The following is a 72,089-nucleotide window of genomic DNA, read 5'->3' as shown; positions in this document are numbered from 1 at the left end:
CGATCTCGGCTCACTGCAAGCTCTGCCTCCCAGGTTCACGCCATTCTCCTGCCTCAGCCTCCCGAGTAGCTGGGACTACAGGTGCCTGCCACCATGCCCAGCTAATTGTTTTGTATTTTCAGTGGAGACGGGGTTTCACCGTGTTAGCCAGGATGGTCTTGATCTCCTGACCTCGTGATCTGCCTGCCTCGGCCTCCCAAAGTGCTGGGATTACAGGCATGATTATATAACTTTTAAAAAGTCAGGACATTTTAAGAGAAACTATTCAAGGACCCAAGATTGTACCAATTGCCCCATATTTCAGAGCTGAGAATCAACAGAAAATGCCTAAAAATGCTTAAAATGGTTAGAAATACAAGCATAAACAATCCTTTTTAAATTTGAGAAGAATCTTACAGAAATGAATACCTCTGATGAAGAAACATTTATCCGAATTTCAACAATTATTTCATTTTTCTTGTATTTTATTAAATTCAATGGCGATTGTTATAACTTTATTTTTAATTAGTAAATAGAATCCTATATAATAATGTGTTTATCTATTGATCCTTTCAGCAGTATCCACACAGAAAGGAGACTGGAGTGACAGTCACAAAGGTAATGTTTATTTCTGAATAATAAAATTTGAATGAATTTTTTTTCCTTTGCACTTTTTGGGTTGCTTGACGTTCTTTTCAAATAAGCAAAAATTATAGAATTTCCACAAAACAACAACTAAAAATAAATATTTACTAAACCAGTTATTTTGTGTGAGACATTATGTGTGGTTAAGAACTGTGGAACTCTGCATGGACTTCTAGTTGGAAAGGCAACATTGATGGGGATGGGAATTATGATGATGGAATTACAGAGAGATAAATAGGTGATACACAGTAAAGATACGTGATGGACAAAAAGCTAAGCAGCCAATTAGATAAGGAAATACAGAATGTCACAGGGATACTTGGCCAGAACACCTTGCATCTATATCTGTATTATTCATTGATTTGTTCAGTAAGGAAAATAAAAGCAGAAAGATTTCTTGGCAGTAACCGTATCCTCTAACTCACCAACTGAGCAGTAAAATATCCCTCCTCAGTGCTATTATTAAAATGTTTCTCCAATTTCTTCATCTATAATACCATGAACCTAATTTTATGCTAATTTTCAGATTATTGTTTTGATAAAGAGGATTTTATTTTCAGATTGTAATATCTCCACATTGAAGGGGAGACAGCTGTTGTTCTTTTAGCTTAGGTACACAGGCATAAAAGGAAGGCTGGTTTCTCAGGTCAAGAGGCCATCACCACCATTCACCTGGTGAAAGGAAGCTGAGCCAGGGAGGAGGGCCACAGTGTGGGTGATGAGGGGCACCTCACTTTCAAGGGGCCCCGCGACACTCCCGGCTGCTGTAGTGTTCATTCTGGTGTGCACGTGCTCAGGAAGTCAAAGAAATAAAATCAGTATTTTTTTTTAATGCTTCATCTCGTATGTGTTCAACTCTACCCCTTAAATTTTGAGTTGTTCGAAATAAAGAGCTTTCCCTCATACACGCATGGGAAGAAAATATCCTCTCCCAGGCCCCATGCACAGTCCTGCTCACTCTTTTGTGAGCAGTGAGAGCTGTGGGCAATAAAGCACTGAAAATTGTCCTTAGTCTCTATGTATTTGTTTCTCTGATCCGAATAAGCAAGCAAAAGGCCACAGGCCATGCGAAAAGTCCCTCCCAGGGAATGCACAGCGATGGCTGCCTCCTCCCAAGCCCTGCCTTCTTCCTCTGTGAACACAGAAACCATACAGATGTGGACACACAACCGGAAATGCCACCCTGTCAAAATGGAAAACTAAGTGGATAAATTGTTGAAAAGCCAACTTACAGACTCTGAGGAATGCTAGATGGAAAGCACATTTGTCTTCTATTTCTTTTCTTTCTTTTCCTTTTTTTCTTTTTTCTTTTTTTTTTTTTTTTGAGATGGAGTCTCACTCTTGTTGTGCAATGGTGTGATCTCTGCTCACTGCAACCTCTGCCTCCCAGGGTCAAGTGGTTCTCCTGCCTCAGCCTCCCAAGTATCTGGGATTACAGGCACACACCACCACGCCCAGCTAATTTTTGTATTTTTAGTAGAGACAGGGTTTCACCATGTTGGCCAGGCTGGTCTCGAACTCCTGATCTCCAGTGATCTGCCTGCCTTGCACTCCCAAAGTGCTGGGATTACAGGCGTGAGCCACCATGCTTGGCCTCATCTTCTATTTCTTCAGCATTTTTCTGTGGAATTTTGGAAAAGACAAAGTCCATTCCCAGGAAGGGGCACGACCACAGAATCTATCCAGTGAGCTCTCACCAGCCCTAAAGACTTAGGTCGGATTTCTCCTCCCCTATAAGAGCCTCCCTAAGGCCCCAGAAAGAAGTCCTTCTTGTCTCATCACAGTCCCATAGCACTTTCCATATTGTATTACAGATATTTATGCAGCAGGACAGCCCACGTGAGCCAAGACTAGTATTCAAAGTGAAGGGCACTAAGTTAGGAACATGAGTTGTGGACTACAGGAGAGCAGAATTACCAGAAAGACAAAGCAATACAAGTTGCATAAACAAATGGACTTATTTGTTTTTTTCCCTATAACAGGAAGTTTGGGTGTAGTTAGAAATGAACTGATGCAGTGGCTTAAAAAATCACGAACTTCTGCTGTAAAATTTTTTTTTTTTTTGAGATGGAGTTTCACTCTTGTCGCCAGGCTGGAGTGCAATGGTGCAATCTTGGTTCACTGCAACCTCCGCCTCCTGGACTCAAGTGATTCTCCTGCCTCAGCCTCCCAAGTAGCTGGGATTACAGGTGTGTGCCACCACACCCAGCTAATTTTGTATTTTTTTTTAGTAGAGACTGGGTTTCACCATGTTGGTCAGGCCGGTCTCAAACTCCTGACCTCAAGTGATCCATCCGCCTCAGCCTCCCAAAGTGCTGGAATTATAGGCATGAGCCAACCTGCCTGGCTGCTGTAACATTCTTAAAAGTGTTGATGTGTTGCCCTATGAATGTAAGACACAGTATAGGCCTTCAGACACTTCCAGGGCCAAGACTGGGAGACAGTTGAAAGGGAGGGAAGCAAAGAGATTTCTCCAAGGGAGATTACACTTTAGTATGGGGGAAGGGAGGGGATCCCCGGTGCACATTTATTCCACAGCATTGCCCATCACAAGGCAGCAATCCTGTCTTAGATGAAAAAAAATTAGGTGACCATGTCTTGGTTAGACCAACCACAACTCATCCTCTTAAGTGGAAGAAGGGCTTCCCTTTCTTGCAATCAAGTCAGATCCACTACCAACTAGATAAAGTGGGGTTTGATTCACAGGGAGGAAAGGAAATGCCCATAGTCTAGGCAGCAGACAGGATGATGGCGCAGCTTCTGATGCCTTGGGTTTGTGCCTTTATGTAGACAGCAATTAGAACAAGGAGCAGAAGAAATTGTTTTTATTGGGTACTTTGTAGGAGGCCGAGTCTCCAGTGGTACTGATTTGGGGCCCAAATGAGACACAAGTGCCAGAGGGTTTACTCCACAGAATGTGTGTTAGTCATAGAATACTACATAGCAAATCCCTCCAAAACCTCGTGCCTTAAAACAAAACATGATTTCTCACAGTTTCTGTGGATTAGGCATTTGGGAAAAGCTTGGCTGTGTGGTTCTGCCTGCGTTTCTGATGAGGCGGCAGTGAAAATATCAGCTGCACTTGCAGATCTGAAGGCCTGGGTGGGGCTGAAGGACCCACTTCCGAGTGGCTCCCTCCCACAGTGGTCTGCCCCAGGATGAGTGATCCCACAGGCAAAGTGGGAGCTGCATGCCTCCATGACCTTGCCTCAAAAGGCAGACACCGTTTCTTCCACCAGCCTCTGTTGGTCTCATGGGTCAGCCCAGATTCGCCGTGGGAGAGAGCTGTGTGAGGGCATGAACACCTAAAGGCCATTTAGAGGCATCTTGTCTAAGAGTTAAAGAAAGAGGAAAGAAATACGTGAAGTGGCTCAACAGTCAAAGACAGGTTTATTTTTGAGAGGGGCTTCTGGCCACTTTCCGTCAGGAGCATTCTCTCAGGAGAAGTTGATGGTGGGGTTGGAATGCCTGTGGCTGGAGGGGAGATTCTCTTGAGGCTGACATCTCTCGGGTAGGGGAGGGGTTTATCTTATGGTTGGAATGTTTCTGGTCGGAAATGTCATTTGTGGTTTATGGCCATGCTGACCTTAGCCATTAGGCTGATGCCCTTTGGATTTAGGCGGTTTTTGATCAAGGTGAACTTTAAAATGATGGTGCTTGTCCAAGTTGGCAATGCTCCTGCTGTCATGCTGGAGGCTGGCTAACCCCGTCCTCCTGTATAGAAACTGGAACTGCTCTGACAGCTGTGAGACGAGCAGGATGCTGCCCCCTGGGGACTTGTGGAAATAATGTTGGGAGTGGAAGGGGCTGGTGGAGAACAGCCTAAGATTTTGGAGTTCTGCAGGAACCATCCAAGAAGTCATGGTGGCTTGGACATTAGTGTTAATGTGATGTCATTTGTGCCCCAAAGCTGGAGAGGCCTGGGACAGTCTATTTCCTTGATTTACAAGTCAGCCTCCTCTGAAGACCATGAGGTCCTCAGACAAATAACTCATGTTGTTTATCTTCAAATTCCTACTACAGAGCACGTTGTCTGGAACGTGGAATGTGATTCCCAAATGTTTGTTAAGTGAATAAAATGAGTGAGTTAATGGATTCCTCTGTAGGCAAATTTTACAATAACTCTTATTAGAGACCTCTTAGAAAGATGGAGGTGGAACTGGGGCGGGAGATGAAGGAACACAACCCCAGATCACACAGACTCAGGAGTGGTGCTGCCTGGAGCAAGGATGGGAACCCCCCGGGCCTGCCTGCGGAGGCTGTCCCCCACCAGCCATCCGGGGAAGCAAGTGATCCCTCATGGCCACCTCTGGAGGCCTTCACATTTGCTCAGGACTTTGCCATCCTGGAACGTGAAGAGACAGGTAAGAGACGGCACCTGGGTAACCTCTGGGGGCCATCACGCCTAAGCCTTGACAGCTGAGGTGTGCCTCGCCCTGCTCCTGTGGCTGCCGTCCTTATCCAGCCACCTGCAAGGGAACTGCAGCCATGTGGAAATCACCTACAGCTGGAGAGGAGCCTGTCCGGGGGGGCTTCTGGGATAAGCAGCAGCAGGAAGGGAGATAAGCCATCAAAACAGAACTGTGTACCTCCAACTGAGGATGAAAAAGCTTAACTTTAAAAAAAAATTACCTAATAGCAGAATAAAGCATGAAGAAGCCTGTGCGCAATGAGTACAGGAGGGTTAGAAGAGCAAAGTCATCCAGCTTTAGTGCTTGGCAAGCTGTCCATTTTCCAGCCCCCTGAATGACTTGAGCAGCTCTGTGGGCCCCACATGTGCAGCCAGTAACAGGATCTCACTCACCCCAACCCAAGGACCCTGAGCACCTGTCTGCAATCCCCACATCCCTGCTGTAGAGAGGCAGACAGAACACATATGCTGTCCATTTGTGGAGCCTATTGATTTATAGGAGGGACTAGTTCTGAGGCAGGCACTGGCTGTGCTACAAATTAATTCACTAACCAATTCCTCTCACATCCTCGGTCTGCGGGATATTTCTGTGGGATGGATTCCTCCAGCCCCACTGAGCAGCGGCTTTGGTTTTTATAAGATGGTGGCGCCCTAGCGCAATAAAGAACAGTGCTGGCCAAGAGTGTCTTGAGTGTCTGGAAACAAATCCAGGTGTGCTGGGACCTTACTGCCCCTGCTGTGGCTGGGGAGTCTATGAGAGGAAATCTCAGTGAGTCACCTGGCTTGGGTGAGGACAGGGCAAGCAGGGACAGAGAGCAAAGTGCAATGCCATCCTGACCCTGAGATGTTCCCCTCCATCCTCAGGCCTAGCTTCCCAGGGAACTGGCACAGAGTGCTGTGCACCCCCAGACTGGGCACGGGAGGCTCCCCTGTGCACCCCCAGGCTGGGCACGGGAGGCTCCCCCAGTGGGACTCTCATTCTCTGGGATGCAGAGAATTCTACCAGCCCCGTGTGTGTCCCATGGTCAGTTTCAACAAAGAGCTCAGATCCAGTTCTCCAAAACAATTAGTCTTGACCTGATGAAACTGAATTCCTAAGCTCAGGGGTGAGATTGGCTGTGGTCCTGCCTGTGCTGGGAGCACTGGTACCAACCCAGCAGGGTCACTGTGGCCCTTGTCCACTTTTGCAGCCACATGCTGGCTTTTCTTTACCTAGTGAATGGACAGGAACAGAATGGTCCCCAAGGGGCCAGAGATCCATTCTCGTCCTGGGAGTTGTGGGTGTGCACAGGATGCAGTTGCCTTCTGGAGCTGCCTGTGGGGTCTCCACCCTGGCAGAGGTGGCCGCATTGTGCTCCCAGAAGCAGCTTCCTGGCCCCATGTCTTTGGCCTGATTCCCCATTTGTGGTTATTTAAAGCTTACTACAGACAGACGACAGATACACCCAAATTTCTTGAAAGTATGTCCCTTTAGGAAGGCTATCCCCTCCCCCTGCTTCTGAGCCTCACCCCCAGCCACCAAAACGGCCAGCCAAGTCCATACTTGCCTCCACTCCCAGAGGGGGCTGCAGAGTGTCTGGAGAAGAGAGCCTTTGGGTGGTTGTGAGCAAGTCCATGCACAGATCTGCCCTGGTCCACGCTTCCAGGACCTGGGCTCAAGCCTCCTCATCAAGGCACTGGACTGCCTGCTCAGGGCCTCCATGGCCTGAGATTCTAGGAACTCTGAATTCCTATGTTTATATCCATTGATCTTCCTGGCCCTCTCTTTAGGCTGGACAGCTGCCTAGTCCTGAGGGTTAGGGGAGATCCAAATTCTGTAGGACCTGAAGCTTATACAATTTGAAAGAGTCTTTAAGAAAAATATAAAAATAAGAATACAAAATTAACGGCCGGGCACGGTGGCTCACACCTGTAATCCCAGCACTTTGGGAGGCTGAGGTGGGTGGATCACGAGGTCAAGAGATCGGAGACCATCCTGGCCAACATGGTGAAACCCCATCTCTACTAAAAATAAAAAAACTAGCTGGGCATGGTGGCATGTGCCTGTAGTCTCAGCTACTCGGGAGGCTGAGGCAGGAGAATCACTTGAACCTGGGAGGCAGAGATTGCGCCACTGTACTCCAGCCTGGCGACAGAGCGAGACTCTGTCTCAAAAAAAAAAAAAAAAAAAAAATTAGGTATAAAGTGCATCTTTATGTGGCAGGAGAAAAAAAATCACAGCACTCAAAAATTTTAAAAAGTTAACAAGTACCATAAATTTCACAACATCTAGAAAAAAATTTAATTTACTCCCTGTTATAATTTTATTTTTATATTTCTTGAGACAGTCTCTGTCACTCAGGCCAGAGTGCAGTAGTGCAATTATGGCTCACTGCAGCCTTGAACCCCTGTGCTCAAGCAGTCCTCCTGCCCCACATTCCTGCATGGCAGTGACAACAGGCACATGCTACCATGCCCAGCTAACTTTTTAATTTCTTTGTAGAGATGGGGTCTTGTTATGTTGCCCAGGCTGGTCTTGAATTGCTTGCTGGGCTCAAGCAATCTGCCTGCCTCAGCCTCCCAAAGTGCTGGGGTTACAGGTGTGAGCCACTGTGCCCAGCCTGTAACTTTGTAACAATTTCCCTTATATTCTAGGGTTTCATACTCTTTGATCTTCTTTTTATATGACAATGATTCTATACTATTTTTCTATAAAGAGAATAGATAGTCAAGTCTTCTGTAGCATGATTGGTCAAAATTTATTTTCTATTATTGAGAATTTAGAAAAGCTCCTTTTGACCTGATAGCTTATTATGGGTAATGCTATGTCAAATTTTGTCAAATTTGGGGAAACTTCTATCATGTTTATTTTGTACATAAAATGTAAGATTTCAGGACATTTCAAGTTTTCTTACATAGTGGCTAACAACAAACATATTTTAAATTATCAATGTTTATTAACCAGTTTGTCACTGATGTTCTCATTGTAATGGCATATTACAAATTTTGTTATTATCAATGATAATCAGTGTTTTAATAAATCAGCCAGAAATCTAAATCAATCTCTTCTGGCTTGCAGGGCTTCAGTTGAGAGGTCTGCTGTTAGTCTGAGACAATGAATCAACCTGAATGCCCATCAATGATAGACTGGATAAATAAAATGTGGTACATACACCATGGAATACTATGCAGCCATAAAAAATGAGATCATGTCCTTTGCAGGGACATGGATGGAGCTGGAAGCCATTAACCTTGGCAAACTAACGCAAGAACAGAAAACCAAATACCACATGTTCTCACTTATAAGCGGGAGCTAAATAATGAGAACACATGGACATAGAAAGGGGAACAACACACAGTGGGGCATACTGGAGGGTGAAGGGTGGGAGGAGGGAGAGGATCAGGAAAAATAATGAATAATAGGCTTAATACCTGGTGATGAAATAATCTGTACAACAAACTCCCAGGACACCAGTTTCCCTGTGTAACAAACCTGCACATGTACCCCTAAATTTAAAATAAAAATTAAAAAAAGAACGTCAATCATCATCTATCATGTTGGTGTGCTTCACCCCCCTTAATTCACAGCTGCCTCTCAGTTAGCTCCTGTCCTGCTTCCAGCGCACCCTCCCCTAAGCCTCCTATGCACAGATCTCCATCTCCAAGTCAGTTTCCAGACAACTGACCTGTCCTGGGTTGAACAGTGTCCCTCCCAACTTCATGTACATCTGGAACCTCAGAATGTGGCCTCATTTGGAAATAGTATCCTTGTGGCTATGACTGGTTAAAGTGAAGTCATACTGAATTAGGGTGGGGCCTAAACCTAATGACCTGGAATCCTTATAAGAAGAGGAGAGAGAGCACAGAGACAAGAGGGAAGGAGCCAAGTGAAGAGAGAGGTGGAGATTGGAGCCATGAAGCTGCAAGCCCAGGAGCTCCAAGGACTGCCAGCCACCACCAGAAGCCAGAAGAGGCTGGCCCGAGAGGGTCCTCCCTGAGAGGTCTCCCCCGAAAGGCTTCCTAAGGAGCGTAGCCCTTCTCACGCTTGGTCACCAGCTTCCTATGGCATTGTCACAGCTGCCCTAATACATGACTCCAGACACTCCCCTCAGCTGGACACCAACATTTCTCAGGCCATATACTTCACACAAGGGGATCTGAGATGGGAAGAGAGGTTGGCTTACAGTAGAACATTTTACACAACCATATATGAACACGCTGTTGGGGCTTCTTCTCAGTCCTAGAAGTTGCCAACGCACGGCTGCTTGAGGGGACAGGCTGGGGTCCGCCTCCACAGAACCAAGCGTCCGTCGCTGAAGACATCCGGGTGAGCTGCAGAGCACAGCCCAGGCATTTGTGTTGCCAGAACTCACAGGACCATTTTTGAAATGTGATCCTCCACAAACAGATGCTCAGAATGAATGAATGGATGGATGGATGGACGGATGGATGGATGAAAAGCAAGCTTGATGTAAAATGTAGTCCTTATCCCTACATCTTAATAACTGACAGTGCAGAAGAGATGCTGGCTGTATCGTACAGCACAGCAGAATGAGACAGATGCCATCGAGTGCCCATTAGCGCAGGCTCTGGGAGCTGAGAGGAGAGGGGAGCCTGGGCAGCAGCTGCTGGAGCCTCCCAAGACTGGGCGGCAGAAGACCAAAATCCTAAAGGATAGGAATGTTCTTCTTCTTCTTTTTTAAATTAATTTTTTTTAAGACAGTCTTACTCTGTCACCCAAGCTGGAGTGCAGTGGTACAATCTCGGCTCACTGCAACCTCTGCCTCCCAGGTTCAAGCGATTCTCCTGCCTCAGCCTCCTGAGTAGCTGGGACTACAGGCACCTGCCACCACACCCAGCTAATTTTTGTATGTTTTTGTAGAGACGGGGTTTTGCCATGCTGCCCAGGCTGGCCTTGAACTTCTGGTCTCAGGAAATCTACCCGCCTCAGCCTCCTAAAGTGCTGGGATTACAGGCATAGCCACCACACCCAGCCAAGGAAAGGAAAGTTCTAACAAGCAAGAGGCACTGTCCCTCCCGCGAGGCTGAGAGTAGAGTGTGCTCTGATGCCGGAGGGGAGCTGAGTCCTCACTCAGATGACTTGTCTCTACAGGAGAAGGCTGTGTTCCCTTTTTGCACAATGGATTTTATTATTTATTTATTTAATCTATTTATTTATTTATTTATTTTTGAGATGGAGTCTTGCTCTGTCGCCCAGGCTGGAGTGCAATGGCATTATCTTGGCTCATTGCAACCTCTGCCTCCCGGGTTCATGCAATTATCCTGCCTCAGCCTCCCAAGCAGCTGGGACTACAGGCACCTGCCACCACACCTGGCTATTTTTTGTATTTTTAAGAGAGACTGGGTTTCGCCATGTTGGCAGGGCTGGTCTCGAACTTCTGACCCCAGGTGATCTGCCCCACCTTGGCCTCCCAAAGTGCTGGGATTACAGGTGTAAGCCACCGCATCTGGCCTAGTGCAATGGATTTTAGAGCAGACTTGATGTAGCCATCAACATTGTGAAGCCTCGCTTCAGGCCTAATGCCAATTTCCATTTTCCCATAGCAAGGTTTATAGGTACAGGAAATGTGTATGAGTCCTAAGATAATGAATTTTTATACCTGTGAAAGTGGAGAAAATACAAGTTTAAAACAACCTGCAGGCAAAGAGGTAATTAAGTAATTTTTCATAAATACTGAGTCTTCCATTCTTTAGAGACCTTGAAGTGCACCTGGTCCCAGCCCCCTCATCACAGAAAAGTGAAATGCAGAGGGGTTGAAAACCCTGCTCATGTCATAGCAGGGCCCAGTGGGTCCTCATGCCTGACCCCCAGGCCATCACTTTCCTGTCATGCCAGGAGAAGTCCCTGCATGCCAAGTAATTGCTTTCAGAGATTAACCAGAGGAGAAGGTGTAAACCTAGGATCTACCTTACCCTTATATGAAACAGCTTTAGGGATGACATGTAAGCCAGAGCTCCACAGTTAAGCAGCATGGCAGCTGAATCCTCACAAGGACCTTTTTGGGAAAAAAAAAAAAAAAAAAAAAGGGTAGAGGCCAGGCACAGTGGTTTATGCTTTTAATCCCAGCACTTTGGGAGGCCGAGGCAGGAAGACTGGTTGAGGCCAGTTCACGACCAGCCTAGGTAACATAGTGACACTTCATCTCTACAAACATTTTTTTTTTTAAATTAGCCACACATGGGGGTGCTCACCTGTAGTCCCAGTTACTCAGGAGGCTGAGGCAGGAGGATTGTTTTGAGCTCAGGAGGTGGAGGCTGCAGTGAGCCATGATCAGTGATCAGGCCACTGCGTTCCAGTCTGTGGAACAGAGCAAGACGCTGTCTCAAAAAAAAAAGAAAGAAAAAAAAAGAAAAGAAACCCCTCAGCCCAGGCAAACAAACCACGATGCAAGATGGCTGGTCACTCTAACTCTTCAGAGAATTTCCACAGTATTTGTGGTTTTTCCCTCACTTTCTTTTCCTATGTCTGGTGGATTGGTAAACTCTTTCTCAATGATATATTAAATATGTAAATCCAATGAAACCTATGAGAACAGTTGTAAATTACCCAATCTCCTGGATCAAAGTACAATTGGCTAAGTAATGGAAATTGTAATGGTAATGAGCCTTAAATCTTTACCCAGGAAAGTCAATGAAGTTGTGTTTATGCCCTGTCTGAAGGCAGTCCTGCTCTTCCATGACTTACACATGAAAAGTGTTCCTTATGTTTTGGGAGTCAGAATATGGATCGAGGTGAGTCAAAGGTAACCAATGAATGAGTAATGAACTGCTTAACAGAAAGGTTATTGTGCCTTAGTTTCCTCATTTACCAATCAAATGTAGTAATAGTATGTACTTCGTAAGATCCTTACAAAGGTTAAATGAGTTAATACCTGCAAAAGCACTTTGGGGAGTGCCTAGCACACAGGAAGGACTCTAGACATGTTCATAAAAGAAAGAAATAAAAACTGCGTGGGACAACTTTTGTTTTTGTTGTCTTTCTGATGCAGCTAGGAGCCATGTATACCTGTGCTTATACAGTCACACACAAACTCATGTGAAGAACATTCTCACAGCAGTGAATATGAGAAGATTTGAAAATATATTTGAATCTCACTTTAATGTAAGGCCAAGATTTAAACCAAAGACAAATGAAGTTGACTCTTCTCTTCTTGAATAATTTCTTTAAAGAGTGAAACTCCCTCATTTACAGAACTTTTGGCTCACACATAGCTGTGTTCACACCACTTTCAGCCAGCTGTCCAGACCATGGGAAGTGGGATGCGTGGGCAGCCTTGCTTCTGAGCTTCCACCTCCACTGCTTGCCTAAGAACATCAGGGAATCTGCCTACTTCCCTTTGTTCAGCCAATAGCAAATGTCTGAGCTCACTTTATTAGAAGGGGTTTGCTGGGTCAAAAGGGGTTAGAACTTAGGAGGGGAGTTAATACAAGCACCTGAAACAAGCACAGTCCAGACAAAAGTGACAGGCAGATGGGTCCCTGTTTCTGGGGGTCACGGTGGTTAAAATGACAGAGATGGGTCTCTGTTTCCAGGGGTCATGGTGGTTAAAGTGACAGACAGATGGGTCCCTGTTTCCAGGGGTCGCAGTGGGCTTGGCACCCAGTGAGCAGGGTGGAATGAACTGGAGATGACATGGCAGGAGGGGCTGGAGGGGGCACTCAAACCTGACCTTCCAGTGGGAGGGCTGGGGTGTGTGGACATGAGGGGCGGGGCAGACAGAGCCAGGCAGATGCACAGCTAGGGTGCTGTGGGGCCAAGGGGAGGGAGTGGTTTGAGAAAAGCACACGGAGTAATGTAAAGAGATGCAAGACAGCAGGCACCGGCATGAGAGCCCAGACTCAGGGCCTCCTCACTGACAGCCACATCCTTCTGGCCATGAGGCTGGATTTCAGCAGGGTGTCTTGTTCCAAAAAAAAAAAGTGTTTTGATGTGCTCAATTCATATCAGTCAAGCCTATGGTAACCATGATAAAAATGATATTTTCACAATGACAGAGATGGTAAGAATAATCAAGATTTGATCATTGGGACAAGCAAGGATTGGAAGAACCAGACATAACGTGAAGGGAATTAAGTAGGAGGTAGAGGAATGGGAGGAGGGAGTTGGGTTCATGGAGCTTCACATCAATGAGATAATAGACAACTGGGTGGGGCTGAAATTTTAGAAGAGTCATGGCTGAAGATAGGGATTGAAAAAGCACTGACCCAGAGTTGAAAAATTAAAGCCATGAAAAACTGGGGCTAAAAGCAGGTGTAGGGAGAACCAGAGCCTGGGAGCTAGGGTCCCTTGAAAGACAGGTGGGTCAGGGCCCCTGGAATTGAGGTCCAGGTCTCTGATGACCATCAAGTCAATGCCAGTCCCTCCAGCCCCCAGACTGTAGCCCCTGATGGTGAACTATGAACATCTCGTATCCCACTTCCCATCCATGCCCTGGGGTGCACCCTGGGGGCCGATGACAGTGTCAGGCAGCCCTGTGCTTGCCATGGGCCAGCACCCCTGGGTGGGTGGAGATGGGCTGAGAGCCAGGCTGCTGTGGAGAAAACACCTGAAAGAAGGTGTCTCCCCATCCCCCGTCAGTGCTGCCCCCAAGACCTAAGCCGTCTGTGTTGTGGTCACCCCCAAAGTGGGTGAAGGGAGGATAGAGTTTCCCAGGCAAGATGGAGCCTGCGAGAGCCCAGGGACCCTGTACCCTGGCCTGGCGTGACTTGGGAGGTGGATCTGATGCAGAGGCTGAAATTCAAGAATCATCAGAAAAATTACCCACAGGAAGCACTGTGTCCACAAAGAGAGAAAAGAAAGAGAAAGGGGGAGCCCCAACCCAGATTTAAAAAGTCTGGAAGAGGACAAGGGGCCCCCAAAAAAGGGATGAGGTGAGCCAGGCTGGGACCGATACCTTTGGGAGGGTGAGCAGACACCCCCTGCTCTGCTCTGCTCTGCTCTGTGAGCCCTGCCCTGATAGATCCTGTGTCTACGCTAAGCACAGGCCAGTCGGGCCTCACAGGAGAGCACAGGTCTTCCTTCCTGGTGGTGGAAATGCAATCACAGCCTGAGGCCCAGAGCCAAGGCCCAGGGCAGGGCACATCACACATAGAGGCTTGGACCAAGCATAGAAAAGGGGTGGATTTCACCTTCAGGGATGCTGAGCTGAGCCCAGCAAGGACATGGCAGTTTCTGGGCTGAGGACAGGTCTGCTGAGTCAGAGGCAGTGCAGTCGGACTTCAGATTTGCATTCTTGTCACTGTCACCTGGGATAAATGCCAGCCATTTCACTTTCATTGGTTCCTTTGAGAGACCAGATGTTTTCCTTTGGAAATTCGGAATTTGAAACATAAAACTGAAAGAGCAGTGCCAGCCTGTCCATAAACCGGGTCCCTGCTGTCCAGAAGCTGCCAAGCCACCACCCAGCCTCAGCCTGGCGAATGGACTTGACCACGTCAGGGTTGTTGGGTTCACCTTCTACATCCTTCCCAGAAAGGCCCTTCTAAAGTGCCTCCCCAAACGTGTGCCAGGCATCATTCTAAGTGGCTTGCATATGTTTCCTCATTCAATTCTCCAACGACTCAGCTGTGAGGACTCCAAAGAACCCCATGTACAGGTGGAGAAACAGAGGCCCAGAGACGGAAAGTCACTTGCCCAAGGTCACGTGGCCCGGGACGCTGGCACTGACCCCCGCAGGGTGGCTCCAGAGTCCTCTCCGGTAACCACTGGACTATGCTGCCTGTCAAGGGTGGATCAGCTCATTTGGAGTCCTTAAGCTAAGCTCCTTGAAGCATAAATCGTGTTCTATTCTCTTCCATCTTGGCACATCCTGACAACCATGCTAAGCAGGAATGATCACCGAAGAGGAAGCTAAGTGTAGAGGGGTTTACAAGTTTTCCGATATCACACCTAGAATTGGAATCCTTGTCTATTAATTCCAAGTCCTGGGCCTTAACAACAGCAACAGAAGTAGACTTTTACCCTAGGTCTAGGGAGAACTACAGCATGTGGCTGGAAGAAGCCCCTGGCAGCAAACGCCACCCTGGATCACAGCTTGGTAGAGAAAAGCACCAGGGACTTAGAAGCAAAAGATTTCATTGTGCATTTCTACTCCACCAACTCAATGATTTAGGGTAAATTACTTAAATTTGTGGAAACGATCCTACCCTGATAATGGTCTTCCTATTGCCCAGGGTTGTTAGGCATTGAAAACTAATGATGCCCTCTGTTCAGTGCTGTGTGGCTGCCAGTGAGGTTGTGGTTGCCAATGATAATAAGATACCTTTTCTCACTAGGGCTGTGAGGGTTATGAAATGGCTATTTCTCAGCATGGTAAAAATTCCTTCTCTCAGGCAGGCAAGAGCTCAGTGCTGCTGTGCAGCAGAAGTTTGAGCTCAGAAATCCTTCATGTCACTGCCTTTGAGGTGTGGGGTGGACAACCTGCAGGTAGGACATCATGGTTGTGTATTCCTGGGATTTCGTCCACAGAGTGTGAGTGGATGTTTTCTGAGAGGTCACTATAGTCCAGTGTTACAGACGTGCTGAGTCACACAATATTCAAGGGCTTTCTTGTCTATAGCACTTCTCAAAACCTTTAATAGGCTGTGGCATGTAGTTCCAGAAAATATTACATAGAGTTTCTTAAACATTTTCAGCTGGGTTTTTTTTTTTTTTTTGGAATTTTTTTCAAGGAGCATCTCTTTAGAATAACGATCTGTGACTCACTCTGAGAAATGCCGCATGCTGGAAAGTTAAGAAACAAACAGTTGAAATGAAAAAAGTACTGGGTGGGCCCTCGATTCTTCAGGAGGCTCATATCTTCACCTGTGGAGCTTCTAGTGCAAATCCATCTCCCCCTCTCACTCTTTCTCTGCCCACTAATCGCTTACATATCATTGTTACTGGGAGCAGCAAAGCCTGTCTGGGCAGGGTGGTGGATATCCTGAAGCCAACTGCCAGGGTGTTTTACTGATGAACGTTCATGCCTCCCTGCTTCCAAGCACTTACTGCCTAATGATCTCTATGTAACTCAGCCTGTCTTCTTTGGCAGGGTAGGGGGTATTTCTTTTTCTTTTTGAGACGGAGTCTGGCTCTGTCATCCAGGCTAGAGTGCAGTGGCGTGATCTCAGCTCACTGCAAGTTCCGCCTCCCAGGTTCACGCCATTCTCCTGCCTCAGCCTCCTGAGTAGCTGGGACTACAGGCGCCCGCCACCATGCCTGGCTAATTTTTTTGTATTTTTAGTAGAGACAGGGTTTCACTGTGTTAGCCAGGATGGTCTCGATCCGCTGACCTCGTGATCTGCCCGCTTCAGCCTTCCAAAGTGCTGGGATTACAGGTGTGAGCCACCGCGCCCGGCCAGTAGCGGGTATTTCTATCAGAAACTTTTGAATGTCTCTGGGATGCTAAACTAGGAAAACCTTCCTCTACTCCAATAATCTAGTTGGAAAGGGAAGAAAGAGCCAAGGACTTTGTCTTTCGGTGACATTGTGAACTTTCAAGGAGAGAATAAATCCAGTGAGTCAGACAAAAAAGATGACAGGTTGCTTGGGGGCCCAGACAATATGCACCCTGATGTAGGCCTGTGCAGGATTCCAGGACTCAGATAGAGGCAGGCAAATGAGGGGTGACCGGCAAGAGCTGCTTCCAGAGCTTCAGAGCAGACCTCCATCCTGCATGACCTGTGGGGGGAAGGGGGGGTCCTCTGGCTGCCGCGGCTGCTAAATTGCCAGGGTTGGTTTGTCAGACACTCCTGCACTGGATCCTCTAATGCAGGGTTCTGTGGCTTGTGGCTAAAACAGTGCTTAGATGTGCCTCAAAAGAATATTCCAGACCAGGACTATCCAATAGAACTTTCTGCAGTGATAGAGATGCCTTCTGTGTGTGCACTGTCCAAAATGGTAGCCAGTAGCCACACAGGGCTATTGAGCATTTGAAATGTGGCTAGTGTGACCAAAGAAGGGAACTGTATTTTATTTTTCATTTTAATTAATTGAAATCCTAACAGCTGGCTATCCCATAGGACAGCACAGATCCATGATGGTGTTTGCAGAAATTTCCTAAGTGTTTAGGGCAGACAGGTGAAAAAGAGGGAACTTGTATTTTCAAATCTGTCTGTGCTTCCCAGGAGGGGACAATACCCCAACCCAGGGTGCAGCCCCTGCACACGTGTGAGGACATTTTTGGCTTATCATGGTTCTTGGGGGATGCCATGAGTATTTCCTGGGCAGGGCCAGGGATGCTCAATGACGGCAGTGAAAGAACAGACCACACAGAGAACCACCCTAGAGAAGCACTGCCCAGGACAGAGCCTCAGCCACACTCAGAACAGCTGTTATCCACCATGTCATTTTGTCATGGCTCAGGGCCAGGAAAGGGACAAGGAGTGAATAGAATAAGCATTTGCACGCCAAGTGTCTGTGTGTATGCAAGTGTACTTCAGAGAAGAACACACCCTGGCTGCAAGTTTTCATCTGATCGGTAAGCGCAAATCCTACGCACCAATTCGATAATTTATCCTCACTCTGTCGGTAGGGTAGTAAGCTTGGGATTGGTCCGTGTAAAGTCTTGGTCGCAGTGGGCCCTGGTGCTTTAGTCAGGATCAGCTTTCTCCCTGCTCTGGAATCTGTAAGCTTGCTCTGCAGCGCCACCTGGTGGTTAGAAAAATTCTGACCCTAGACTCTCCTTGATAAACCTGAATTTTCTTACGCCAAAAACAGAGGGAAAGCAGGGAATAAACTGCAAATAAACATGCTCGTTCCATTCCAAAAACGTTTGCTAGTGGAAGTCAGCAGGAGGTGGTTATGAGCTCCGACGCTAGGGAAGCGCTCTGGAGAAGACCCTGACAACCTGAGAGCTCACCAGGCACAAGCACCTCCCAGGGGACGCCCTGGCTCAGCTCCCTCCCAGGAAAGCCCCCTCAGGGCTTCGAGACAGACCTAACTTCGTTCCACCATCTTCCCTCCCTCCCTGCCTGTTTCCCACGTGGGCTGCTCGCTTCCCTCCATCTCACCTTCCCTCACTCTCTGCTTCCCTTCTGTTCTCTGATCTACTCATGTCGCACCCCTTGTGGCTCCTCCAGACTTGCAATGTGCCCTCTCTGCCCTGTTTCCTTCATTCCGTCTGTAAGAGGGGGGCTCATGGCTGCTGCTGGGCACACAGCCTAGGCTGGGGCGAGGCAGGGTTAGGGGGCATTTCAAGAGGGCAACCTGGACAGCCTGTGGCATCGTCACCAAGCCAAACATGCCCTGTACTTTAGAGAGCAAGGGCTGAACAACAAAGCCTGTGGACACAGGCATGCCAGATCACAGCTGCTCAGAGGTGAGTCAGGGATGTCTGGATGAACTCGGGCTCTAACTTCAGCAGTCTTTCCTGTGCACTCTTATGGGGTCTCAGGGTTTGCTACTGCAGCCTGAGAACATCCTGGGCTTCCTTAAGCCTCCCCCTGCTCCCCAGGATGGTGTCCTCCCCTCACTCCCAGGGGGTATCTCTGAGCTTAATAATTCAAGCACGCTCGACTGTGACAAGGGACCCGTGTCAGCATGGGAAATGTTATCTGCCTCTGTTGACTCCTCAGTAAAGAACCTCAAAGGCCTCAGCAAATGACTGCATGGCCTGTGAGAACCCTTGCCACCCTCCCAGGGTGGACCTTGGATCTAAGATCCTCACAGCCCATGGCAAACTCCTAAGGGATGGAATAAAAGCTAGGGTCAGGGGTGAAAGGGGCTCCCAGGTGCACATCCAGACATGGAAGCTGCACGCCAGAGGGGGCCATTCATGCCTCACCTGAAGCCCCTGCCACCCGGCTTCCACATGCTGAAGTTTGGCTCAGACACCTTGTGCTGGAGTCCCAGCAGCTCCACAGGCAGGTGGCCAGTGCAAATGTACAAGGCCCACACTCTGAAGGCCCTGCACGTGGGAATGTCTTGAAGTTCTCAACAACTATCTTAGAATTTACGTTTTGTAAGCTAAGTTTGATGGGACAGTGGAGGCTGCATCCTCCTGCAGGGTCCACCCAATAACGGGCCATCGGCAGCCCATTCCCCGACCCTGACCAGAAAGTGCAGCTGCCCTCCCCATCAGAGATGGGCACAGGGAGGGTTGGGCTGGATGCACACCTTGTGCCACGTCACAAGGCACGGGTCCACGCACCTATGCGGGTCTGTTGCTGAAGCAAGACATGGAATAGCAAACGAAAAACACCATGGCAGGTCAACAGTGACTGCAGAGGGAGGTCTCTGCATTTCCTGCATTTTCATTTTGCACTGGACCCTGCAAATCATGTAGCCAGCCTGGCTGGAGAGCACCCCTTAACTCCAGGGTCACTGTTGGCTGGTGTCACCCGGACCAGGATGGATTACCAGCAGCTTCTGGAAACTTTTGGTACCCCTACCATTCCAGCTCATTTGGGGAACATGTACATGCATTTCCTGGACCAGGTGGCTGTGCAGCTCAGAGATGCCAGGGAACTCCCTCCAGATGCCTGGGCCACTCTGACTTCCACTTGTCAAGTAACTTTTGTCATCCTGTCCCTATTCTCACTAGAATTTCTGGTGACCATCAGAGCAATCTGTGCCTGTGAATTTTTTGTCTCTCCTGTAGCTGTCTACAAGGCACATGGAGGAGGTAAGGAGCTGAGAGGATGGGGACAGAGCCAGGGTCTGGTGGACAGTGAGTCCCTGTGGGCCAGAGGTCACAGCTCGCCACTCTGTCCATATGGTGACTCTCAGCCCATGCTCGCCGCAAGAACAAGGACTGAGGTGTGAGGAGCCTCATGTGTCTCGGTGGGACTATGCTAACACCTTTGCCCCACTCACTTCCTCTTCTTGTACTGTCCACTCTCTTCTCTGATAACAGGGATACATTAACTCACTCTTTTTGTCAAGAGAATCAATCAGTTAGGATCACAGCATTACATTATTTAAGATGATGCTCAGCTCTGAAAATAGGGATCGTGGTGTGGGCGCACTCAGTCCTTCAGTACTAACAAGTGCTCTTCCATCATAAACCAAAACTTTGTTGGTGTCACTTCTAATTTCATCCTCTCATTTAGGTCAATGATAGAAACATACAAGCACTCAGAAAAAAAGGCCAGATGCTTGGAGAATTCTGGTCTTTCTCCTGTACAGATCCTGGAGGAGAGGCATTTGGGATGGCTGGGGGATTTGCTTCCCATTCTGGAGAATGAAGCCTCCAGAGACATGAACAAGAGAATGAGATGTTCCAAATAGGTTTGTTTTCAATTAATCTATGACCAAAAGCATCCCAAAGACTGACAGGGTCACGATGCTAGGGCACAAGACCGTCCTTCACTTATGGGCCTGAATCATAGGCACAATGGTGGTTTTGTGCTTCTTCAGCTAAGGACACTTGGCTTTGTTATTGCAGAACTAAGCATATATCATTGTTTTATTTAGGACTGAACCTAAATCACACTTAAAAAATGAAACACGAGTTCAATTTTTAACACAACCCTTTCAAAGATAGGATTCAACAAGTGTTCTATGCGATAAGCCATTGAAGTGTTGACTGTCCCCGTCAAGGTCTTCAGTGCAAATCATGTAAGCTGTAGATTGTTCCACTTCTTGAATTGTGAAGCCCAACCTCTAGAAAGGGCTATAGAAGTACTTTCAGTAAAGAGGAGAAGCAAGATTTCTGTGTACAGGCTCAAATATTTGAACAGGGCAGTTCAGACCAATTTTGTTTCTAATTTCTTCTTTCCCAATCACTGCCCACCTCACGTATCATTCCTGTGAAATCACTGCCAAATCTCATCTTAGCTTCAGGCAATAAAAGCTTTTGGTTTGGCTCTGAGATTTGGAAAAGTTGGCACCCAAGAATCATGGAAGAGATCCATGCTGGGCCCTGAGAGGCAGGTAGCTGAAAGCATTTCCATGTGCTTACGTATTTCTCAAAGCACATGTTGAAATCTTGAATGTGCCTTGGCCTACTATCTAGTATGGTGCGTTCAGTCTCTAAATTAGGCATGGAGGGCTGGGGAAAACAAAGAATCCCGTAAGTTAAATAAAATTCTTCATGAACTGAGTAGCATGGAATCTATTTGTTTTTAAAAGTGTTGGGTAAGTATTGGTGAGTAGAAATGAGTGGGAACCACATTACTAAAGGCCTGCCAATTTCAATCAAAACAGAATAGCATTTGCTGAGTGCTTTTGTTCATGTAGTTATTAACAGTTATTGAGAGTCCAATATGTGCCAAGCACTGTTCTAGGAAGAGCGAGGAAAGGTACCATGGCTCTCGTGGAGCACATTTTAATGGGGGAGACACACAATGAACACATCAACACATAGCACAACTTCCAGAGCTGGGGAGTGCTATAAAGTCAAATCAAACAAGAGCAAGAGCAATCTGGGGTGGAGGGAGGCGATTACAGGTAGAGTAGCTGAGGACAGTGTTAATGTTTATTGTCTCCTTTTTTTTTTTTTTTTTTTTTTTGGTGAGACATAGTCTTGCACTGTTGCCCGGGCTGGAGTGCAATGGCACGGCCTTGGTTCACTGCAAACTCCACCTCCCGGTTCAAGCGATTCTCCTGTCTCAGCCTCCCGAGTAGCTGGGATTACAGGCACCCGCCACCACGCCCGGCTAATTTTTTGTATTTTTAGTAGAGATGGGGTTTCACTATGTTGGCCAGGCTGGTCTTGAACTCCTGACCTTGTGATCCGCCCACCTCAGCCTCCGAAAGTGTTGGGATTACAGGCGTGAGCCACCACACCTGGCCATTGTCTACTGTTTTTCAATCGCTCTTTACAAGAGCTTTGCACCTGTGAACTCTAACCCCACAACTGCCCTGTCAGCAGGTACCGTTGTCCCCAGGTTATCCGGTGAGGAAGCCAGCCTGCCTGGATCCCACAGCCCACTGCGCAGTCGCAGTCAGGAATCCAAGGCAGGCAGACTTGTTCAGAGCCACACTCACCAGCACCACACAACACCACTGCCACTGGCTTCAAAGAATCCCAACAGGAAAGCCAAACGTGCTTTTTAAGAGTTATTAGAATACTTTATAACAAAAGGTGCCTTAACCCAGGTTCATATTCTTAAACATGGGGAAAAGGAAGAATTTTCTTTAGTAAGAGTCAAGTGATGTCCAAATCCTGGGCTGTTCTTTACATGCTCAGGCCCTGAACCTTCACTTACCGATGCTGCTTCTGCAAGGATGCTCCCCAGCCAGCCAGGCACTGCATCTGATGTTCTCCACAATATGGTCTACTACTTGGATCAGGATTAAGAGAAATGTTGAGATCTGATGGAAAAATTTTAAGTATGAGACATGAAAAAGCAAAGAGAGAAAGAAATCTCTATGACAGAGACCCTGATTTCAATCTTCCTGGATGTTCCAACTCCTTACTGCAGGAAAATCTGAGACCTGAGATTACCACAGGATGAAAGCCATAGCATCGGAGCTAGGAAACCGGCCAGTCTGAACCACACTGCTTAGTTTTTAACAACCAACTGCTCACATTCCTATTTAAAAATCAAATTAAAAGCTCAAACTCCAAGTTGGCCTACTGTTGTTTTTCATTTCACATAATTGACAGAAAACCAAGAAGCCAGTTCAAACAGTATCTCCTACTGGGAATATTAACATCAGAAACATTCAGAGTAAATTAATTCCTCTGAGTTTGTTTACTCATCTGAAAAATGGGGATAAGAGAATGACTGTCAGGGCTACATGTAATAATGTGGTAAAGCCACCCTGAATGTGTGTAATGGCGTAACAGCAACTGCTGTAGGATTGACTATATTGTTTTCTACTAAAATCCTATAATGAGAATTAGGAAAAGTTAATCAAAAATAACTTCTGATTGACCTCAAATGCTTTAAGACATAAGTAGATTGTATCATCCCTAGCATAGCTGGTTCTCCTCTCCCTCTGCCCCACAGGCGCCCAAAGGCTCTGGCCCCTCTATGATTTGGTGAATGAATGTAGGTCAGGTGTCTCACTTCTGGGATGAGCAGCACATTGCTGGTATAAGACCATCTTGAGTTCCTTTCTCCTATCACTGGGATCTGTGGTCCCTTGTTCTGCCCTGAGAGCAGCAGACATGGGGCAGAGCTGACCTGTGGTGGACATGTGGCACAAATGGAAATGAGCCTTTGTCATGTTAAACCAGAGATCTGAGGGTTATTACTGCAGCATAACACAGTCCTTCCTGATCAATCAACTTTTTATGAAGTCATACCTTCCCTGTAATGAGACCATCTTATCTATAGTGGTGGTTGTTCCATTACATTTATCAATATAAAGCCTACTGAATTATGAATTTATCAATATGACTACTAAATCGTGGCCTAAAATCCATGAAACATGAAAAGACATGGGAACCAACTGAACAGTAATAAAGATACTGCAATCCAAATCAAGTAGGGGAAGATAGTACCGTCAACCTGATTGTAGGTGCAGAATTCCTTCTACCCAAATCCCACCACAGAATGTTAAAATAGGTTACAAAAATCCATAATAATAAACCCAAGGATTAAGACTTTAAAATGCCATGGTCCACTGCTTTGTGAAACTGCACTCCAAGCTGAAAGGCACAGTCCTGGTGTCCCCCACTGACATGGTACAAAAACTAAAGTAAAAAAGAAGGCCGACCATGCTCACCTGAGTATGCACAGAATCTCCTGCAAGAATTTAGACTCACGGCATACATCTCAGTCTTCGCGCTCCAACTGTGCCGTGGTCTCAGCAGCATTTTGGCCCTCCCAAGAAGGTAAATTTGTTCTTCTTATTTGGCTAAATTAAGTGACTTACCCCTGGGTTAAGTAGAGAAATAAGTATTTCATATTGATAAAGTCAACTTTAGTGATAATACTTTCTAGTTGTGTTTAGGAATAAATTTTATGATCATTATGATAATCTGTGCAATTTTATATTTAAGGTTCTTAAAACATTTAACAAAATCTTACACATTAATCTTTTGATTTTCAATGTTTAATTGTGATTGAGAATTTTTCACAAACAGTATTTGAAAATCTGAAAGCCCAAATTACCATATGTGTATGTTGGATTTACTAGCTTTACAAGAGTTACTTAAGTAGTTAGAAAAATTTTTTAAAGTTTTAAGGCTGTTTAAATTAGGTCCCTTGAAAATTTTAAGAGAGTCAGATATTAAAAAGCTATAAAGGTAATGTAACTCCATGGGAGCTAATTAGCCAAGTTTGTGAAGTGGAGATAATTATCTAACGGCATTTTATTCAGTGTCCTTGAGTATTAATTAAAAGCCACGTAAGTTGTTTCTATGCACAAAACCTTGTTGGAATAAAAACAATTCAGTGGAAAGTTTGCTTTCCTTTTTCAAAATTGGTGTTTGCCTCAGTCCTTTTTACCTTCAAGACGTTTTTAATGTCCTTAAATTTAACTCATCACATTAAAGTCATTATTGAGGCTTTCTTGATGAGTCGAATGAAAGCAATGCGGGGGGGTGACAGCAGCAGGTGGACTTTGCTTATCCTTCCTGGCTATCTCCTCTTGCTGCTACAAACACAATAGTGACCACAAACCACATTCAAGACACTCCAAGGTGTCCTGAAAGAAATACAAAATCACACGACGTCCAACAGCCACTCCTTCCGCATTCTTTCTTACTTCAACTTCTCCTGAATCCAGGTATCAAATTATATTATTAATTTCCATTCCATGAAAGACAGGGATAATATTACATAGTTAGCATCCAATAAATGTCTGATTGTAAGTAAATCTGCTAATATTTAAGGTGCTAATTATGTAAACAATTTCACATCAGTTCTCTTAGCCTCCTAATCATATATGGTTTTATCTCACTTAACCCAATCAAAGAATTACTCTCTTGGAAGATGTATTAGTCTTCCATCTCACCAAACAGCAGTATATTGTAGTATTACAATAACTGAATGACTGGTATTTTAAGAAGCTCAAACAGTTTAAATTCCCAAAGGTACCTTGCTCCCAAAGAGCAGAAAAGACAACTGCAGATAACAAAATACTGTCCTTGTAAAATAATGCTGAAGTCATATAATTAAGAGAATGTGTCCCTGGAAAAAAGAAAATTAACAAGCTAAACAAAATAAATAATACAAAGAATAATCATATTTATATAGCTTCAGGTTTTATTTTCATAATTATCTTCCTATAGAAGCAATAATCTATATTTCCATAACAACACATTTAATATTCTACTCATCAGAGTTGGAAAAAATAGGAATAAAGCAGATTCCATACAGAAATACCATACTCTGCATATGTACAAATAAATTCAATATATTAAATCTATTTTGTAGCTGGACTTCACTTACAATGTAACAGAACATTGAATATTAGATTCTGAGCATATTCATGCAGACTTCCACTTTGGTGAAAGTGATGACAGTGGAGTTCTGGAAGACAATTTTTCTTGTAAACACCAAGTTTTACACTTTGGACTATGCTCTCAAGATAGAAACTTATGAGTGGAAAAAGAAAATGTATAAATGTGAAACAAATATTCTTTACCACACAGAATAACCCTGACAACAAAGAATATCCCCGCGTCCTGGTTATTCAGTCCTCACCGTGGGCAGGAAGGGTGAAGGAGGCTGCACTTGGACACAGCCTTTTGTGTGGTTTAAAGCCCAGCTGTGCTGCTACTACAGCACGCACTTCATCATCACCTTTTTAAAAAAAAGTTTTCAGTACATAAGAAGAGTAAAACTAAAAAATGTTTTCCCCAAGACTTTAATGGGTAATATGATCTATAAATAGTCTACAATATCTTTTAAGTATTGCCAAATCGGTTTAAACAGATTACTAATTAGCTCAAATGAGCATTAATGTAGACTCCAGAAGTTTCCGATTGGATCTAAAGGATACAAGCTGCAATAATGGGATCTTTGAAACACTGCAATGTCCTTAAATGCAAATGTCTACATATAGCTTGTTCATAGTTAATCCCAATATCATTAATAAAAATGAGATGCTACCTGAAGAACTATGCCAATAAATTAAGGAAGAAAAACATTAAATTTATTAGCATTTTGTATCCGACTTACAATAAAGACTGTATACCAACATCCACGCACCCAAGACCACCTCCCAAAGGAGGATGCTATTCTGTCTAAGCTCTCCCACAGAACTGTGACTAAAATCACTTCTGATACTCCAACTTAGTGTTTTCAGAAAGTCTAGCAAAATTAAGCAACCTATACTCAAATAAGGTATGACTCTAAAAGAGACAGAGACCGGGCATGAAGAAGCAGGAAATTACTTTGGCAGCGTGTACCTGCAGAACACACACTGCTGGTGTTTGTAGCCTCTTTCCAATTAACAGATTATGAGATGGGTCTAAGCCACACAGGGTGAAAAAGGAATGTTTCGAAAACAGCATTTTAGGAAATAACGATAAAGGATCAATATATTGGCAGTGCGGTGTTTTAAATATTGTCTTTCTAAAACAATTCTTCCCTTTCAGCTAAGTTTTCATAGTATATAGCATTTTCCATGTCAAGTTACGACGGAGTTACAATCACAATAAACCAAATTATTTTGGAGGGAAGAAATATATCTGTATTAGATTGATGGAAACGTTACCTCATTCTTACAATGTTAGAAAGATATTCGTAGGCTGGGTGAGGTGGCTTATGTCTACAATCCCAGCACTTTGGGAGGCCAAGGCAGGCAGATGGCTTGAGCTTAGGAGTTTGAAAACAGCCTGTGCAACATGGAGCAACCCCATCTCTACAAAAAAAATCAAAAAAAAAATAAAAAATTAAAAATAAAAACATTAGCCTGGCGTGGTGGTGCACGCCTGTAGTCCCAACTACTCGGGACTGAGGTGGCAGAATCACCTGAGTCCAGGAGAGGCTGCAGGGAGCTGTGATCGTGCCACTGCACTCCAGCCTGGGCAACAGAGTGAGACCCTTAAAAAACCAAAAAACAAACAAACAAACAAACAAAAAGGTATTCATTACCCATTAGCTCCTATTTGGTCAAGAACCAAGTAGATTTGAAGACAGTCACTGTATGTATTTTTTAGATAGAAGAAATATCCACACTTCAGAGAGGACTGAAGATATTTATAGATCACTTTAATATGCTACCTTCAAAATTTTTCAAACTCATAATATATAAGAGCTTCAATGCATCTTTTATTGGGCTAATATTGTAAGGCTCAAAATAACTTCCTGTCCCCATCTCATCTCTGAAAAGACTTAATAATTTAAATGTATCTAACATCATGGGGGATAAATTTCCTTTTCAAAACAAAACAAATTTTAAAATAATTTTTTATCAGTAAACATCACTTTTAGCAGCAATTATTAAATGAAACGTAAAAAACAATTCAATAACAGTAACTTACAAGCGTCCAAGAGAGAAGAATAACTATGCTTATTACCCCTTTTGTTTAGAACATAATTTATGTATAATTTGGCTTGCAAATTTTTTAATCAACTGTATTAAAAGATGACAGTACATTTTCTGTTAATTCCTGCTGGTGTCTTAGAAAAGGTCTTATGAAAAGAAAAAGATATGCTTCACAAGTAATGGATACAATGAGTGATTTGGGAAGATGGTAACTAAAAACTAGTCTTTATTAGGATCCAAAATCATGACTATAATGAAGTACAGATATCCCTAATCTATTCCCAAGTCCTTGAAATAGCATGTCAGGATTTTACCTTTGTTTCCCTTTTCTTTTCAGCAAGCAAAATACTAGCATAGTCCTCCTGAGTATTCGTCTTCCTCTTCATCAGCAGCTGTGGCAGTGACACCATCAGGCTTGGCCTGTGGTGTTGCAGGTGATTTCTTCTTGATTCCCCCTCCTGGAACCACCAAACTCAGGCCCAGCTTAGCATACTGTCAACAACAGAACATGTTCTTAAAAGCTGGATAACTAGAATCCTGACACGTTTTACTCAGCTCTAAAAAGACATAGCCTGGCTCTCCACCCTCATGAACACCAATTCTACCATTCAGATGGAAAAACAAAACCCAACAATGCTGTTCCCCAGATGCCTCATGACCATGGTGGGACAGGTACACAACTGGTAAAAGTTTCAATTATAAATTTTTTTAATTAAAAATTTAAAAAAATATATATTTTCAAAACCTATGTAAGACGTTATTTAGAAAAAAATTTTTCTACATATATCATTATAATAAACAACTGAAGGCCTTAAGTTGATCTGATACTATGATGATACTCTAAAGGCCTAAGGCCAAACAGGTACTTACAAATCTACTGAAAAAGACAAATGAGGAAAAAATAGAAACTTATAGTCACGGTTCACTTTATGTGCAAGACATCATGTGAGGATATTTCTCACACACTGAGTAATGTATTCTTCACAACACTCCAGCAAGACAGGTACTAGTGGCTTCATTTTTACAAATGAATTAACTGAGGCTTAGAGATAATTAATGACCTGCAACACATAGCTAGTCCTCACAGATTTCCACAGGTCTACTGAATTACAAAGGCCACTACAGAATGGGCTTCTTTCAGAGAGTCTGTCTAAAAGAAACGAATAAAAGCAACCTACAGAGGACAACAGATAGAGGAAAAGCTGAGAAATGAGCCTCAATTTTAAAATATGTATATGGTCAGCAGAGTTAGATGGGTGAGTAAATGGCTATAAACCACACAACTAACATCTATTTTATCTAAATCTATGGTGAAATTCAATGCAAGTGGTCAGTTTCCTTATGAGTAGTAGTTTGAGAAGAAAAAAAGAGGTAGGAAAAAATCTCTTAAGTACATGGGTAAAAAATAATCTCACTAGAAACCTCTTTCTTTCAAGAGAAAAGATGAAAGCTATGCAAACAGGTCCACTTACATCATTGTCCATATACTTGAAAAGCGGTGAGTTGCAGACATCTGACACTTGATCTTGGTCTTGCTGGTCATAACCTTCAAGAAGCTGTTCCAGGGCAGCACAGTCTTCACTGCCATTGAACCCAGGGATGCTGCAGTAAGCACAAATCACATGTCTTCACCTTCTCCTTAAAAGAACACATCTCAGGCAGGGATGATTCTGCCCCTGGCATGTGACAATGTCTGGAGACATTTTGGTACTTAAAAGTGTGGGAATGCTAGTGGCATCTAGAGGGCAGAGACCGGGGATCCCGCTAACCAGCCTACAGCACACGGGACAGGCCCGACCACAAAGAATTATCCAGCCCAAATGTTAACAGTGTTGAGATTAAGACTGCTCATGTTAAACACCAAGAAAATTCCTCATTTTGATTTCTGTAACATAAATCTGAGAATTTTTTTCCCCCTTTTTCTTGTTCTTTTTTTCTTAGAAAGGAATTAACGTGACTAAAATGACTAAAGTCATTCACTTCCATGGAGGTGCCCAAGAGAAAAATACAGGAAAGGAAAAAAAAAAAAGTGTAAAATGCCCACTGTAAAAGATGAAATGGTAGATGAGCACTCCTAAGATTTAGAAATGACAGTTTCATGGCCAGGAACATTTGCCCTAGCAGCAATCTTAGTTGTAGAAACAGAGGTGTCGACACTGCAAGTCAAGAGGGCCCAGACAACGTCTTACCTATAGCTCTCCCGGACACATCTTTCTGCAGCTACATAGTCATTTCTGTGTAGATGAACTAAGACTTGAGCAATTGTTTTCTAAAACAAAAGAGAGGATCATGGTCAAATTTACATCTGTTTAATAAAGTCAATATCCTGGCAGTATTAAAAACACCCAGAGTTTAACTTTCAGAGTCTTTGTTTGTATAAATAGAGATTTATAAATGCTATAGTAACTTCCACGGGACACCTGAGGGGAAATATCCTAGAACAGTACTTTTCTAACTCTCATGTCCTGGGATTTGGCTGCTTGGGGCAAGCCTGGGATTCACCCATTTCTAATAAATTCCAGGGGGCACTCTTGCTGCTGGTCTGGGAACCGCACTTTGACACAAGCCTTAGATCACAACCACGTTTTAAAGAGAATCTCTTTCAAATATCTACACAGATTCAAGCTTGAAAAGTGAAGAAAAAAGAAGGGGGGGGGGACCCATAACACCACAATGATACTTAGAATCCTTAAAAACAAACTAGGAAAAAGATGTATGAGTGAAAACTTCACATAAAAGAAACAATGATAGTATTGATAAGGCAACAATAAAAGCAATAATAAGATCAAGGATATGACTGATAAATTACTGGCAAAATAGGTCTTCATGAAGTATTTTTCCATCTTTTGGTCTCTATTGTTTAGGTAACTTTTATTGATCTATCTTTAAGTTCACAGTCTTCCCTTCTGTCATCTCTGAGATTAAGCTTATCCAATATTTTATTTCAATAATGTATTTGCCAGTCCTAAAATTTCCATTTAGTTCATTTTTATAGTTTCTATAAAAATAATTTTTCCTATGAAAAACAACAGGTCTTCTTTTCTATTCAATTGTGTTTATCTTTACCTCACGGAGCAACTTACAGTTGCTTCAGTCTTTATGTGATAATGCCAATAACCCTGGTCCCTGCCGGGTTGCCATCAGTTGTCTTTTCTCCTGAAAACTGGTCATATTTCCAGGTTCTTGCATGTTGAGTAATTCTGGATTGTACTGTGAATGTGATGCTGCACAGCCTCTGCTTAATTCTCAGGAGAGTACGGATGTTTTCGGCAGGTAATCACCCCAGTTAGGTTCAGACTACATGTGGTGCCTTGTTTTTGGTGGATGGAAGTTCTACACTTAATTCAAATCCTTTGCTATGTGGCTTTGGGTCTGTTCCATGCATAAGCCCTTCAGAGGGCAGTGCAACACTTTGACAGTGATGAAATCTTAGCTCTCCAAGCTTTCCGCTGCACTGCTACTTTGGGGCCTGTCTCAGCACAGCTGAAGAGTAAACCCAAGACTTGTGTGGGCCACATCCACACTCAGGGGACTCTGTTTCCAGCTCTCTCCTTTCTGGAATTTTCTCCTTGCTCTCTAGCTCATTTTCCTAGTTCCTCTGGCAAAAGAGACTGAGGTCCTTGTGGAGTTTTATCAACCTGAGCCATTATCACAGTGTAGCTCCACGCCTGGGACAAGCTTGGAGCAAAGCCAAAGAAAAGGAAAACAATGGGACCTCTTCTCCCAGTGCTGGTTAGAAAGGCGGGATTTCTTTTGGAGTTTTCATTGTTGTAGCCTTTGCTGCCCAGCTCCACAACTGTGGGCTTCTCTCAGGGCAGGGCAATGCTGCAAGAGGAAATGGAAAAAAACCCGAGAAACTCACTCCCATGGTGGGTGTTTGCTCCTCTCCTTAGTCTGTCTGTTTTTATTTACTTTTCAGAGTTCAAGGGTGGTTGCTTTTGTATTTTATCCAGTAGTTTAGTTGTAATCAGCAGAGAAACAAGCTGTAGTGGGCTTACTCTATCTTGGTCAAAAATACAGGCCCATGAAGTATTATTTTACAAAAACATAGAAATGCCCAAAGAATCCTTTCTTAGGTACTTATTCATACCAGTATAAAAAATCATCTAATGTAATACCAAAAACAAACACTTTCAAAGAATACCTTATAACAAGTTGGATAATTCTCAATTTCCTTATAAATATTTTTTTCTTTTTGAATAGAGAGTGCCGCCTCATCAAACCTAAAACGAAACACAGAAATGTAAAACAAGCAGGTCTAAATGATCTATAGCAGAGGTCCCCTGTGAAATGTACTTGACATCATAGATTGTAAGGACACCAGGAGGACAGGTATTGCTAGCAGCTGCCCCAGGACCCAGGTTTCCACACGCTCTGCTCATCTGACTTGCCTTTCAAATGTCTGACTCCCCACTTTCAGGCTGCATGCTGACAGAAAAAGCAAAAGAACTCAAGGATGGCTTAGGTCAAACGGGGAGTTTTAAGCTTAGTAAGGACAGTCCAATAATGAGTTCGTGATATGTATTTGAGACGATCTTCGATTAAATCACCCAAGATTTCTTTCCTCTCGACTGAAAGAACATCCAGACACCCAAGGCACTTGGTGCCTTCCCCCAACTGTGTCCCTCCATCACATACTCCGCTGCTGCCCCTGTGGCCCTAGCAAGCTCTGAGGTGCCTAAAAGGGCAGCATTGAGGGGAGGCAAGTTAGAGACCTACACAAAAGCCTTCCTGCATCTTCAGTCTTCAACATTCATCTTTTCCATTGACCCTCATACATTCTCCTTTTCTTCCATTTTGCCCAATGGCAGAATGAAGATGAAACCAAGGAAAGGGGCCGCCAAAACTTTTCCCCCAAACCCTCCAGGCCCTTACCCCTTTCTCATTCCCCCAGCTCTAATTCCATCAAACCCTAATCGAATCCTCCTCTCCCTGCAAAGCTGCAGTATACTCCAAATGCCAGGACTCCCTGAGTAGTACAACTTGAGACTGAGTGAAATGTACAGTCTTTAGCCACTGCTCTCATCCCAATAAGAGTCCAAGGTTATGGGAGCAACTACCAGGGTCTGGGCATTGGGACTACACACAACCAACAGTCAAAAGGGGCAAGAGTCTGTACTATCAGGATTCAAAGGGAGGTAAGTGGTATTGTAAACCAAAGTAAAAATACAAAAATGTTATGCTTGTTATGCTATATGCTCTATTTTTCTGTCTTTTTTTTTTTTTTTTTTTTTTTTTTTTTTTTTTTTTGAGACGGAGTCTCACTCTGTTGCCCAGGCTGGAGTAAAGTGGCGAGATCTCGGCTCACCGCAACCTCTGCCTTCTGGGTTCAAGTGATTCTCCTGCCTCAGCCTCCCGAGTAGCTGGGATTACAGGTGCCCGCCACCACACCCAGTTAATTTTTGTATTTTTTTTTTTTTGAGACGGAGTCTCGCTCTTTCACCCAGGCTGGAGTGCAGTGGCGCGATCTCGGCTCACTGCAGGCTCCACCCCCCGGGGTTCACGCCATTCTCCTGCCTCAGCCTCCCGCGTAGCTGGGACTACGGGCGCCCGTCATCTCGCCCGGCTAATTTTTTGTATTTTTTAGTAGAGACGGGGTTTCACCGTGTTAGCCAGGATGGTCTCGATCTCCTGACCTCGTGATCCGCCCGCCTCGGCCTCCCAAAGTGCTGGGATTACAGGCGTGAGCCACCGTGCCCGGCCTAATTTTTGTATTTTTAATAGAGATGGGGTTTCGCTATGTTGGCCAGGCTGGTCTCAAACTCCTGACCTCAGGTGATCCACCTGCCTCGGCCTTGCAAAGTGCTGGGATTACAGGTGTGAGTCACCGCGCCCGGCCTGTATGTTATCTTTTTAAAAATAGTTGCATGTATAGACAGACACAGACACACACCACACACACAGTGGCTTGGCTTATGCTATTATGACTACTTACATCATGAGTTGAACTGAATCTTTATGGGATGCACGCTGGCAACTTAGTGCCTTATAAAATGACACTCATAGAAGAAATGCATTCTGAATTTCCACAGGTCAACTTGATAAATTTTTGGAACAAAGTCAATTTATAAGCTGGGTTTGGTAGCAGAATTCTAAGAGTGTTCCCAATTCTTGCCCCTTGTAAACATTTCCTCTATAATCCCCCTTTAAGTGTAGGTGTGACCCTTGGAATATGATGGGCCATCCTGTGATTAGGACACAAATCAGCTGACTTCGAGTGAATCACTGTCTGTGTGGGCCTGACTTAATCAGGTGGGCCCTTCCTTAAGTTAGAGGCCAGAGTGCTCCTGATGTCTCAAATTAGCAGCAAACTGCCATGCGGTGAACCACCCAAGGGGGCACATGGCCAGGAACTGAAGGCGAACTCAAAGCTGAGAGCAGTTCCTGGCCAACAGGCAACAAGAAAACAGGAATCTCTTTCACACAGCTGCAAGGAAATCAATTCTGCTAACAATCAACGAGCTTGGAAAAGGACCCAAGCCTCTGGTGAGATCAGCCCCCTCCGACACCTTGATTTCGGCCTGGTGAGACCCTAGCTCTGCTACCTAGCTACACTAGGACCTAGCTACACTGTATCCAGACTTCTGGCCTCGTGAAACTGTGAGCTAATCAGTGAGTATTGTTTTAAGATGCTAAGTTTGTAGCACTCTGCTATGCAGAAATAAAAAATTAATGCAAGGCGGACTACAGCTACATTTATCTATATCATAATTGTGACCCTGAGCTTATAACAGATCCTGTTTTATAAAATAAATTACAGTCAGAATATTCTGTGCCCATCGTGTCTAGATTACATCATTCTATTAGCAATCTCAGTATTTTAAACTTTTCGTATATTTAACTATAAAGGGTGCATTATTTACACATAAACTGTTTATTTCCTTGACATAATAATAGCATTTCTATGTACTAATATATATTTACCTAACAAAAGAGCCAAGCACTTATATGAGTTTGTAGATGAAAAAGTTGACCGACTTTGCTAAAAGACCATGAAATTAGCATACAAAGCCATCTATTTTTAAATGTATCCAGAAAAGTATTAGTTACTTATTATAATGAAACACGGATGCTTTCAACTTTTCCATCAGGTAATACTTAATATTCCTAACAAAATGACAAGAATCTGGTTTTGCTGAAAAAAGAATAAATTGTTTATATCTTCCACAAATGAAACAAAATTGAAACCCCACAGAAATGGCAGAAAACTATCACAAAACCTCATTCATCCCCAAGCTTTCAACAGACACCTTCCTTACCACAACTCAAACTGCTCCTCTGGCCCCAACTATTTCCTGAACTCCAAAACCTATTTTTAACTACCTACAGAAATGTTTAGTTTATGTGTCATATTCCCAACTAAGTTTATTACCATCACCGATAAGTTTGTTTCTATATTCCTTATCTCAGTTATTAATGGCAACATGGACAGAACCGTTATGCAAGACAGAAACCCAGTGATTCTCCTTAATAGCACACACCCCACCCCTGAACATATACACACCCAACCCTCCTTGTGTTTAGGATCTAGTGACTGTCTCAGACAACCAGTGAGAAGCAGCTCTTTTCTTTGCTAAGTGAATCTTCTAGGAGGGATTTGGGTTCACTGAGACCACACACCTTGTCTCAGAGGCACAGACCTTCTCTCAGAGGCACAAGGTCATGGTCAACTTGCTGGAAAGGCCTTTTTTTTCTTTTTCTTTTTTTTTTGAGATGGGAGTCTCACTGCAACCTGCACCTCCTGGGTTCAAGCGATTCTCCAGCCTCCCGAGCAGCTGGGATTATAGGTGTGCGTCATCATGCCCGGCTAATTTTTGTATTTTTAGTAGAGAAGGAGTTTCACCACTAGGCCAGGCTAATCTTGAACTTCTGACCTCAGGTGATCCACCTGCCTCGGCCTCCCAAAGTGTTGTGATTACAGGCATGAGCCACTGCACCCAGCCTGGAAAGGCCTTTTCTAAAAAGGAACAAGGGCACTGGCCTTGGACTGACTTTAAGACCATTCCAGATGTAATCTAAATGAAACTCTGAATCACTTCTGAATTTTGACTCTCCAGAACTGAAGGAGAAGCAAGAGATTAATATATTAAATAGATTAACTTTGCTATACTAACATAAAAAGTATTAAATTAGGACATCTTACAGACTCATGTTAATGTAAAAACATTAAGTGCAATAACTAAATATAACAAACATAAAACTTTAGACTCCATGCCACACAGTCTATTAGTAGATGTTGCTTGTGTGAAGTATAAAATTACCACCTGTTTAGTTCTTTTAGGCAACTGATGCAATCAAATAATAATCTAAGCACATAGTTAATATTTTCAATTATCACATAAATCATCTCAGTAATCTCTCCATCACTATAAAAGCTGCATGTTTTTTCTTACCCTGCACTATTTAAGTTCCCAATAGAAGCACCATGACAGTAGACTTAATTTTTTCATACCAAGGTACCCAGCAACACTTTTCAAAAGATCAAATTCCTTCATGTTCCTGCACAAATTTAAATTAATTTTTATATTGTTAATACACTTCAAAAATGTATTTCCATAACATTTTTGTTTAGCACAGCAGAAAGTATCATTTTAAAATACATTTTTCCTAAAAAGAAAAAAAAACCCAATAAAACAAAGTCATGAATAAAAGCCCTAGATTTATAAATGTGCCCTTTGAGCACATCTATGCAGCATTCTCACTTCTGCTGCTCATTCAACTAGCATTCTGCCCTCTGCTGAGGCTTTGAAGAATTTAACTCAGTAACTGCTTTAAAACAATGGCTTTCATCGGATGTGTCCAAACCGACTGGCAACACTGGTAATGTTTTGAGGATGATGGTAGCCCCCATCCCTAGTGGAGCTTTCTAAAGGAATATGCACAGGCAGCTGGAAAACGTTCCTCAACTGACCTCCCCTGAAAAGATCCTGGCCTCTCTCCTTTCCTGTGCTACTCCCTCTACAACACAGCTTTAGATAATCTATACCTTGAGAAACAAAAGGAAAGAAGATGTGGAAAGCAGAAATACTTCAGGGGAGCTGATGCAGTCTGGACTCTCACACAAGGCTGTCCTTAACTTCTGCCCCTTCCTGCAACTTCACTTCCTCCACCTTCCATGGAGTCTTATAGTAAGGGGCTTAGTGCTCTAGAAAGGCACTAGGAGTCTTGTCAGGGAGCATCAGGAGGTGAGAACAAATGAGAAAGGAGGTAAACTATGCTAAAACTTGCCTCCTGACTGCCCTGAAAAGAATGAAGGACACTGTTTCTAAGACATGGGGCCCCTGCTCACAAGTCAGAACCTTGGTATCACCTCACAGTTCAGCTATTCTGCCACAGCCATAGCACTATCACCAAGAACAGCTCTGCTGCTATAACAAACACTTTCAGAAACTAAACTGAACCATTTTTAAGTTGGGAATTGTCAGTTAGCATTTCAGTCACTGATTTCTGGGAAGCAACGAGTAAGTAACAAGATGAATAAAGATAATGACCCCGGACTGACATTTAAATTAAACTTTGCTTCATGATTAAAGTCCTAATTTAAAAACAAAATGAAATTTCTATTCCATTTAGACAAAAAAATACTACTCAGTGAAGGAAGGTCCTATAAACAAATTAGTTTATCTAAATGAGATTGTTTAATAGTTCATTCTAGATTAATTTATTCTCATGTTACTCTAGACAGGTTTAAATTGTATTTCAGAATCTGCAGTCTTCATGAAGAAAAAATTTAATTCAGTCTCGGATAGGATAGATTCATCAGTCATTTCTATTTTGATTCCTTGACATATTAAATGGATCTTGGGTGTTTTGTTACTGGGAAGCTTTGGGCAAATTTCAATTAAGATAGCTGCAGACTTACAATCTCCTAGAGATGTTTATCTTAAATATTATTGAGACAGAATTTTATTAATGAAAAAAATTGTTTACTAAAAGTAAACTGAGATAAAGTAAAAAAAAAAAAAAAAAGGAAATCCCAATAGGATTTTAGCTTTCTGAGGTTCAACTATTTGTGCTTCAGGTCATATGTTGAAAGGATAACAAGGTAAATATTCTAGTAATGACACTATTTGTCAAGAACCTGTCAATTTTCATGGGTGAGTGTTTACGCATCTTTGTCATTTATCCTAATATTCTTATTTTTCCTTGAGAGAGATATTATAATCCAACCAAATAACAGATGAACAGAACTGTTCCCTTTCATGCTGCTGAGCCAGGGTTCAACCAATAAAAGCACAGTGCATGATAAATTTGGGCATTACACTTTCAAAAAACAGCAGATCTTTTAATATCTAATTCAATGTGCCTACTGTCTAGTAAATGTTAATATTCTTTTGTGTGGCCTGGTGTGTCTATAGCTTATACCAAAAAATTAACAAGCTATCCCTCAAATTACTTTCCAGTTCCAAATGTGGATTCACAGTATAGTTAAACACACAGCAATAGTTTTTAAAGACATACCTACGTCCTCGTACTAGTAGTCTGGAGGCTTTTCCTAGTAATTCAACTGCCTGTCGTAAGCGTTCTTCATTCTGAAGGAATCAAAGAAAAACAACTGTTGGCTGCTTTAATGTTGAAATGTTTTTATCCCATAATATTTATTTTGTAAAGAAGTAACGGAACTGGATCAAGGGGGGAATACGAAAGCTGCTAGTTCATTTCACTCTAACAGAAAAGAAATAGTGTGCAACTGTGAGCAGGGAAAAGTTTTAAAAGTAGCCACTGCGCTTCTCTATTTTCCTATATATTATTAATCTAAACATTCTAAGTAATTAAAGAAAAAAATAAGATTCAAACTTACTTCAAACACATTAGCTGTCTGTTGATATAACTGTACAGCTTTCTCTGGATCAACATTTTCTATAAGCCTGAATTAGACAAGAAAATGTGTCTTACATGAGAAATGGAAAACTTGTTTTTTCAGGGACCTCTTTAAAACAAAAAGACAAGACTTCTATGCAGAGACTTGTCTATCTCACACTCACTTTCCAGCTCGCTCCAAAGCCATGGCTGCTGTGTCTGGGGTGCCATTTTCTAGATACATCATGCTGGCTTTCTCAATTAGCTGAACAGCCTCTGGTAGTTTCTGCATCTCCTTTGGGCAAAGGATACAGCAGACAGGTCAGCAAATGCACCAATTAAAGAAAAACAGAGTTAACAATCTGAAATGCAATTATTTTTTATTTTAAGTTCTGGGACACATGTGCAGAATGTGCAGGTTTGTTACGTAGGTATACATGTGCCATAGTGGTTTGCTATGCCTATCAACCCATCATCTAGGTTTTAAGCCCCACATGCATTAGGTATTTGTCCTAGTGCTCTCCCTCCCCTTAATCCCCAGCCCCCAACAGGCCCAGGAGTGTGATGTTCCCCTCCCTGTGTCCATGTGTCCTTGTGGTTCAATTCCCACTTATGAGTGAGAACACGCGGTGTTTGGTTTTCTGTTCCTGTGTTAGTTTGCCGAGAATGATGGCTTCCAGCTTCATCCATGTCCCTGCAAAGGACATGATCTCATTCTTTTTTTTACAGCTGCATAGTATTCCATGGTGTATATGTACCACATTTTCTTTATCCAGTCTATCACTGATGGGCATTTGGGTTGGTTCCATGCCTTTGCTATTGTAAATGGTGCTACAATAAACATACGTGTTTATTGTATAAACATACATCTTTATAAAATGATTTATGTTCCTTTGGGCATATGCCCAGTAATGGGATTGCTGGGTCAAATGGTATTTCTGGTTCTAGATCCTTGAGGAATCCCCACACTGTCTTCCACAATGGTTGAACTAATTTACACTCCCATCAACAGTATAAAAACTTTCCTATTTCTCCACAGCCTGGCCAGCATCTATTGTTTCCTGACTTCTTAATCATCGCCATTCTGACTGGTGTGAGATCTCATTGTGGTTTTGATTTGCATTTCTCTAATGATCAGTGATGATGAGCTGTTTTTCATGTTTGTTGGCCGTATGTCTTCTTTTTATACACGGAACTTAAATTTACAAGAAAAAAACAACCCCATCAAAAAGTGGGCAAAAGATATGAAATGCAATTATTTTATCCCTAATTCATGAAAGTAAATGACTCAAAAACATTGTATAGCAATAAATATATTTAAAATGAAATGCTTCACATGATTACTCTCCCAATCAAGCTTCATTAAACCCAACCAAAAAGGTACCAGGTAATTTCTACACAGAGTTCATCATCACTTCACAGACCTTTGGGAAATCTATGAAAATAGAAAAAACCAAAAACCTTGCTCCTTACTGTTTTCTAAGCATTTCTTATTCTTTAAACATTTACCAAGTCCCTACTACATACAAGACCTATGCCAAGGATCACAAACTGGCAGCCCAATGACTCTATCTCACTTCCAAGTGTGTTTTGCTTGATCCACGCAGTATTTTTAAATTAGATACTTTCACAAAAATTGTTTTATGGCTTTCTTAAAAAAAATATCAAAAGCTGTGGCATCAGCAGGCTTGCATCCCTGTATGGCAACAAGCTGGGGCTGGGCAGCACTATCCCGCCACATGAGCATGCACCTCCTGGCGCTTCTCCCCGCTCTTCACTTCCAAATGCCCTCCACATCCCGGCTGCTCATTCATTTCAGTTATTCCTCTATATCCTGAGTTCATCTGAGTTTGCAACCATCTTCCAAGACTGATAAATTCTGCATCTGGCTACCAATCTATACATCTCAGGATCATGCAGTCCTAATGTCTAATATCTCCAAATCAAACATTTTAAAAATAAACTTAAAAAAAAAAAACACCGTTTAAAAGCTAGTTATAAAGTTTACACAAGCAATTTATTTAGTGTTGACTTGCTGTATCTTAAGGTAGGCTCCACACTGACATCTCATGGGTGGTTTACAAATCTGCCTATTCAGTCCCTTGCTAAGTTGACAAATTCATTAGGATACCCTTAACAAAACTGGTCTCATTTTCGCCAACCCCAAAACATAACTTTATTATTTAGCTATGGAAACTAACAATAACACAGACTGAAAGATACTGTATGAAATAAGACTGCTATCATTCACTCAAGCAGAATGAAATGCTAATACATTTCCAAACCTCAGTGAAAAAATAAAAACAATACTTTTTTTGTTATAAAACCAAAAGTCAATGAAAGAATCCGAGTCTACAATATCTGCTGAAAAATATCTGAATGAACAGGGGAGGTAAACCTAACAAAATCTCTCTCAGACACGTTAGTCCTGAGGGTCATTTTGGCTTTTAAAGAATACAACTGAACCTTGAACAGCAGAGATTTAAACTGTGCTGGTCCAATTATATGCAGACTGTTGCTCCTCTGCCACCCGAGACAGCAAAACCAACCCCTCCTCTTCGTCCTCCCCCTCCTCCTCTTCCTCCTCCTCAGCCCACTCAAACGTGAAGACTATGATGAAGATGAAGAGCCCTATGATGCTCTACTTCCACTTAAAGAACACTAAATATATTTTCTCTTCCTTATGATCTTCTTAATATCTGCTTTTCTCTAGCTTACTTTATTGTAAGAATACAGTATAAAACATATTCCATACAACATACAACATATGTACTAACTGACTGTTTATATTATTGATAAGACTTCCAGTCAGTAGTAGGGTACTGGCTCATGCCTATAATCCCAGCACTTTGGGAGGCTGAGGCAGAAGTATCACTTGAGCCCAGGAGTTTGAGCCCAGCCTGGGCAACACAGCGAGAACCAGTCTCTACCAAAAAAATTAAAAAATCAGCAGGGCATGGTGGCATGCACCTATAGTCCCAGCTACTCAGGAGGCTGAGGTGGGAGGATCGCTTGAGTCCAGGAGGTTGAGGCTGCAGTAAGCCATGATTGTGCCACTGCAATCCAGCCTGGGCAACAGAGCAAGATCCTGTCTCAAAAAAACCAAAACAGGCTATTAGTAAAGTTTTTGGGGAGTAAAAAGTTATATGTAGATTTTCAACTGCACAAGGGGTTGGCATCCCAACCCCTGGGTAGTTCAAGGGTCAACTGTATTTCTTCCCCAAATTTACCTACCCACTAATTACATATATAATGTGAATCTACAACATAAAAGCATTTGGGAGGATAAAAAAAACACAGGAACTATTCGTCATGAGTTTTACCCAGTAGACAGAGCAAAAAATACATTAGAAGGTAGTACAAATGGCATCCGAGTCCTATTTGTTGTTTAAAAATAAGCAACTACATCTTCCTGTTTTTGCATAAAATCAAGTGAGGCTGTGAATAAGAGGTCCAACCACAATATTGATACTTCTCCATAAAAAATGATGAGCTGCCTACTTGAAAGTTACACCCTCTACCATAAATATACCTATTTTCAATGGCTGTGTGCCAGTGGAGCAAATAGGATATGAAATCACAGCAGTCATCAAGTGACAGAACCAAAGGTTGATCCAACAAGTTTCTGTGGCTTCCCTTGTGCATCTGTCTACAAAATGGCACTCCCCAAGCCTTTCTGGTGAATCAATGTGAAGGTCTGCATGATAAATTGGTAGAAATTTTAGCCCACAGAATTGTGGACCATGTAGCTCAGGGGTCCTGTGCTCCCAAGACAGTCCAAAGGCATTTAATTTAAATATAAGATAATGCCAGAAAGCATTTTCCTTCATCTGTTTCCCTATCCACTAAGTTAATTTTCTTTCATTCAAAGTAGTGCCTTTCCAACCCTCAAATTAAATAGATACTTGAGCAATGGAAATGATGCCTGAATAATAACTTTTGATGAAGATTCAAGTCTTAGTACAGCTGCTGTAATATAAACTGAGGCTGTGAGAATTAGAGTGTTTGAGCATTTCTTAAACAGGCACGAAGTACACTAAGAATGTAACAGCCACCTGGGAGTTTTCTAGTTCTCAGAGGAAAATGAGACACAAGAAGACCAGAGCAGATCCCCAGCTTCTTTGGCCGTAAGAGAAACTCTAGTTTCAAAGGAACTGCGGTTAATAACCTAACTTGCAGCACCAAATACCAATTCAGTTGCATGTTTGGCCAGAAAAGCTTTATTTCAATGGATATATAACAGTTTATAATAAAGAAGCATTATAATTTATTTAAACACTTTCCTATTATTATTATTACTTTGAGTCAGTCTCGCTCTGTTGCCCAGGCTGGAGTACAGTGGTGCGATCTCGGCTCACTGCAACCTCTGCCTCCCGAGTTCAAGCAATTCTCCTGCCTCAGCCTCCTGAGTAGCTGGGATTACAGGCGCCCACCACCACGCCCAGCTAATTTTTTTATTTTTAGAAGAGACAGGGTTTCACCATGTTGGCCAGGCTGGTCTCGAACTCCTGATCTCAGGTAATCCACCCACCTTGGCCTCCCAAAGTGCTGGGATTACAGGCGTGAGCCACTACACCCAACTGCACTTTCCTATCATTCAAAATTTAGATAATTGCCATTTCTTCAAAAAACAACCTGATGCATACATCTTTGGTCTCTCTCTCGATGACAGATTCACAGAATTGAAATTCCTGGGTCAAAGACTATAAAATCTTTTAAATTAAGCATGTTAACAGCTATTACTATCATTCTTTAACTTTTCGGCATTTTTTTATTGTTCTACAATGAGCATGTGTTCACTGAAAAAAATGAGTAAGTTCACATCATAAAAGTCATAGAAATTAAAACAAAAGCTTTACTAAGGTAAAAGTTCTTAAAAACAAAGCTTTATAATAAATACTTGAAAGCAGCTTTTACCATTTTAGAAAAAACATTTTAAAAAAAGAAAGACAAATACTTTATTTCAACTGCCAGCTGGCATACTTTGAGAGTGAGCATCATAAAGTAGTATGTTCTGTCTCACCACAGCAGGACATTAATTCCTAGCCTGATTTTGAGGAGCAGAAGTACAAACACTGGCATAGGTACATTAGTTGGAATATTCCATGCAGAATGAATTAAAGTAGCAAAAGCTTAAATCTGTGGTTGTTTCTGCTGCCAACTGTTATTCACAGAAGTAAAAATCTCTTCTATAACCCATGTATGATAATTTTTTAATATTTATAAAATTTTACATTTAGATGTCCTTCTCAAAAGTAGAGAAACTTCCCATAGAGCTCTTTTTATAGCAATACACATCTATCCTGGTTATAGAGCTTAGAACATTACTGTTCCCAGTTCATTCCAGTACATTTTCTCTTAAATTTCACTTTTAACATTCCTTATCTTAAGACGTACAGAATCTATTCTATGGGTCCAATTAATGTTACCATGGACAGAAAATCCTAACTTAGCACCTCTTGCCTTACAGTAAGGTAGCTTTTCAACTTCAACATAAATTCTTGTTTAACATCTTGTAGTTAATTCATTTTACCTACACAACAATTGTGACATAACATTACTGACCTTCAACATCATTCCAGCTTGCTCATAAGCTCTGCAAAGAGAATATAATTTCTCTGATGAGATCTTAATGAAATAAGGGGTAGAAGAAACTTTCTGGTGAGGAACCACTGGTAAGGAAAGTGACTTCAATTAAGATGGGCTCATGCACAACGTATCACTTCAGGCTTATATTACCACACAATATAATTTTTTATTCTTTTTTCATGGGGAATAATGGCTTAGAACATCAGACATTTGAGTTAAAGAGATTTTATTTTGCAGATGCAAAATTAAGTAAAGCTCAGTAAGGTTAAATTAATTTCCATCTGATAAACCTAAACCTAAGTTTTTTTCTTGTTTGTCTGTTTTTGGGATGGAGTCTTGCTGTGTCGCCCAGGCTGGAGAGCAGAGGCACGATCTCAGCTCACTGCAACCTCCATCTCCCAGGTTCAAGCAAGTCTCCTGCCTCAGCCTCCCCAGTAGCTCAGATTACAGGCACGTGCCACCACATCCAGTTAATATTTGTATTTTTAGTAGAGACAGGGTTTTTCACCAAGTTGGCCAGGCTGGTCTTGAACTCCTGACATCAAGTGATCCACCCACCTCAGTCAACAAATAACTACTCTCCACAAGGCAGGAGAGAGCTTCCTGCTTCATTTCCACAGGCACTATTAACTATCAAACAGAGGAAAAAAGAGATCCTAACTTATTTTTTTTCCCATAGGGCTACTGAACAAAATGCTCCTAATAAAATATTATGGCAAATTTAATTTAAACTCTTTACATCTTAGAGTTAGGAGTAAGTCTTAGTTTTTAAGGTTTAGGTAAAAACTGAAGCAAAGAGAAATGATTATTATTTAAATCAATACAAAATTTATAATTTGGGAAAAAATTACCAATCTACAGAAAAACAGCAACATTTAAAACACAATTTGCAAATATATGAAAACATGAAGAATACTTACTTGGCAGCATGAAAAAGACTGAATGGAAGTAACGAAGTCAAAGTTAAGGAAAAAAGAAAAAAAATAAATAGTTTCTACAGATCTACTATTTAAAGACAGTTAACTAAATCACTGACCCAGTTGGTTCCAAAAGACAAATCCTACAAACAGGTAAAAAAGAAATAATTCAATGCCTGTCAATATCGTTTAAAACTACATAATTCCCCAAAACACTGACAAAACACTGCATAGATTTTAAACTATTTCTATTGTGCAATAATCTGAAGTTTTACTGAAGTGCAAAGTTATTATGACTACAGTTTGCAAGTAAGAGAAACATTTTTTACTGAAAAGTTTTCAAATACCTCAGGAAAATGTACTGTTTTAAACTACTTATAATTTTTATTTCAAATACCTAAGGAAAACTGTATTTAAAAAAACTGATACAGTAGTTCACGCATTTTCAATACCCGTGCTACTTCTTCATTCTTCAGCACATGTCTATAGATTTACTTTACTTCATCCTAATTAAAACCATCATCAAGTAAAACCACAAACAATAGAAAATAAGTTCTCAAATGTAGCTCTGCGAACCAGTGTGGACCTTATGATCAAACTCCACTATAAATGCTCCTTCAGAGTTTAAAAATACAGAATTTTTCTAATCATTTTCTAATTTAAAAACATTTTACTTCACAGGTAGTAAAGTAAATTTACAGCAAGAGAAAACAGCTTGTCAAAATCATCTGTTTAATTTCTTTTTAAAAGTTGAAAAAGATACGCCCTATTATTTTCATGGGCAACAGCTTCCCTCAGGCAGGCATCTTTTGCTTGCTCAAACTGTTTGGCATTTTTAAAAGCAACAGCTGAAATAGAAAAAAAAAATGACTCTCTATTTCCATCATTAAAAACCTCAAATGAATCATTACTAAAATCTGCATTTTATATGAAGTATTACAAACATACCTACTTCAAATACTTAGGAAGTATCCTAAAACTATAAAATATTACTTTTTTCTAAAGCAATTTCCTTACAACTTCTCCAATTATCAGTAACTTAGGAGTATTTTTAAAACTTTTTCTTTTTTAATTGTTGACTACTGACAACAAATCAGTGTTACTTCCACTCAAAATCAAGAAGTCTTTCTAACACCAACACTCCCCAATACTCCCCAGTGACTGGCAGATTCTTTAGTTACAAAAGACAGCACCTTACTTCACCAGTTTTACCTTTGAACGGTATTTTGGGTATAGGTCATTCGATTAGGTAGAAACTGAAGGCCAATAAGCACATTTAACAGTTTTTATAATAAACCTTCCTTTTGGCACAATCTTTAAATGTCTAACAATGCATTTTTTTAAAAAAAAATCTTTTATACTGTTTACTATCTATGAAAAAGATGTCTCACTGTTCAAACAGCTAAAGTATACTGCAAGCTGTTTTAAAAGTGTAATCATCAAAGCAAAACAGGAGTGCTTATAACATATGATCTTACACATTTTGGAAAACTTATCAAGGGTTGCTTACAAAGAAGCAAAAAGCATAATGCTTTAAGAACAGTGTTATTTGTTAAAAACACTCTTAAAATTCTCTTTAATGTGAAAACCAAATACTGAAACTATTCCCCTCCCTGCTTTTCCATATGTTGCTTTTTAAAAAATTTATTCTGATTAAATAGATTTTCCATAAGCCCTTAAAGAAAATAAACAAAGGATGCTTCAGTGGGAAAATTTCATCTAAAACATTTATTTTTGAATGTAGTTCATGATCTCAGAGGGGCAGAAAACAAATCTGTGTTAAATTTCCCTCACAGAGGAAACTTGCAAAATGTTGTTCCCTTCTGCTACAGAAGCCTCCTTGCATGAGTAGTCCATAAAATTCATACAAAGTTTGAACTTTTAATAATTTTAAAGTATAAGATAAAGTACTTGCATGATGCAAAAAAACAGAATTTACTCAGATTTAAATAAAAGTACTGAAGACTCATTTGCTGTTTAACCAAAAGCACTTGCCCTAGATGATCTCTATGCTAGGCTAACAAATGTGATCAGGGCTATTGCTGAAATACAACTGAAAATGTGTTCAAGGTACTTCAAAATTTTGTTATATTTATACTCCAAATTATCACAGATATGCTTAAAGCTATCATTCTGTAATTCAGAATGCTAAATTTTTAGTAAATTCCCTTTCTGTTGCATATTTTAGATTGTTTATATCTTAAAGATAAATTGATTAAAATATGTATATAGCTTAACACTTCATGAACACTGAACAGATACACTCAAAGTGATGTTCATAAAAGACATAAAATACCAAGCAAACATATGATTTGCATATCTGCTTAAGATGAGGCTAAGTTAACAAAAAATTTAACAAACTCCTAATTCAATAGAAAGTATAATAGATATGGCAAAACTCATGGATATAGTATTCAAATAACTGGAGTTAAAGAATATATAAGCAATGCTAAAAACCCACTACTGTGTATCACCAACCCTGCCCCATCCCTGCTGTCATAGACAGCAGGTACCAGGAACTCTGACTCAGCTCTCAACACATCTGAAAATAAGTGGAAAAAAACTCAAGGGCTTGCACAGTTGTTTTGTTTGTTTTTTAACTATTAAAGCCTTGTAGAAAGCATACAAATAAGTATTATGGTGAAATGAAGTTATCAGACTATTTTAAGATTACATACTGGAGCAACCGGACTATAGTAAAAAATACCTGCTTTTCCGTATTCAGAAGCGGCACTGTCATAATCTGGCTTCCATTTTAAAAAACCAGTTTTCAGGCTAGAATGAAAAAAAGACACAGTTAACAGAAGTTACCAACCACATTTATAAGTCAGATCTCTGCTTGTAATGACCTTCTAGGTCTTAAAAAGAAAAAAAAAAAGAGAAGCCATCAGGCGCAAACTCTGTGTCACCCGCCTCCATCCAAACTTAGGCCTAACAAACACAACCTCACCTCTTTCACTCCCACTGTCACAGGTATGTGGTTTTCCTCCTAGAGGTTCTCAATTCATGGTCACTGGACCAGCACCATCAGCACTGCCTGGGAACTTACTAAAATTGTAAATTGTTGATCCCATCCCAAGCCTACAGCACCTCTGAGGTTTAACGAGCCCAAAGATGCTTTAAAGCTTTAGAACCTCTGAAGCACAGTATTGACAGCAGAGGGATTCATGAAACTGACGCATAGACAAGAGGCTAGAGACATAAATGGAGGCATCATAAGCATATGTCAAGAGCATAGATGAGATCAGATCCCCTAGTGAGACTGCAGAGACAGAACAGAAAGACTAAGGAATACAATCATTCAGTGAAACAACAGAGGAAGTAGGCAAAAAAAAAAAAAGGTGAAAACTCGCCACCAATAAACAAGATAATCAGAAAGGGAAGGATATTACAAAAGCCAAGAGAAACTGCTTTCCAGGATCACTACAGGTTTCTTGGATACCAAACCAACGGACAATCAATTTTGAATCATTATCTTATTTGCCTTTTCCTCAATATTTTTTTCTTATTTTAAAATAATTTCAGACTTAGTTTAAACTGATTCAGTAACTGTCAAATTTGGGTGTGCACAAAAATTGCCCAAACCATCTTAAATTCCAAATTTCATTCACTTAGTGAAGGCCTGCTTGCATAGAACACTGCTTGCTTCAAATGACTCAGGGGAGTATCTTAACTGAAAGATGAGGAATCCATATGAGCCCTCAGAAGTACAGCCTTCATTGTGTGACAGCCATGGGAACTGCCACAAAGTCATAGCTTTTTTTTTTTTTTTTTTTTTCTTGAGATAGGGTCTCGCTCTGTCACCCAGGCTGGAGTGCAGTGGTATTATCTCGGCTCACTGCAACTTCTGCCTCCCAGGTTCAAGTGACTCTCGTGCCTCAGCCTCCTCTGTAGCTGGGGGATTACAGGCTTGCACCACCACACTCAGCTAATTTTTGAATTTTTAGTAGAGAAGAGGTTTCGCCATGTTGGCCAGGTGGTTTCGAACTCCTGGCCTCAAGTGATCCGCCCATCTCGGCCTCCCAAAGAGCTAGAATCACCGGCATGAGCCACTGTGCCCAGCCAGCTACAGTAACATTTTTTGCCAATTAAATTTATTTAACATATTTAGCATCTAAAACTTGTTTGTGTATATAGTGTTACAAGATTTAAATTAATATAAGCAATTTTTCAAGCTTACCAAGAATTTCACTGTTCAGAAAAATAATATCCTTAAATTGTGGTGTGTCTACTCGAATCCACAAAATTGAGGAAATATGCAATACGCAAAATGCTAACCCTCTGTTCCTATCCCAAAACAAACATTACATTCTGTATACTAACATAATTTTTTTAATCCCACTAAAAACAAGATACAATCATTCAGTCGCGTAATGTGCTATACACGGAAAGACCTAGAGTTTAAAACTGGGCAAACCATCCCAAGTCACATGAACACCACTAATAAGGAAGAAAGATATACAGCTAATTTAGGTTTAGCAGCTATACCTGTTAGTCCTTTTGACCTTTTTCTCCAAAGAATCAATAAGGAAATTGACCAATTTCCACAGAAAAAAAGAAAACAGCAAAATTACCATCTGTGTGGGGGGGATCAATTTACAAAATTACTCAGCAATATTGAACTATATCATCATTAGAAAATGGAGAAAAATCAAATATCTCCTAAGCTCCTGGCCCATTTTTCCTAACACCCACTGAGTAACTGTCTAGCAGCATTTCGAACTAACACTTCAAGCCTAAACTCCACACCTCCCCGCCCCACCTCCCTGCCCCAGACCTACCCACCAATCATATCCATTAACCTATATCCCTTATCTTGGCTGAAGGCCTCTCCCACTCGTCTCCCAAGTTAGAAACCTAGGAGTTAACCCTTCATCTCTATATGCAGACACCTCATTAAAGCATGTCAACCCTACTGACAAATGTCACCCAATCCTACCCCTGTACTGTTACTTGAATTCAGGCCATCACCACCTCTCCCCTGAAGACAACAACCCACTAACATGTCTGGCAGTACCTTCATGGGAGAGTCACCTTTCCTCCTCTTCCATTCCCCGCATCCTGAGCATATTACTTTTCCTTGCTTCCTATCTCTACCATACCACACTGAGTAACTTCTATTCTAGCACTGAACATCCTATTTTTAGTCCTCTGTTAACTTGTCTGCTCACCTGTGAATTCTAAGCTCTTGAAGAAGGGACCACTTTTGGTTACTCCAGTATCCTCAGTGGCTGGTACAGGTACACAGGGACACCTTTGTAAATGTTTGTTTACTGAATATGTCAAAGTCCATTCTCCACACTGCTGCCACATTTCTTTTTCTTTTCCTTTTTATATATTTTTTTAGACAGAGTCTTGCTCTGTCTCCCAGGCTGGAATGCAGTGGCGCGATCTCCGCTCACTGCAACCTCCGCCTCTGGGGCTCAAGCGGTTCTCCAGCCTCAGCCTCCTGAGCAATTGGGATTACAGGTGCATGCCACCACACCCGGCTAGTTTTTGTATTTTAGTAGAGACAGGGTTTCACCATGTTGGCCAGGCTGCTCTCGAACTCCTGACCTCAAGTGATCCACCCACCTCAGCCTCCCAAAGTGCTGGGATTATAGGCGTGAGCCACTGGGCCCAGCCTGCTGCCACATTTCTTTCACCAAAAGCAAATCTAACCGAGTCCACTGGTTAGATGCCTACAATAGCCATCTGAGAAGCTGTCCCTTCACAGTCTGGCCCCAACTCTTTTTCACTCCAGCTTGTCCCCTGGCACTGTGACTACACTTCATTCACTGTTCCCAGAGCACATTTTCAGGCCCATGTATAATACATCCTACAGGTTGTGCACAGAATCTCTTTCACAAGATTTTCCCTCTGTCTAAAACATTCTGTATTTCTCAAGCCCTGCTCACAAATCATCTCTTCCTCAAATTTTCTCAGGCAGAATAAACTTCTCCCTCTGGGTTACCTATGCACAGTTAATACAGCTTTTTTGTGGTCCCTATTCCACACACTATTCTTATTACAATTTTTGCGTTTGCTCCCACTAGAAAGTCAGAATGTTGTGGGAACCTCCTGCACCAGGAGAGCCCCAGTACCTTATACACTGACTGCCTCGAGTCATGTGATAGAGCTTGAGTTTTTCCACTGTTTGAACACTGGCTCTGCGATCTTTCACCTGTGCAGTCTGGGGCAAGTCGTTATGCGGCTTCCCTGAGTCTCATTTCCTCTTACGAAAAATTAGAATCTCTATTTGGAAAGTTATTGTGAAAATCTCAGCTTATGAAATTATGTATGTGAAGCACCCACCACAGAGCACAATGCTGACTTTTTTTTTTTTTTTTTTGAGACTGAGTGTCGCTCTGTCGCCCAAGCTGGAGTGCAGTGGCGCATCTCGGCTCACTGCAAGCTCCGCCTCCCGGGTTCAGGCCATTCTCCTGCCTCAGGCTCCCGAGTAGCTGGGACTACAGGTGCCCGCCACCACGCCCGGCTAATTTTTTGTATTTTTAATAGGGACGGGTTTCACTGTGTTACCCAGAATGGTCTGGATCTTCTGACCTTGTGATCCGCCCGCCTCGGCCTCCCAAAGTGCTGGGATTACAGGCGTGAGCCACCGCGCCCGGCCCACAATGCTGACTATTAACTGTAACTGCCAGATAAAAATGTGCTGGAGTAATGAAGGAGGGGGGAAGAGGCTGCCAAACGGATGAATTAAGGAGAATCAGTTCAGTCCCACAAACATTTGCTGGGTGCCCACTACGTACTGTACCAGAGATGGCAGGGCATACACATCAAAGGACGAACGAAGCACAGTCCCAGCCCACAGGAACAATAAAATGACAGATGACAAAGGTTCACTGAGGAGTTTTTGGGGTAAACCTATGGTCCCCTTCAACAAGGGGCTCTTCTAGGGCTGCGGTTCTCAACAGGGCGATGTTGTTCCCCAGAGGACATTTTGGGTTGCCACAAATGGGGAAGAGGTACGACCGGCACCCAGCAAGTAGAGGCCAGGGATGCTAACGAGCCTCCGATGCACAGACAGCCGCCACCACAAGGAGTCTTCAGGAGCAGAGCGCCCAAGTAGAGAAGCCCTTTTTAGAGACCAGCCCCGCAGCACTGCGCCGGGTCCTCGCCCACACCGGCTCTGGGGAGCGGACTTCCGGCGGGGTGGACCCACTGCGCTGTCCGAGGAGCAGCGGAGCTGACCACGACCCCGACCCCGGGAGCGCGACCCCGGGAGTGTGACCCAGGAGACACCGAGCCCCGGCAGCCCCGCGGGCACCAGTGCGCCGGGCCCCCTCAGCCCTGAGCCCTCCCTCCCGCCCCGCCGGGTGGTAAGGCCGCGCCAGTGAGAGACGGACCCGGCGTCCACACACAGGCCCACGGAAGGTTCTCACTCACTATTTCTCTGCTTTGGCGAGGTGTTCCAGCCCCTCGTTTATCTTCTGAGCCGCCATCTCCACAGTCAGGTCTCTGACGTGGAGAGAGTGTGACCCTGCCTCTTCGTCCGGGTCCAAGAGTCCGCCCAAATAGGCGTGGGAACCCCAAGGAGGAAGCTGGTGCAGCGCGACAGTCGAGCGGCTACGGAGGGCCGGAGGGCCCAAGCCGCTGCGGCGAAGCCGGGCTGAGAGCCTGCCGGGGCGCCCCGCAAAGAGACATCGCGCAGGCGCAGCGCGTCAAGGCTGCCCCACCCAGGGCATCTAGCGCAGGCGCGGTCGGATACTGTTGGGGCGTATTCTTTCATTCAATATTTGCAAAGCACCTAATATGTGTCAGGCACTATTCTAGACGCGGGAAGATCAGCAGAGAAAAACTCCCGCCCTCTTGAAGTCTTGCTTTTTAATTGATGTGAACTGCTGTGGATCCTGTTTGTAGGGTTAATTGGCCTTATAATTTATTACATCTGAAGTTTCTCTGTATCACAGATAGAATAGTATTCTTCTATCTATCCATTCTGCCTTTTGGGTATTAATCGTATGTCTGTCAAGAAACAAACAGACTTGTAAGCCCTGATTACTGTCAAGTAATCCGCGCCCGACGCAAATAATCGCTCTAATATTTCAAGATGTGGTAAGTGCTCTAAATGGGAAGTTGAGGGATCTAAAGTCGCGTACAGTGGTCTGGTAAAACTAGTAACCAGTAATATATTTGGCTCCATTCACAATTCATGGTGATTTCAATATCCACATGGATGATTCCTGCAATGACTATACAGCCTCTCAGCTTCCAACCTCCTGTGATCTTCCCCACACCAGCGCAGCCACACATTCCTGGGATCACACACTTGACCTTTCTCATAACTGTGTGCCCTCCGTAGTGTCAGTTTCAAGCAGCTCACTTTACTTCTCCTTTCCATTCCAGCTCATACCTCCTAGTGCCAGTAATTACTTAACCTTCACCAGATTCCTCACCTTTCCCTATCCCTCTGCTCTTACACGTCCCGCTTTTCCCAGCATAAATTCATGTCCCATCATTTTAGTGCGTATACTCTCAACGGCCTTGGCTCCCTCTCCCTCCTTTCTCCAAGCCAGGAAAAACCCCAACTCTCCACCTACTCTGGAACTGCTCTTGAGCAAGTGAATTTGACTGGAAAAAAACAAAGGAGAATGCTAACATTACTCATTTTAATGATCATAAACATTAAGCCGACCTTTGGTGCTGCTGAGCAACTCTCCTACGTTTCCATGGTCAAATCACTCACCCACTCACTTGGAGGGCTGTTCACACCTTCCTTCTCAAAACTCCTACACAATCTCTGCTTGCCTGCCAACTCTCACTTATTGTTGAATAGAAAATAACAGTAATTCCCTTTGGCCTCACCACACAATCTATCGATCTTCCTGCATCTATTTGCCAATCAACATTTTGCCTTTTCTCTGGTGACAACGGGTGAACTGGCCTTGGATTTTTTTCTCTGTCCTCACTTTCTTATTTAGTACCCACACACAAGACCTCTCTTCATTTGGTTGTCTAGCCTGGGCTTCCTTATAGGAAGGCAGCAGAATTTCAAGACAGTGTAAATGGAAACTTCAGGCTTCGTAAGGCCTGGACTCCCACTGCACATTACTTCCGCCACATTTTATTGATGAAAACAAGTCATAAGGCAAGTTCAGATTCAAGAGGTAGGAAAATAGAGGAGTGTAAAATACTGTGGCCATGACTTCCAATTCAGCACAACTCTGGGATGACTGATTAAATATAAAAGGACTGTTACCAGTGGAAAGCCTTATGTTTTCAAGTGAATGTAGATTTATTAACCATCCAATACCATCACCCTCTAAAACCATTGAAAGAAAACTTTCTAAGGGATCTACACAAAAGCCTATAGCCTCCTCCACATTCTCCCTTATTGATTCATTCATTAGTGAATTATTGTTTACTGAATGCCCACTCTGCACAAGACATTAAGCCTACACACCTAGGACCCAATTGTTGAGCAAGATATATAATGCCTGCCCTCATTGCATTTGTGATCTATGAGAGGATACAATATTTAACTTAATTTTACTTTGGCATCAACAAAGAAAGAATGGAAAAAAAAAAACCCACGATAGTGATATAGCAGTTATTAAGAAATACTTTTTAGGCAGGTAGTAAGGGTAAAAGTTCTCAGTGGAAATTTTCCTGTTTTAAGAAACAACCCCTGAACCATCTCTTTTCTAACAGAAAAAGCAGCTTCAAGGGCCAGGCCCGCAAGCTTTGATATGCAAATGTCAGTCATTAGAAACTGGGTTCACTCAACATGGCGATTCTGCCATCTCTTCCTTGTCATCAGGTGTACCAAGTGTCATGGCCACCTCCAGATAACACCATGTGTTCAGAACATCATGGTGATCCGTATTTGCCTATTAAAGGGCTAAGGTGGGAGGGCCAGGTTTTTCGAGAGCTATGTAAATGACATACCTGGTCAAACCAATCCCCTGGGCCCTATGCAAACCAGACACCGCCTCTTCCAGGATCCCAATATAAGCAACCACTTTTCCACTGCACACTGGGTTTTCTCTTTGTTCAAATCCTCCCTACCTCTGTCTCTGTATGGGGGAGGTGTTTTCTTCTTCTTTCCTTCTTTCTTGCCTATTAAACTTTTCACTCCTTAAAACCACTCCATGTGTCCGTGTTGTTAATCCTATCTGCATGAGACCAACAACCCTGGTGTTCCTCCAGTCATTGGAGCTGTATCAATAGCCATTGGCATTCGAGGGTTCTGTGTTTCAAAGGACCCTTAACCAGGGAAGCCGTGGTAAGTATGTGCTAACCTGCATTCACAGTAAGGGGGAGAAGAGGGAGAATGGGCACAGTAAAGGTGTAACACAAATGCCCCCACTTTCTTCCCCTCCCCTTCTCTTCCTGCAATAAAATTGAGGTGGGAGTTGAGCAAGGGGAATTTAAACTGAGAAGCCAGCTTAGAAGAGCTGAGAATGGAAAGCATGGACCAAATGATGATAGACTAAGACATGTAGTTTTCCAAGCTAGATTCGATAGTGTAACTCAAGCCTTGGTGACCCATAAACGTAATTCTTGTTATCACAGCAGCTACCACCAGAACCTCAGCAAAAGTTGTCTTTGTGACTTCAACTTACCTCTTGCCTCTTCTCCAAAGGCTCTTTAGACACTAATGTCCTCCCTCACCCACCCCGTCAACATACAGATTGGCTGGCTACTGGCCCAAGTGACTCCATCTGAGCCAATCCTCTCCTCTAGTTCTAGAAACTCTTTTTCTTTATCCTGCCTCAATAAAAATGTGCATTCCTGAGTGATCTACTTGTTTTGGATGTGACTAAAATGATTCACATCAAAGTGTGAATGAGGCTTAAAATAGAGCTTGCAAACCCCATTCCTTCTTTCAGGGTGGGCTTAAGTCTCTGAGAGTTCTTTAAGCCTGCATCCCCAGGTTCCTTGTCTACACAAACCTGCTTCCTTCCCCTAGCCTAGTCTGCTGCCAGGAAGCAAAATCCTTGGACATACCTCCCACAGATGAATGTTCCAGTCAAGTAAAAGGTCTGTGTCATTTCTTGGAGAGAGGGTTTGATTGGTCAAATGAGCTCTATTTCAAATCAGGAATCATAAATAAGGAAGCATAAGAACTCCTATATCACTAAGTTTTGTTTGTTTGTTTAATTGCTAGTACCTTGACAGTGTTATTTTACCCTTTTCCCCCACAAATATACTGTTATGTTATGCAAGAGATACACTTCTGAGACCTAGCCCAAGAGGTTAGCCATGAATCATAAAATTATTTCTCTGGGAAAATATATTCTGAGTTACAAATAACAAATTTACAAAAAGCCTTTGGAACAAATTCTGCTATCATTTGACAGTTCCTTTCATCAGAATAGGATTTTAGAAGATTGTTCTTGGCTTTTGTTCTGATAAAACTAATAGAAGCCATTATGATCTGTATTTTTTTTCTGGTTAAGTGTTAATGAATACATTGACTTTTAAAAATCACCACTGAATCTCTATGAGATTAATATGGAGAATTCATTCTCTGGATTCCTGTGTCCAATGCCTGCTTAGCAGCTCCACGTAGACATCTAAAATGTCACACATAACCTGTCCAAATCTGAGCTCTTGATGCTCCCAACCTGCTTTCCCTTCAGGCTCAACCATGTGGGTTCATGGCAGCTTCACCTTCTCCTTGCCCAAACACTTGGAGTCATGCTCCTCTGCTCTTTCTGCCACACACCACATGCAATCTGTAGGAAATTCTGTTGACTTTGCCTCCAAAAAGTGCCCAGAGGCAACCGCGTGTCCTTGTCTCCCTGTCCACAGCCACCGCGTGGTCTGTGAGTTGCCATTGTCTGTGACTGCACTTGCCATCTGTGTTCAGAATCTAGCACAGTGCCAATTCCAGGGCAGAACCCAGTGAATTTCAGCTGAAAGTACTGTGTCATTACGGAAGAAGAGGAAGAAGCATTTGGACACTCAGAAGGTGTTTTCTCTCAAGTCTGGCCGTGGCCCTTCTTCAAGGTAATTTCTTTTTTTTCTTTTTTTTTAAATTTTATTATTTCTTTCTCTTTTTAGAGACAGGATCTTACTCTGTCACCCAGGCTGAAGTGCAGTGGCATAATCATGGCTCATTGCAGCCTCAAACTCCTAGCCTCAAGCAATCCTCCTGCCTCAACCTCCCAAGTAGCTGGGACTGTGGGTATGTGCCACCACACCTGGCTATTCTTTATTATTATTTTTAGTAGCGACAAGGCCTCACTATGTTGCCCAGGCTGATCTCAAACTTCTGGGCTCAAGCAACCCTCTTGCCTCAGCCTCCCAGAGTGCTGGGATCACCAGTGCACTCCCCTGCACCCAGCCCTTTCTGGTGATTTCTTTGGCTTGTATTTGCTTCTTTTTGCTGGGCTTTCTCCACATTCCTCTCAACCTCTCCTGCTCTAGCCTTTCACAGAACCATCATTATTACTTTTTTTATTTTCAATTGAATTTCAAAATCAAAGCAAGAGAATGAATGTTTGAAAAGGAGAAAGAGAACGGGGCCACACCCACAGGTGCCAGCCATTGAAGACCAGGTAGACTGGCATCCCCTAACCATAACATAGCTTCCAGTGCAGCAGGGCCAGGTGGGGGCGGTGGGGAGATGGGTGCCAAAGGTGCCTGGAGTGGGAGTGGGATTAGCAGCCTGGAGCTTGTCTGAGCTCCCAGGCACCTGATGGATGCTGGCAGCTAAAACCTCCACTAAACCCTAGGGCCCCTGGTCACCATTTGCCAGAAACTCTACAAAGTGCTTTAGAAACGCTGTTGTTATCCCATCTCACATATGAGGACTGAAGGTCAGAGAAGCTAAGTAACTTTCCTAAGGTCACATAGCAAGTAAATGGGAAGATGGGGACTTGAACCCAGACCCATCTGACTCCAAATCTATACTTGGCCCACTATAATGGACCAGAAAATGGTCCTTATTTTGTAACAGTTTAATAACCACTCACGCAACACCGCTGCTTAGTTGTATGGACCAATTATTGAGTTTCAAATGTTTTTATGGGGGAAAAATAGTTTACTACGTACCTGGTACTTTACACATACCTGCTTTGAAATTTTAATAATAATTGGAAAACGAGAGTTGGAAGTTTATTAGGTTCGACTGAAGTAAGTTGTCAAATGGCTGAGAAAGGGCCACCCCTAACAGATGCGCCAAGCATATTATACTGAGAAGTCCCACTTAGGTACACGTTGGCTGGGGAGAGTCCTGGCGTTCTTTCCTTCTCCCGCGTAGCCTTATGGGTCTCTTCAGTAAACACACGGTGGCGCTACCTGCACGTGCCTTTACAAGCTGCAAGCCGTCCAAACAAAAGTGGTTAGTTTCTGCCTCTTGGGATTACAGTCAGATTCTGGCAACATTTCGCATTCATAACTGAACTTTCCACATAAAAGCGATCTCTCTCACTGTTTTGTACACGAAGTGAGGCAGCACTGTCTGAGTACAATAACGTTGGAAAGAGATGAAGCATTGTAAATGTTTAACAACAGATCTCTGTTAAATCTACTCTAACGAACACAACCGTGTTCGTTAAATAAAATAAAATGAATATTATTTTTAAAGAGAGAGAAAAATACAGAACTTCCTTTGCAAGCTATCTTTGAATAAAAGATAAAACCAACATACTGAATTGGCTTAGTGGAAACCCATCATTTATTTCATTAGACCACTTGCAGATAGCCTAGTGCCAATCTATAAATGTTCTCTCTTGAAAACCACATCCCATAGATATACAGCAATCATTTTCTTTCAAGGAGGATATATTCACGCAGTTACACTTTGTACAAATATAAAGTAGGCAAAATTGAAAGAATACAACATAAAGCATGACTCATTAATGAAGTTTGTGAATTACTCATTCACAAACTACATTAATGAATTTTTTTAAATAACATGTCTTCCAAATTAAAAATTCCTCAAGAAGTGCACATTTGGAAGCTGCCAGGAATAAAGAGCTCTGGACTGGGTTTATGCTATTCGTTCTTTAGGCACTCATTCAACAAGTATGTGTGGAATGGTTTCTCCATGCAGGCCCTGTTCTAGGCTCTGGGAGACAGCCCTGAACACAGCAGGGATTCACAGAGCTGACATTCTAGCAGAGGGCATATGGGTGCGGTTGTGGAGTCCAGTAGGAAACTGGCTAAGGCGGTGTAGACACAGTGCTAGAGGGGGTCAACACTCAGGAAAACAAAGCAGGATGTGGGAATGGGAGGGCACCTGTGAGTGTGGGGTGGGTTTTCTCACCAGGTAGGTGACAATGAAATAAAGCTCTGAAGGAGTGGTGGCCTGAGAACTGGGATATCTGGGCAAAGATAGTTGCTGATAAAGAAGGAATAGCAAATTTGTGAGGCAGAGTGTGCGGGTGCCTGGCCCCACATTCCAGGGGAGAGTGGGGGAAGCGATGAGGTTGCAGGGGCCAAAGGTGGCTTGGCTAGAAAAGCAACACATGGCTCCCTTTGTGAAGATTGGATTAAAATTATGCAATGGTTGTATTAAGTCTGAAAATCTTCAGGGACACATTTCTTGCAACTTCCCTCTACTCGTGTAATTAGAAATGAATAAATGTTAATAAGGAAGCTGAAAATGCTCTAATTGTTTAGGACATTATATAAAACTTACTGGAACATGAAGTTCTCAAAGTGTACTAGGATTGCAGAAGCAGCCACAGGACCCTTATTTTCCAGATTCCTGTGGAGCTGAGGAGGAGGAATCACAGCCTAATGGCGGGACACATGGCAAAGGAGCATGGAGCTGTGTGCTGGCAGGTGCACAGCAGGGTCATGGCCACTGTTATTCAGTGGGGCCACCAGATCACAGATGAACACTGCAGTCATCTCACATGTGACTGCCCTCATCCTTCATTTCCTATCCCCCACTGCGTGGAGCTCTTGGGTCACAGTTATGGCTGGAGGAGGCTGTGGATTCAGAAACGCAGTTGTGGATAAGGAAAGGTTTAGCATTGCCCACAAATGAAAAGAGACGTTCCAGATTTAGAGAAAAGGAAAAAAAGCAAACAAAACAAAATAAAAACCCTCTTTTCTCCGGCCCCCAACATAATCAGAGATGAAAGAAGACAGTTTTAGCCTGGTAAATAATAAAATAAACAAGAACTTGAAATGGATAAGTTTTTTCTTTTAAATTTGTTTTTGCAAAGGGTTTTTCTTCCCTGAAAAACAAAATACTAAAATAGCAAGTTGTGTTTTCATTTATAAATCCTTCTCAAGAGGAAATCTAATAATAACAAGGGGTTTCCACTGGATTCCAGCTTATTTCATAATGTAAATATATTTCTATCCTCTGGGGAAAAAAGCTTCCCCGAGCCAGGTATTTCTCGTTTAAATTTGTGATTTTATTCACTTCCATTTTTCCCTCTTCTTTTACCTTGAACAGCCTCTCAAACTGAAGAGGAGTGTTCAGTTCTACAGCTTATTAGATAGGGCCTCTTCATTCAGCGATGCAAAGTTTAGAAAGAACGTGGACGATGACTTGCTATGTTTTGTTCTACATCCAATTGGAAGAGTAGCTTGTGGCTCAAAAAGTCTTATCTTAGAAGATCAAGTGTCCACATTTTAAGAGAGCGGGGCTGTATACTAGAAAGAAAAATGGATTAGAGTCAGTCATACTTTCAAACCTCAGCAGTATTTCTTATATTATTTAAAGACGTATATTATATGGTTTCTTTGAGCTTCAGTTTCTTCTCCTATAAAATAGGAAGAATAATAATGTGGTGGATTAAAAATGGCAGCCAAATCTCTGACCCTCTTCCATTGAGGGGGCGACTCTGTCCCATCCTCTTGAATGAAGGTGGGTTTTGTGACTGCTTTGACCAAAAGAACAAGGATGTGATACTGTGCCAGTCTCAGGGCCCAATCTTCAAGGCACAGGCAGCTCCCACTTCCCATCTGTCAAAACATGGAATAGCTCTTGGAACCCTGAACAGTGCAACTCCTTTGAGGCTGCCATGAAGTGAGGAAGCTCAAGCCACCCCGGTAGAGGTCTATGAGCAGAGAAGCAATGGCCAGCTGCCCCACATCTCCCAGCTGCAGCCATTAGAGCTGTCCCAGCAGAGCTTCCAACCGTGAAGCTGAGTGGAGCTCCTCTGACTGTGCCCTGTCCAAATTTTCCATCCACATCATCAGGAGATACAATAATACTGTTTTAATCCACTGAGCTTTGAGATGGCTTGTTAAGCAGCAATAGATAAACATACTAAGTGCTTATGTTGTGGAGCTACTGTCATTTTTACAAATAATACCTCCAAGGCACCTACACAGAATGGACACATAGGGAACAGTCAGTAAATAGGAGCCATCATTCGTACCGTTGTTCTCATGATCTTCCCACAAGAGCGTTTATTAGAAATGTGATCAGAGAATCCTTTCTGAGCTCACAGAAGGCATTGAAATCCCTCACAGCTGACTTGCGTGGGAGTACACGGGCTTTGGGATGGCAAATCCTTCCTAGCCCAAGCCAGTCAGGTGCAGGAGAGCCACTAAAACCCTGCCAGTGCCGGCACTGCCATTAAACATGTGTCCTCTCAGTAAATGAGACGTGCTGTCCCTGCATTCCAGAAACATTGCAGCTCCACCTTGTTCTTGTATTTTTTCCTCTCCTATAAATCTCTCTGGTTATTTAAACTCAGTAGGCAACTGAGCACAATTGGGTTTACAGAAGGCAAGGTGACCTAAGAGATCTTTGAATGCAGCTGTTGATGTCCAGTCTGCACGGAGAGCTCGCCAGCCAGGTTGAGAGCCTCTCAAGCACTCATGGTCCCCCTACCCCCAAGTGACCTTCTCTTTGGGGCACAGGTATTTAGGAGACACTTCTAATGATGACTGAAGACATCTCGGGACCATTGAGACACTGGTAATTTTAGGAAATAAAGTACTTTCAATGGAGCGAATTTGAAGAATTCAGAATCCCAAGATTCCTTAACCTCTCCTGCTCAAGTCCACTGCTCCACATCGTGGCTGCCATCAACACCTTCTCTTGCCCGGCCTGCTGGACAACCTGCTCTTCCTGATTAGTCGTTCTGCCACCAACCTGGCCTCTATTCAATGCATCCTCTACTCTGCAGCACGGTCTTCTTAGAGCACCAATGTCACAGTGCAGTCACACACCTCTTTGTTTTAGTCCTTCTTTACTAATGGAAGAAAAATTTACCAACTGGAGAAGCCTAGGTTTCCAACCCCTGTGTGCTACCCCTCACTTCTCTGACTGATGGCTCAGGGATTAACTCTTTGGGAGGAGTGAGGGACAAAAGCCAGGATGACATGGCCCACAGCCGATGGAAGCAGCCAAGGCCAGCTTGGAAGGGAGGGGAGGACCTTCTGCTTAAGGATTTCTTCTATTTCTCACAGTCAGCCTCTGGATCTAAACTGGGACTCTTAAGATCAGTCCAAGTTACCAGGACCAGGACAAATAACTTGGAATAAGGTGCTTTTTTTCCATCAGTTCTTTCAAACTGTTTGAGTAAAAAAAAAAAGAGATGTAACTAAAAGCAAAAAGTTACAAAGCGAAATGAGGGAGGGAAGAGACTTCCAGTCAAGACTCACATGTTCCCCAGCCAGGCTGGGACGAGGCACTCAGCTCTTGCTTTAAGCTGATGCTTTAAGCTGTCTCTGTCCTCTAAGGAGAACAGCTTAGGAGCCGTCAGAACCTGCTCGAGTTCCATTTAGAAGCCAAGTGCCCACTTTCCCACTGTGCCCCATGTTGTTTTCTTGTTACCAGTTTCTCCTGTCTCACTCCTGCAGCTCAGGGTTTCAGCTTCTCCTTTTCATCCTCATCTCCAGCATCCCCACAGGAACCTTCCTGGACAGGTTTCTGTTGCTCATCTGAAGTGCAGGCCCTAGCTTGCTGCTGCCTTCCCTCCAGCCTTGTTGCCTTTGGAAGGGCATTCTCTGCATGGCTTCTTGTTGCCCTGGGTTGGCATTCTGCCACCCATCCCACATCATTCTCAGAACAGAACCACAAGCGAGCTGACAACTTCTATCCAGTGAGTTATGTAAAAGCCACACCAGTAGCCACACAGACACATGGGACATGTTGAGGATGTAGCATTTGCAGACAATTCCAGGAAGAGTTTCTACCTTAACAATGATTTGCTTTAATTTCCTCTGTTTCGGAGCTTCGGTGCTGATCCTACACTGAAGAGAGAAAGGTCCTCCTCTCATGGTGCAGGCTGAGGACAAAACAGCAATACAGCTGAACATGTCTGTCTCCAAGCCATCCCCAAGCTTCTGTTTCAGTCATTCTTTGAGCTGTGGCCTTTACCACTGTAGAAATTGAATTTTATGGTGTTGACCTTTAAATCCAAAATGGAACCTATAATTTAGATAAGCGCTGACCAGCAGATAACTTCCAGTTTAGACTACAGCATACGTCTTTGATATTCAAAACAGGCTTCCAAATCAGTGCTCTTACTGAATTATAATTTTCTACATCTAGTTTATTAAAAGTATGAATTTATGAAAACAGCAGAACTTAGCAACTTTAACCTGTCCTTTATCCATGTTTCAAGACTCTTGGGTTGTATGAGAAGGCGTTACCGTGAACGTGCCCCTCCACCCCACACCTTGCACTGGCTTCCCTATCAGGTGGGCCAAGTTCAGCTCCCAGAGACCAGTTTGAGGCCCTAGCCAGCCTAAGTGAGGTTCCAGGAGTTGGTGGGAGGGTCTGTCTGTCTTTCGATTCTCACAGTAGCAAGAGCATGGACTACCTTACTATTGAGACATTGAATAAGAAACACATAAATCTTCCCACTTGTTGCTGGGACTATCTGTGTGTAATTTTCCCAGAGAGATTCTTTTTTTCTGCATCCCGAGTAAAGAATTCTCTTTCTGATTCTTAGGTAAGCATTAGAGTTTTTTGCACAGAATATCACTCACAATGAACTTTGCTCCTGAAAATAGTTTTAGATAGGGAATTAGTGTAACATTTATAGTAGGACAAAAGTCTATATGTTTTATATAGAATATTTTTAGGTGATTCACAAGAATTTTTGAAGCTGAAGTTCTGCTCTTTTTACTCCCAGAGCTATGATGAAATCTGTTTACTCTCTGTTCACATTTTGTAATATTCCGAAACTTTGAATTCTGTGTAGAGCAGTTTTTAACGAAGTGAGGCTGTAAGGCTGGTAGAGAACCCAGATGGCACATGCAGTGTTTGCTTGCTCATCAGAACATGTTTTGCCAAAAGTGTTCCATGTGCAAGGCACTGAGATCTGCCAAGGGCACCAGCAGGGACAAGTCGGGAACAGTCCCTTCCCTTGAGGAGCTCACTTTCACAGCAAAAGAGACAGATAGTAAATCACAATTTTAGAAATTACAAATATGGAAAGTGTTGCCAAGGAGACTAAACCTCCCCCCTCCAAGGGGGTGAGGCGTGGGGTGCATTAGGGAGGGCTGGACATGAGCTGCATCCCAACAGCACAGGGAAAGCTGGGGGATAATAGTCTTTCTCTTTCTTTTTCTTTCTTCTTTCTTTCTTTCTTTCTTTCTTTCTTTCTTTCTTTCTTTCTCTCTCTCTCTCTCTCTCTCTTCCTTCCTTCCTTCCTTCCTTCCTTCCTTTCTTTCCTTCCTTCCTTTCTCTTTCTTTCTTTTCTTTCTTTCTTTCTCTCTCTCTTTAATCTTTCTTTCTTTTTCTTTTTCTTTTCTTTCTTTCTTTCTCTCTTTCTTTCTGTTTCCCCTTCCTTCCTTTTTTCCTTCTTTCCTTTCTTTTTCCTTTCCTTTTTGTTTGAGACAGAGTTTTGCTCTGTCACCCAGGCTGGAGTGCAGTGGCATAATCACAGCTCACTGCAGCCTCTACCTCCTGGGCTCAAGTGATCCTCCCACCTCAGCCTCCTGAGTAGCTAAGACCACAGGAGTGTGCCACCATGCCTGGCTGATTTTTAATTTTTTAGGTAGAGTCAGGGTCTCACTATGTTGTCCAAGCTGGCCTCAAACTCCTGGGCTCAAGCAATCCTCCTGCCTCAGCTTCCCAATGTGCTGGAATTATAAGCGTGAGCCATGGCACATGGCCAGGGATGACAATCTGAGGAAAGACTCATCAGTGGAGAATAAGCTTCCAAGAGCCTGGGACCCAGGTGCCTGAGAGTGCTACTTGCAGTTAAGGTGTGAGGGTGTGGACGCCACTCTAGGAGCAACTAGCACAGCACTTTCTGCAAATGTGGCACTCACTGTAGTATCCATCAACTGAATAAGTGATGCTTCCTTGGCATGTTACAGGGTGCATCCCGAGCCTGAAGGTTGGGGGAACAGATTGAAGACTGATGATATGAGATTTGGGAGGAAAGATAAGTTTGACTAAGTCTGGTATTTTTCACATTTGGAGGTTCAAAATGTTAAAAATGAAGATTTGGGGTTGACTCTTGCATTGTGAGCAATTCCAGGGAAGGGTCAAATGCTTCTTAAAATGACAATTATTATAAAAGAAAAGAAAGAAGCAGTGCTCATCTGGCTGTGGCTTGATTGCCTCCCGTAAGGAAATCAGCCTCAGCCGGGCTGGCAGGGCGCTGAGGAGCAGTGGAGGACGCTCCTCCCATCCATTCATGGGGCTGCACGTCTCCTTCTGTGGCGAGCAGGCTGTGACCCGGCAAGGAAGAAGCCTCCACGAAGCCCGGATGCTAGTGTGTAGGGCAAAGAAGACCCAGAGGGCATACCCGCCCCACCCACACACACCACACACAGAGAGACACACACCACACACACACACACACACACACACGGAGTCCCATGGGGACACACACAGAGACACTCATATACTACACAGACACACACATCACATGGGCACACTTATACTCAAATATACATAGAGACACACAGACACTCACACACAAATACAGACACAGATTCTCACACACACATACACACACACCCATTTTAGGAAGAGCAGGGATTTATTTCCCAGAGGAGAAGCTGCCCTGGATTGAGGACTTTAAGAAATCCCTCTGCCAGAGGATAAGAAGAAAGGAACAGGGAGAACTCAGGGGAGAGGGCAGCATCTGTGAGCTCGTATCTGGAAGGCCATCCCTTCCCGGGCAGCAAAAGGGGATCCGCAACTGAGGGAAATAAGAATTCTTAGCCTTGTGCTTCCAATGCTGAGATCCTCTGGCCTCCGTGCGAAGCCTTGCCATTGAGGTCTGCCGTCATTGGTCAGGAGTAGACTGGCCGGGCAGGAGGGACCCTGGAAAAAGTAACTCCTCACTCCCAGCCATTGTGTGAGAGAGCTGTCATGAAGGTGAGAGACACAGCTATGATTAACTTCAGAGGAGAGAGAGACCTATGAGGCTGGGCACAGGGAGACCCCCTAAGGATGAAGATGGTCATGGTCACCCCTCCCCAAACAAAAGTCTATCCAAGAACATCCTTGGATACATTTTGTAAAGCAAGGAGCCTTCCACATGGAGGTTACACAATAAGTGGTATTGCTGTGAAGGAGAGCAATTTGGAGTTTTAAACTTGGATAGGTTTAACAAAAACCATCACATCAAATATTCAGCAGAACATACTCCACGTGCAGACTGCACTCTCTGGGCATTTATTGACGCCTAATAAGAGCATACCTTAATTACGTGAAAGCTCTGGGAACAGACAGTTAAGCCTCTTTGACGGGAATGAGACCTCGAGTTTATGACTTGCGTAACTAGGAGACTTACTCCATCAATCTGCCTTTCATTAGCACATAATAACATCTCATTTTTATGAAAAGTTCCTTTAGTTAATTTTCTTAATTAGATTTAACTGAAGGATGAAAGTAAAATCTTGCTACACAAAGCCCTGGTAAGGAAGACCACTGTGTTTAATGCAGTAATTCAAACATAAAAGCCACATACATCAAAGGTACACACAAATAAGAGAATTATATTTTCTAAAGATCCTTGGAGCAGTGAAGGCTAATTTCAGATGGACCCAGGGATGTAAATTTAACCGAAAACATCCATGCTTGGATGGAATGTGGGGCAGACCTAGGGTATGTAGCTTTGGTATCCTTAATCCATATTCTAAAAGATAGACCAGCGTCTATATTCTTAACTGGCATGAGTGTACCATGCTGAGCAATAAACAAGTGAATTCCTCTGTGTTTAATAAATTTCCCACAAATGAGAAATCTCTCCCTGCTGTCAGAAACAATTGTGCTTTTTCCTGAGCAATTAACTTGTTCAAGTCATATGAAATTTTAAGCCACATTACCACTTTAGCATCTAGAAAGGCTGACATTAAATATGGCTCACCTACAGCTAGAGTTTAAGATTTGACAGCACATCCTAAGTATTCCAAGGCCACATCTGGATTGTTCTTGTTTTCACAGCCCTACATTCTGGTTGTCCAGATGCACCCAGCTATTTTTATATTTTATTTGGTCTTCTTGAATTGTAGGTATTTCCGTAAGCTGCCTTGAATCATTTTTGGAATAAAGTGGGATATAAATAAGTAAATAAAGAAATGCTGATTGCAAATTAAAGAACTCAAACAATTTAACCATACAATATAAATGAATGCAATAAGATCAAAGCCAAGAATATAAATCAACCATTCAAAAGCACAAACCATAAAGTACTAAGATAATCAAAATATAAGTTGACAGCCCACTTCTCTGCTCTAAATACAACCACTTGCTATCAGACCAAGGTGATGTTCCCCACTTTATCTTTCCCTGAAAAAATGTCCAGCTCTCGAAGCTTCTCGGTCTCTCATGGAAATAAAACTCAGCAGTCCTGGCTTCAACAGCTCTCTTGACATGCACTAATGTCTTGCCATGCAGACTAATCTGGTTCTTCCATTGCAATTAAGTATCTTCTATGAGCTTTGATAAGCACTGAATCTGCCAAAGGTAAAATATTTCAGCAAGTGTCTTCATGCAATATCTGCTATTTTGTGAATTACATATGATGCATGCCTTAGATGCCAAAGACAGAGGTAAAGTTGACATTGCACTGGGATAGCTTCCAGATAGATGCAACAAGTACATATAAATTATTTATTTCTGAAAAACTTTCAATCTTTGCAGGTTCTTATACTAATGGTTTATTGAATCTTTGCATTTCTACAGCATGTAACATAAAAGAGATAACTCTGGCTTCCAAATCTTTGAGAATATCAATTCTAAAATGAATGTAAATCTTATTTTAAAAACTATAATTTATCTATTTCACCAGAATTCGTCCAGGATAGGGGAAGTAGTGGCACTAATATTATTTTCATTGATTCATCTACATTTCTTTTATTCAGCATTTTCATAGAAATGCTAATTTGTCAAACTGGAGCTTGACCAAAGGAGCAAGAATGGAGCAGTGACTTAAAGCAGTGGTGTCCAAGTGGTATCAGGAAAGAAATTACAAGTCTTCCAAAATGGAATGAGAAGCTTTGGAGATCTGAGTAATGTCTCTGGAAGTGTCCAAGCTGACATGGAAAATTCTCTATCAGTTACAGCATTGAGAGGATCACAGCATTGTGTGTGGAGTAGAACTAGATTGTTTCCAAGGTTTCTTTAAGTGTAAAAGTCCTGTTTGTTGCAACATATTTGCTGTTCTTAAATAGTGGATGGGCTTAGCCTCATTGATCAATTTACTTAGTGGTGGCCATGTAAAAATTAGTGAAAAACTACCAAAATATGTGTTTGAATTTAGAATAATTGACTTAAGTCATACCATCTAGGACTAGCTAACTTGCTATCTATCTTAGTCTGTTCAGTGTTTGCTATACAGCAATACCTGAGACTGGGTAATTTATTTAAAAAAGGTTTATTTGGCTCACCAGTCTGCTGGCTGGAAGATTGGGCATCTGGTGAGGGCCTCAGGCTGCTTCTACGTATGGTGGAATGTGAAGGGGATCTGTGTAGAGATCATATAGTGAGAAAGGAAGCAAGAGAGAAGGGGGAGGTGCCAGGCTCTTTTTAACAACTAGCTCTCATGGGAACTAATAGAGTGAGGGATCCACTCCCATGGCCCAGACACCTCCTATTAGGCCCCACCTCCAACACTGGGCATCCAGTTTCCACATTAGATTTGGTAACATCCAAGCCATAGCACCTTCACATTCCATTGTGTCTTTGCATGACTCCCAGGAAAAAAGCAGTTAGGTCATGTAATTGGCATGAATAACAATGCTGGGACTTCATAGACCTTACAGGAATAAGTGGAATAACTATTTTTGTACTTGTTTGTTATAAGATGTTGTTATGTGCAGCAAAATTTTACATGAGAGTTGCTTTTATTATACCATACTGCCTGGTGATAAGGTTGTAGAACTAAAGCTTGTGGGGCAAGGTTGTAAAGTCACAGATCCCCCACATGTGCCAAAATAACCTGGCAATTATAAAGAGCCAAGTTCCCATTCCTGAAAGTTGTTCTGGAGTCATTTCTGAGAGATGGAACACAGTAAAACAGTATTGGTATCCAGCTTTCTGTTTGTAAACAGTATTATTTGAAAGAAACAGATTATAAAATGTGTTAGAAAAGAGAAAGACTTGAGTTTTTAAAACAGCATCAATAAATACAAAGATTTTATTTTGATGTAATCAAAGATTTTAAAAAATACAGAGTAGGCCATACTTCAATGCCTATTATAAAAATATATTTTAAAATTTTGGTTTTAAGATTTGGCAAGGTCTTGTGCTTTCAGCACATAATAGATTTTGCATCAGAGATATTTTCTGGGATCAGCAAAATTTGTGTTATTAATACAAAACAGGAATAACAATTCTAGACAAGTTTAGGTTAAAACATTATTATGTGATTGAAAATAGAATAGGGAACTCCAAAACGAACTCCTTTCACTAAAGCAATGATTATGCAAGCAAAAGTTGTTACAATTAGTTTTTTCATATCTCTGGAATTTAATTTAAAAACTTACAACAACAAAGAGAATGATTAAAGAAGGAATTGCTGAAATCTGTGAAGAGATTGTGGTAGCATTTCAACACATCTGTCCATGATCCTTTGTTCCAGAGCATGGCAGTAGCCATGAACACAGGGCCTGTGTTCATGGTGCAGCTTGCTGGTGCTAGATAGAGCAGTGTGGGCTTGTTCTTAGAGAACTGTGTAGGTGGACACTGATCTGCCTGGTGGCTCCCTGAGGGATTTGTCCATGGGGCTAAACTTTGTTTTGCCCACCATAGAGTTTTCTCAGAGATAAGTGGCTTTCCAGGCAGTGTTTGTCAAATGCATTTAATGGTAAATATACTGGAAGTAGCCCCTAAAGGGCAGGCAGCAGGCAAGCCAAAAAAATCTGGGAAGGAAGGAGTTGGGGAAAGATATACACAGGGGAACAAAGGCTTTGAAAAGCTCCCATGCATACCAAGGAAACTAGAAAGTTATACTAACGCCCAGGACCAGAACTATGTTCATGAAAGACCAGAAAGGACCCTAAGGTTTTACCTCTGGCTGCTTCTATGCTCTGTGCAAGCAGGGAGTGAGGGCTAAGGCAGAGTCGTAAACAGCCTGGCTAAACATGAAATGAGTTCCCTCAACAGAAATCAATCTGAAAACCCAGGAGTATTGTTTTTTTCTTAGTGGGGGGTTGGTGTTTTTTTCCTCTAGGCACTTAGGGAAATCTCTAGCTAACAGCTAAGCTAACAGAACAGATACTTCAGTGACCATGTGCAACAAATAATGCAGTCTTTACAAAAATAGTTTGGAAGCATGTCACTAAACAAACCACTCCAACCCATAACAAGCAGCAACAATAAACCCTGGGCAAGGGTAAAAATCTGATTTCCAGAATTATCACATAATATTTGATATATAAATATTTGAAATACCCAATTTGCAACAAAAATTATGAGGCATGCTAAGAAATAAGAAAATAGGGCCCATTCACAAGAAAAAAGGAAATTAATGAAAACTGTCCCCAAGGAAAGCCAGACATCAAACTTGCTAGACAAAGACTTTGAATCAATTGTCTTAAATATGCTCAAAGACATAAGGGAAACAAGGAGAATAATGTCCCACCAAATAGAGACTATCAATAAAGAGATAGAAATAAGAAAAGAAACCAAGTAGAATTAGAAATCCTAGAGCTGAAAAATACAGTAAGTAAAATGGAAAATTCACTAGGTCAGTTCAACAGCATATTTGAGATGGCAGAATAAAAAAATCAGTGTTCTTTTTAAAATTTTTTTGTTTTTGTTTTTAAATAAACATAGAAATTAAGAGAAAAAATCAGTGTTCTTGAAGATCTTTCAGTTAGAATTATCCAGTCTGAGGAGCAGAAGGAAAAAAGAATGAAGAAAAATAAACAGAACCTAAGAGACATGTGAGACACATACCAACATACCAATGTATACATAATGAAAGTCCCAGAAGGGCCAGGCAGGGTGGCTCATGCCTGTAATCCCAGCACTTCGGGAGGCGAAGGCCGGCAGATCACCTGAGGTCAGGAGTTTGAGACCAGCCTGGCCAACATGGCGAAACCTCATCTCTACTAAAAATACAAAAATTAGCTAGGCATGGTGTAATCCCAGCTACTCAGGAGGCTGAGGCAGGAGAATCACTTGAACCTGGGAGACAGAGGTTGCAGTGAGCCAAGATCATGCCACTGCAGTCTAGCCTAGGTGACAAGAGCAAAACTCTGTCAAAAAAAGGAAAAAAAGAAAAAAAGTCCCAGAAGGGGAGAAGAAGTAGGTAAAGTCAGAAAAAATATTTGAAGGGAGAATAATGAAAAGGAGCAGAAAGAATATTTGAATAACAGCCCCAAACTTCCCAAATATAATGAAAGATATGAATCTACATATCCAGCAAACTCAATGAACTCTAAGTAAAAGAAACTCAAAGAGATTCACACTGAGACACTATTACATGTTGAAAGCCAGAAACAAAGAGAAAATCTTGAAAGTAGCAAGATCAAAGTGACTAGTCACAAACAAGGGATCATTAATTAGATTATCAACTTATTCCTCATTAGATACTATGAAGGCCAGAAGGCAGTTGGATGGCATTTTTAAAGTGCCAAAAGAAAAAAAAATTGTCAACCAAAAATTATAAATTGGCAAAACTATCCTTCAAAATGAAGAAGAAATTAAGACATCCCTCGGTAAATAAGGCTAAGAGAGTTCAATACTAGTAGACCCACCTGCCCTACAAGAAATGCCAACATGAGGCCTTCAGGCTGAAATGAAAGAACACCAGATAGTAACTGTAAGCAACATGAAGAACTAAAGAACACCAGTAAAGTTAACTACCTAGGTAAATATTAAATCCAGGATTATTATTTTTAAAATTTGTAATGCCTCATTTTCCGTATATAATTTTAAGAACAAATGCATAAAACAATAATTATAAATCTGTTTGCATAGGCACACAATATATAAAGATGTAATTTGTGACAATAACAACATGAGGGGGCAAATGGAGCAACATAGATTCAGAGGTTTTGCATACTATTGAAGCTAAATTGAATATTAATTCAAACTAGATTGTTACAAATTTAAAATTGTTAATTGTAAACCTCAGGATAACCACTAAGA

The 72,089-nt window shown here is 42.5% G+C and overlaps 1 protein-coding gene across 2 annotated transcripts; it reads right to left on the bottom strand.

The window, feature by feature from the left end:
• Window positions 1-25,098: 25,098 nt before the first annotated feature.
• Window positions 25,099-52,340, bottom strand: NAPG (NSF attachment protein gamma). Of its 2 annotated transcripts, XM_030810768.1 has the most exons (13): window positions 52,040-52,340; window positions 47,361-47,428; window positions 45,417-45,501; window positions 44,657-44,674; window positions 43,713-43,743; window positions 38,333-38,442; window positions 38,149-38,215; window positions 37,809-37,879; window positions 31,492-31,570; window positions 29,537-29,616; window positions 28,820-28,949; window positions 27,662-27,839; window positions 25,099-26,720 (listed from the first exon to the last, which is right to left on the bottom strand). In XM_030810768.1, exons 1-12 carry the CDS (start codon window positions 52,093-52,095, stop codon window positions 27,696-27,698), a joined length of 939 nt encoding a protein of 312 aa, XP_030666628.1. In that variant the 5' UTR covers window positions 52,096-52,340; the 3' UTR covers window positions 25,099-26,720; window positions 27,662-27,695. The 2 variants fall into 2 exon arrangements, with proteins under 2 accessions (XP_030666628.1, XP_003262132.1); XM_003262084.3 differs by lacking the exon at window positions 25,099-26,720 and having other exon boundaries at window positions 27,410-27,839.
• Window positions 52,341-72,089: the final 19,749 nt, after the last annotated feature.

This window comes from Nomascus leucogenys, chromosome 4 (genome assembly GCF_006542625.1).
Source record: "Nomascus leucogenys isolate Asia chromosome 4, Asia_NLE_v1, whole genome shotgun sequence".
NCBI lineage: Eukaryota > Metazoa > Chordata > Mammalia > Primates > Hylobatidae > Nomascus > Nomascus leucogenys.
This window is presented reverse-complemented; position numbering and strand designations above follow the sequence as displayed.

Bases quoted from the DNA above. Each gene is read 5' to 3' on its own strand.
- NAPG (XM_030810768.1), bottom strand. From the start codon at position 52,095: ATGGCGGCTCAGAAGATAAACGAGGGGCTGGAACACCTCGCCAAAGCA. The intron at 29,617-31,491 runs GTATTCTTTGAA...CTTTTGTTTTAG, and splicing joins ATTATCCAACTTGTTATAAG to AAAACAATTGCTCAAGTCTT. The intron at 28,950-29,536 runs GTAAGACGTTGT...TGCTTACTGCAG, and splicing joins TGTGTCCGGGAGAGCTATAG to CATCCCTGGGTTCAATGGCA.